At 45.4% G+C, this 72,089-nt stretch overlaps 1 pseudogene; it reads left to right on the top strand.

The window, feature by feature from the left end:
* Positions 1-16,287: 16,287 nt before the first annotated feature.
* LOC144819692 (small nuclear ribonucleoprotein F pseudogene) lies at positions 16,288-16,542 on the top strand (annotated as a pseudogene).
* Positions 16,543-72,089: the final 55,547 nt, after the last annotated feature.

The following is a 72,089-nucleotide window of genomic DNA, read 5'->3' on the forward strand; positions in this document are numbered from 1 at the left end:
AACTTAACCTTAAATGCTCCTTCTCCTCGGTGGCATGATTCTATTCAGTGTAACGTTCAATGCTTGTTGTTATGTCATCCGCTACCACTGAGGAGCTGTATTGCTTGCTCTTGTGCCTCAAAGTATCGTGGCCGGCCTGACGGTTGTGGGCCCGTATTTGTTTCTTTTCTCTTTGCACAATAAAGGTTTTTGAAAAAAAAAAAAAAAAAAAAAAAAAAAAGAAGGGCGTGCTAGGCGGGACGGAGGAAGCTACCCTCCTAAATTGAACGAAATGTAAGTTACAAGTGTCAACCTGAACACTTGACCCTGCCTGCACAGCTTTTGCAAACCTATAATTTGCTAATTTTCAATACCACAGTTTCTAATCAATAAACATTTATGTCTAGTTCTCAAAATCTAATTATCAAAAATGATTTCAATATTTTGAATCCTTATCAAATTCATGCTCATTAGCAATCTCATATGTTGCCTTTTGTTACATAAATCTGAACAAATTAAATCAATCTGTATTAAACAAACTTGCAAAAATACACATATATCAATTCCGTCGTAAATCCCAATGCATTTCGGGATCTGAAGATCCCTTCTTCAGGGAACTGTGAAAAAAATGTATAGAACAAATTGTTTACAAATCCCATGGTACACTCTGCAAAGTGGTGCAAGTCACAATTGAATTTGCTGTTCATTTGAAAAACTCGCTCTAATAAGTTGTGTAATATCGTGCAGTAAATAGTGAATATGGCATGTTCTGCAGCAAGGCTCTGGGATGAAAGCTGATGTGAGTTTAAATAGGGAAACACAATGCACCCACGTTATGTACTCATACAGGCATAAACACCAGGGGGCAGATTTACAAGCCCCTTGCGCCTCTTTTGCGCCGCCGTTGCATTACTTTTGTGACGCAGTGGCGGCGCAAAAGATGCACCATGGTGCGGGGTATTAACAACGTGACGCATCTGGGAGATGCATCACGTTGTAAAGCCCTGCGCCATAAGGAGGCGTTCCTGCTCAGGGGGGGCGTTCCTGCGCAGGAACGCCTCCTAAAAGTGGCTGAGTGAAATCTACAAGATTTCAGTCACTTTTAGGCCAATGCTGCGTCAAAACCCTGTGCCTGCTGAAGCAGGCGTAAGGATTGACGCAGCATTTGAAGGATAGGGCACTCTAGAGCCTTGCTGGAGCTGCGTCGCACTTGCGACGCAACTCCATCAATGCGCCACTTTTACGGCACAGAAGCGTGGCGCATCTGTGGCGTTTTTGCCTCATGGTGCGCCGCATTGTAAATGCGGCACATCCATTACGGCGGAGGCATGACGCACAATAAGTGGCGCATCCCTCCTGATATGCAGGGATGCGCCACTTATTGTAAATATGCCCCTAGAAGCTCATTTCATGAATGCATATTCCAGGTTTCGAAATCCGAGTCTACTTTTATCGAGTGATATTTGATTCATCGTTATCTATCAGCACAAAGTGATACTTGTTGGTAAGTGGATCATTTATAGTGATCTTACCGTTTTTAGAATACTTTTGGGTTTCTTTGTTTCACTCTCACTTTTTGGTGAAGGTTTCTCTATTTACTGCACGATATTACACCTATTGTTGAAAGCTGAATGTGTTGAGGTAATATTGCTCACTTTATTATTATAAGGCCACTCAGCCTATGTGGCGCACAAGTTCCATTGTATTAAAGATGTTTGCCTGAAGATTTGGGTTCATAAAAAACTGTTCAGAGAATAGGTTGTGGAGCGAGCAGAGACAAAAGCAGCTGAAAAATGGATGCAACAAAAGGGTTGCTTTGTTTTCCGAGAATTGCAGAGGACTTCTGGCGAAACAAAGTAAACAGGTTAGGCATTAATTCCCAAGTTAGCCAAGACGAAACAATTTGGCATAAGCGGTGGATTAATAACCTCTGTGGGTAGCCTTTATCGCCGGACACAATGAAAGTTCGCCTGTGGTCGAATCCATGCTTTGATTAAGACGTTCTTAGTACCGTAAATCTGAATCAATTTCAATGAGTGTTCAAGCTCTTGTTTATTACAGAAGAATATGTAGGTTCCTGTTGTTCCAGTTGACAATTATTTTGCTTGGGCAAGTACGCCAAGAGCTTTTTCAAAGCGCGTCATTATGAATATAAAGTAATTGTTCCAAGAGTAATAATGGCAGCATCAGTGGGAAAAAAGAGCGAGTACGGTCCTTAATTTGTAAAAAATGAAGTCCAGGTGCTCCAATATTTGTCGGAGGCCACACCCACTTTCCTCCGGCTCCACCCACTTCTTCCATCGGGTCCCCACACAATTAATCCTACCTATGTAAAACACGGTATATGAAATGTACATAAACCAGACGCAAAGGACTACAAGTTGTTGGAGTGACATGTCGTCCTTACAGGTAGACAGTATAGTTTAATACTGCTTGATCGGAGAAGCACAACCTCTGAATTGAAAATGGAACACCATAATTGGGCATTCTCTTTATTAATAAGACTTGATTTCTACCCAAATTAACCCTTTTTGCAACTTTAATCTATGCTCTAACCTATATTTTGAACTGTGCATGGAGTTCTTTGATGACAGTTAATAATTCACTGTTCTATATTAGGATGTTTAACTTATACACTGTAACAAAATGATGTCTCTTAGAAAAGCAGTAACTCACAGATCTATTTACATTATGTGCACTTTTCATCTGCATGGTACGAATTCTTTACAGCAGGCATATTAACCCTCAGCCTAATTATGAGTCAAAACCTCTACTAGACACAATTCCCATCGCTCTCCAGGAAGAACATTAATGACGGAGTTATCTTTAAATCTTTATTGTTGCCGAAAATTGCTGGAGATAAGGAAGCCTGCAGCAGAAGCTTTTAAAATGAAAATAAACTTTCAAACATTGCGCTCCTTGAAATCAGCACCCAGTTTGGTGGTACCGGTCAAACTGACCTAGAGCCGGCCATGAGACCAATTAAACACTGGTGTCACAGTGTTACCTCACCGTGGCACAGAGACGGGGCAAGACTGCCAGCACATTCTAATTCACCTCTACAGCAGGAACTGCGTGTGTGGACTGTGACTTGGGGACAGGACAGAAATAAAATGAAAAACATGCCCACGGCAGCAGATGGCACGTGAACAGGGTTTTGTTGAAACCAGTGGCATTCACAGGGACTTGCTCCAAAGACGGGATTGCGACCCGACCACTCCCTCTATGAGAGCCAGCCAATGCACCTGAGGCCTACTGATTGCTATCAAGTTAAAGTGTACCATGCTACGGCCGGTGGGTGTGGTGGCTTCCGCAGCTACTAGGCCAGGCAGGCACTGGTCTGGCATTCACACAGTGAATGAATCACAGACATCTACGATGATCGGATCCTAATAATCGTCGTATATATATATTATGGAGCCGCAGGAGGTGAGCTGCCTCCAGTCCGATGGTCCACGCCGGTGATCTTACAAGTACAACCGGACAATCACCCTACGCTACTCAAAAATAAAACAACGTTGGTTTTGGCACGGTCGTTGACGGCATATTATTTATTGGATTAAAAATCAATGGCATGCCGCATCCCTAGTTAGCTGACTTCGCTTAGCTACTAGTACTAAAGTTTGTTAGTTAAGTTTACAATTACTGCTTAAAGTGCTTAACTTCTAATTTTATTCGTACCGTTACTAGTGGTGAGCCGGCCGGCAGGGACACACACTGGCTGCACTGCACTGCCTTGTGCCTTTGCTTTCATTAATTAGTACGATTGATTAGGCTGCTGCGCAGGCGGACTGGTGCTGCCTGCTTGCTACCAGACCGTCAATCTGCCAGTTGATCGATGCCTGCAAACACAGCTGCCCAGCTCTGCCCTTAACTTCGTCGGTTGCAAAAATCCCAGTTGATGGACAGAATGTAGAACAATGTCATACATTCACTCCAGTACAAGGATCTGGGCCTAAATCCATCGTTTTTTGCACTCCACACCACCCTGGGTTAGACACTGGCTATATGCAAATTAGCTCTGACCCTGTGCCTCATGGGAACAGTCCAGTCCTAACTACCAAGCCATGTCTTTCCCAGACCGGAATCAAGCATCCAAGGACCAGTTTCTGGCTATCAGCCTTCATCAGCCTGGATAGCTTGACTCCAGTGGTGTGGAGAGCCTGGGACTCACGTCTGAGCATACCCAGCCCACTCGGGATGAAAATTGCAAAAAACACAGTTGATGGACAGAATGTAGAACAATGTCATACATTCACCCCAGTACAAGGATCTGGGCCTAAATCCATCGTTTTTTTGCACTCCACACCACCCTAGGTTAGACACTTGCTATATGCAAATCAGCTCTGACCCTGTGCCTCATGGGAACAGTCCAGCCCGAACTACCAAGCCATGTCTTTCCCAGACCGGAATCAAGCATCCAATGACCGGTTTCTGGCTATCAGCCTTCATCAGCCTGGATAGCTTGATTCCAGTGGTGTGGAGAGCCTGGGACTCACGTCTGAGCATACCCAGCCCACTCGGGGTGAAAATTGCAAAAAACACAGTTGATGGACAGAATGTAGAGCAATGTCATACATTCACTCCAGTACAAGGATCTGGGCCTAAATCCATCGTTTTTTGCACTCCATACCACCCTGGGTTAGACACTGGCTATATGCAAATCAGCTCTGACCCTGTGCCTCATGGGAACAGTCCAGTCCGAACTACCAAGCCATGTCTTTCCCAGACTGGAATCAAGCATCCAAGGACCGTTTTCTGGCTATCAGCCTTCATCAGCCTGGATAGCTTGACTCCAGTGGTGTGGAGAGCCTGGGACTCACGTCTGAGCATACCCAGCCCACTCGGGGTGAAAATTGCAAAAAACATAGTTGATGGACAGAATGTAGAACAATGTCATACATTCACCCCAGTACAAGGATCTGGGCCTAAATCCATCGTTTCTTTGCACTCCACACCACCCTGGGTTAGACACTGGCTATATGCAAATCAGCTCTGACCCTGTGCCTCATGGGAACAGTTCAGTCCGAACTACCAAGCCATGTCTTTCCCAGACCAGAATCAAGCATCCAAGGACCGGTTTCTGGCTATCACCCTTCATCAGCCTGGATAGCTTGACTCCAGTGGTGTGGAGAGCCTGGGACTCACGTCTGAGCATACCACGCCCACTAGGGTGAAAATTGCAAAAAACACAGTTGATGGACAGAATGTAGAACAATGTCATACATTCACCCCAGTACAAGGATCTGGGCCTAAATCCATCATTTTTTTGCACTCCACACCAGCCTGGGTTAGACACTGGCTATATGCCATACCTCACTAAACACAAGGACAGATCTACCTATTTCATCAGTACTTTTTTCCAAATTCAACAGTATTCTTAGTACTTTGGCAGATCTTAAGGTTATGTGCAGATTTACTGTACACTTAGGGCCAGATTTACTAGTATCTCACACAGAGAGGTGCATCAGCTGCAAATCCTGTGCTGTGTGAGGAGAGAGCAGGAAAGCGCCATATTTACAGAAATATGGCACTCTGCTCCCCTTTCCCTAGTGCTGGAGCTGAAATCATCTGCCATGCCCACTGAGGCACCTTTGGCCCACAGTGCTCCGTGAGTCAAGCATAGTTTTTGTAGTGGAAGAATACCCTTCCAGTACAAAATACTATGCTTAAACTAATTTTAAACAGTTTTGTATGTGTGCTTTACAGTGCAGCACACATGCGAAGTGGGAAAATAAACGAGAAAAAAAACATTTCTTCTTCATAATGCCTGGTTCAAGTGTGTGCTATTTTCTGATGCTAAACCCTCTCTACTTTTTTTAGTAAATTGGGTTTAGCGTAAGAAACTTTGGGTGGTTGCATGGGAATGCGCGTGCACCACCCATGGTACGTTCCCTTCGCCAAATAATGCAAAGCCACATTAAGCGCTACTTTGCATTACTTTCACATTATTTCCAGCACTCAACAAGTTTAGTGCTGGTAAGGAAATTGGAAAAAAAAGATTTTGCACTGATTTGCATTCATTGTGTGAGGCAATCACAGCATAAAATCTTAATAAATCTGCCCCCAAGAATGCTCTGAATCATAGTGCCAGTGATTGATTCAGCACTAATTCATAAGTTGTTGGCTGACTTTTAATAAAGTGAGCACGAGTTATGTGTTTTAGTTCACTTCTCCCCTCAACGCATCACAAAACTCATTTCCGTGTAGAAAGTAAAACCATGTGGCACTAGATTTTGTTCTATTCTTGGGCACTGAAATTTCTCTAGTTGGGCAGTGACAGCTTTAATTTGTTTTCTTACAATCAAATCAGTTGCATGGATGGAATATCAGTCTCACTCAAGTGCTATAACTAGGACTACTGATACAGAGTTTTAGGTACCAGCTTACAAATGCATGTTAGTCCCAAATAGGTTAACACCTAACATAAACAAATATAATTTATCCCATTAAGAAAAGAAATCTCAAGTTTTGCTTGAGTGTCCTAAGAGTGCATAATGCTCACTGTGACTTAGTAACTTGGGCACATGTTTTAGACCTGGCATCTTTTGGCGTGTTTCCCCAGTCTTTTTCTGGACCCTGGTACTCACCTAGCAGTCCGCTTCCTAGGCATGCTTCCTGGCTTCAGTCAGCTTACTATCAGGTAAGTGCTCCCACTCAATCAATCTGTTACATTGCTTCCCTTCACCCAACCATCCAGTGCCCTGCAGAAAGAATTCACACATTCCAACAATGTCTGGGAATCAGTTTTCTTACTAGACCTAAACTGATCCCTTTATTTATCAGGTGTGGGGCCATACCTAGTGAGAAAGGCCTCCTCCATGTCAGTGTGGGTAAGGTTGTACCTAATACCTAACGCCAACAAAGTGTCCCTCCCCACTTCGGAGAAACAAGGCCACAATTCTGCCCCTCAATGCTTTTCAGGGACCCCGTTCATGTGTATAGCCGCTGCATAGCCCAGAAACCACCTTGGTATGTCATCACCCTTTTTAAATTCCTTGCCTACATTCTTGGGAATGTGCACAATCATGTCTGGGTGCACTGTGGAATTGCTGCCACCATCTGTGCTGGATTTACTCTTTAACATCAGTGCCTCGAGCCCACACTCGTGGTCTAAAACCATCTTCTGTGATTCCATCTTGAGTCTCTCAAGCTCTATCTGATGCCTCCTAGCTTCCCTTCTGTCATCCAGCTCCTTAGGGGACATGCCACTGCTGCCTGGCCTGGAGGGACTCCCCCTCTCCCGACACCACATCCACCCTAGGAGGAGGCTCCTCTGCCTCCACACTAAGATCTCCAGACTGCCCACTGGCATGTCTGGCTGCTACTCAGGCCCTTAGCGCCTTTTGTAGCTCCTCCTTCCTGGTGCAGCCTCGGTCTTGGACCTTTACGTTTTTACAAATAGCCTTCAACTCCTTGACCTTGTAGGTTTCCAACCTTTACTCCTCACTGGCCACTTCTAGGGATGGAATTGAATATGGTGCTGTACCAGGCATGATGCAGTAGGAAATTCAAGTTTCAAAATGATGGGATCACAAAAATAGATCAAATAAAACAGTATGTGGTACATAATGGTCTGCAATATGGTAGTAGTGCACACCAATCACTGTAGTCAAGTGCAAACACAAGTCCTATCCCACCGTTGCCACCAATGTTAGAAATGGGGGTTCTATAGTTGGCAAGGGTTTACACCTTTGTCAAAATAGGGGCCCTTCCTTCTAGTCAGGATAAGGGGGATACACTCCGAAAATAAGCCCTGCTCACTCACTTGGTACTTTGGGATGAGCAGTCAGGCTTCTCTCAGAGACAGTGTGTAAAGCATTTGCACATAACCAACAGTAACACAGTGAAAACTACACAAGGACCCCAGGCCAGTGTAGAACAATATCCAGTAATTTATAGGTCCAAAACAAGACTAAAATGATAAGAATCAAACACACAGAATAACCTTAAAAATGCAGTTCCTTGAAGTCAGTAGCTCCGTCCACGGTTGCGATGTGAAGCCTAGCGGTGCGGCGTGTGGTGCCCTCAAGGCGTGGTGCAGGCAGTGGCTTGGGGACAGTTATCCAGCGGCGTTGCTGAGACCAGGGCTGTGGTGTGGATTGCGGCTGTGCTCATTGTGGTGCTGACAGGTCATGATGCAGGCAACAGTGCCAGTTGCTGGGAGCTGACACCAGTCAGTCCAGACTGCGTTGTTGAATGAGGAGGTGCGTTGTGAGATTTATGAGTGGGTGTCCCCAGGCCATGGTGCGGTCACAGGTTTTAAAGTCAGCAGGCAGTGATGTCATCGGTGAGACCAGGGCAGCGGAGTAACACAAGGCTGTTTGGTGTCCACAGGTCATGGTGCAAGTAGCAGCTGGGTGGCAGCTGCGGTCATCGGTGGAACCATGGTTGCGGTGTGAGGTGCGGCGGTCCCCTCTAAAGTACCTTCAGGACACAGAGTCAGTGAACGGAGTCGGAGATGGAGTCGGCTGCTTCCCCCTCTGTGGCAACTGAAACTGAAATTCCAGAGGCAGTCCCCAGAGGTAGGTTAAGTCTTTTCTGTCCCTGAGGCTTTGTGAACAAGAGGCAAGCTCTATTTCAAGCCCTTGGAGACACTCAGCACAAGTAAAGAAATTTCAGCTCAGTCTTTTCACTGCCCGAGGCAGAAGCAGCAACTGCAGGCCAACCCAACAAAGCAACAACACAGCAGTGGGGCAGTACTCCTCCTAGCAGTTCTTCCAGCTCTTCCTCTTGGCAGGTTCTTTGATCCAAGCAAGTTCTAAAATTCTGGGGTCTGGGTCCCAATATTTATACTGCATTTCTCTTTGTTCTTTCAGGCAGAGAGTGTTTGTGCTTAGTCCAAAACAATTTAGGGTTCTCTCGCCCAGCTTCCCAGCAGGAGGTGAAGACAGCATTGTCTAAGGCAGACCAGGCCCATTCAGGTGCAAGGAAATCTCCTCCCACTACTATAAATGCAGCCCAGGTCTATTCAGCCCAGGTCTGACTTATCCAGGAAAGGAAGCCCCCCCCACCCCAGTGGCTATCTGAAGAGAATGCACATCCCCAGCCCCTGTCACTCCAAAGCCTGAAAGTAAATCCAGAACCCAGCAGAGGCACACAGGATGGCTAAGGAAGAAAATACCTACTTTCTTAAAGTGGTATTTTCAAGCACCGAACATAAAAATCATCTTTGCTAAAAGATGTATTTTTACATGCTGAGTCCAGGCATACTAAACTCCATTTCCCTATTGTGTCCCAACGGGAAGTTATGCTTATAAGATGTTATAAGTAAACTCCCATTCTATCCTATGAGACAGATAGCCTTTCCATAGTGAAAAATTAAATACTACCAGGACATGTCACACACACCAGCACATGTCCTCCCTAACATACACAGCACCCTACCCACAGGGGTACCTTGGACATAACTTAGGGGTGACTTATCAATAGAAAAAGGGAAGATTGGGGCCTAGCAAGTGGGTGCACTTGCCAGGTCGCCCTGGCAGTTACAGACTGCATGCAGATACTGCAGTGGCAGGTCTGAGAACCCATTACAGGGCTGCTTGTGTGGGTGGCACAATCCATTGCTGCAGGCCCACCAGAGCATTTGACATATAGGCCCTGCCACTCTTACTGCACTTTACTAGGGACTTACTAGTAAATCAAATATGCCAATCATAGAAACATCAATCCATAACGCAATTTACAACAGGAGCACTTGCACTTTAACACTGAACAGCAGCGAGAAAGTGCACAGAGACACTAAACCAGATAAAACAGAGTAAAAAACCAGGAGGTCAGAAAGCAAAAAGACAGGGGAAACACGCCAAGAGATGTTAGGTCTAAAAACTTGTCTCTATGAATGAGTGTTACTGTCATGATAGTGCCTAGGCGCAGGTAGTGAAGTTGGTCTACTCGCAGAAGAAAGCAAACTCGGCAGCAGACGTGATGCTTCACAAAACAAAAGGCCAAAACAAGCTTACTTTTCTTCTAGTTTCTATCTCTTGTATTGCTTAACAGAGAAAGACTGTCTTTCGGCACCCACATACCACTGAAGACGAATACACAGGTAAACTCCGTGGAGATATAGATTGCCTACTGGCTGTGGCCAGTAGGTAGTTATAGTTTGAACCTTGTTTCCATAGGAAGTGAAGTTTTTGTTTTGCCAATAACTTTGGCTCAGTTTGATGAATCTTCGCGAATTTTTCAAAATTAGTAGCATCCTCACTTCAGCTGCTCTCTTGAAAGGTTTGGGGTGATCCATCAAGCGGGAGCCAGGAAAAAGGAGGGTACTAATATGCGTTTTCCCCATGCAAATTTCCATAGGGGTTTTAGACACGACTACAGCCCGAACTGCTGAATGGAATTGCACCAAATTTGGCAGAGAGGTCGCTGTTGGTTCAGAAAGAGACTTTTTGTGAATTTGTGTAAATCCCTTCAGTAGTTTTTGGGATATTAAAAGAAATACACATTTAGATATACAGTGACATGGATCCCCTGAGGAGGCAGCAGTCCCCGTACTTAAATCTGATTGGCTGCCAACACTTCAACCAGGAAGTGTTGGCAGCCACCTTGCGACGCGGCTACAGCTGAGACCCCCAAAACATGCTTAAAAAAATTAAAAACTGGCAGGGCAGAGCTACCCTGACTCCTCAATTGTGGTCCTGGGTCCCCCTGTACCCTGACAGGGTCAAAAAGGGTCAGACTAATTTGCATGTAGCCAGGTTCTGAGCTGGGATGGTGCAGTGAGCTAAAAAACGGTGATGGATCAAGCCCTGATCTTTTGAATGGGTAGGAGTGTTCTGCTTAATTCAGATACTCTGTCCATCACCACCCCCTTTATGAATCGTTTTGGCCACCACAAGTGTGGAAGGGTATGCTCAGATGTGAGTCCCTTGCTCACTGCACCATCAGGATTCAAGCAAGCCGGGCCGAAGACGGCTGTAATGCCAGAAACCGGTCCCCGGAAGCTTGTTTCCTTTCCAGTAAAGAATTGGCTTGGTAGTTTGGTCTGCCCTATTCCCATGATGCACTGGGCCAGGGTCAGACTAATTTGCATGTAGCCAGGTTCTGAGCTGGGATGGTGCAGTGAGCTAAAAAACGGTGATGGATCAAGCCCTGATCTTTTGACTGGGTAGGAGTGTTCTGCTTAATTCAGATACTCTGTCCATCACCACCCCCTTTATGAAGGGTCAAAAAGCACTTCATAAAACATTTTTGCAGTTGGAACTCGACAAAGTTGAAAATCTCCAGCAAATATTTTTTTTAAACAAGTATGGTCTCCGTGCTTGTTTACATTATAGCCCCTGGGTGGGCTAGGTCCTCGGGGCATACAGTTTTTTTTTGAAGGAGGTGGGTGCAAGGGGCTCCCCGTACCACTCATAACCCCACTCGAGTCACAAGGACCATCATCTCACCAGGGCTAAATACAAAGAATTCGAGGGGGTCCTAACGGATCCCCTGTGCCCCTGCAACCACCACCACCGGGGGATTTCTTTTTTTAGAAGGAGGGGAGTTGTGCTGCCCCCCCCGCCGTGCTGTGGCCGGCCCAGGGACCACCACCTCCCTGGGGCAGGCCCTTGAAAATCAAAGAAGGCTGGCCCCCTCCTGAAGCCATACATGGCCCTTCGGAACTGAAAACCCAATGCTTGGATCCTGATATGTCCTGTTTGCTTTAGCTTGGCGGGAGCTCACAGCTCACACCAAGCTAAAGCAAACCCTCCTTTTCCAGTGGGCACAAGCTTTCATAGTGCTCCTGCCCGCTGGAAGCAGAGGTTTCATCTCTTTGAGATGAAACAATTGCTCCTGCATGGAGAGAGATTAGCAGCTCCCTCCGTGCGGAAGCAATGCAGACTACACCCGGGGGTGGGGAGCCGGCTGGGCCACTGGGGCCTTGAGGCTCCCTCTGCAGTCTCGGGCGAAAGAGCAGAAAGAAGTAAAATAAAAGTGAAAAACGAGCAGAAAGAGGCAGAATAAAGGTGAGAAACCAGCAGAAAGAGGAAGAATAAGTGTCAGAATCTAGCAGAAAGAGGCAGAATAAATGTCAGCAACGAGCAGAAGGAGGCAAAAAAAGGTGAGAAACAAACAGAAAGAGGCATAATAAAGGTCAAAAGGGAGCAGAAGAGGCAGATCAAGGTCAGAAGGGAGCAGAAAGAGGCAGAATAAAGGTCAGAAATGAGCAGAAAGAGGCAAAATAAAGGTGAGAATCGAGCAAAAAGAGGCAAAATAAAGGTCAGCAATAAGCAGAGAGAGACAAAAAGAGGTCAGACTCGAGCAGCATGAGGCAGAAATTGGTCAGAAGTGTGCAGAAAGAGGCAGAATAAAGGTCAGAAGGGAGCAATAAGAGGCAGAATAAAAGTCAGAAACCAGCAGCAAGAGGCAGAATAAATGTCAGACATGAGCAGAAAGAGGCAAAGAAAGGTTAGGAGCAAGCAGAAAGACACACAATAACGGGACACATGAGTAGAAAGAGGCAAAATAGAGGTCAGAAACAAGCTGCAAGAGGCAGAATAAAGGTCAAGAGCTAGCAGTAAAAAGCAGAATAATGCTCAGAAGCAAGCAAAAAGAGGCAAAATAATGGCCAGAAGGAGCAGAAAAAACGGCAAAATAGAGGGCAGGAGTGAGGAGAGAAGAGGCAAAAAAACAAACAGAAAACAATTGGACGAGGCACAAAACCAAAGGTAGCAGAGGGTAGCAGACTGCAGACAAGCTGGACAGGACAACCATCACAGAGAGCTCGCATGAGGACCTGATCCCATGTGCCCCCTACTTTTTTTAACATGTACCCACTGACAGACCCACTCATACACTCATGCACCCGCTCACAGACTCACTCACTCACTTACTGACAGACACACTCAGATGCACAAGGCACCCACTCACAGATACATTGAAACACTCATTCACCAACTGACAGATCTAGTGAGAGACTCAGACACACACAGACCCACTCAGAGACTCACACAGCCACTCACACACTCATGCATCCACTCACAGACCCACTGAGTGACTCACACACCCACTGAGACACTCACGCACCCACCAACAGATCCACACAGACACTCAGAACCACTCAGAGACTCTTGCACACTGTCACAGACCCACTCAGACACTCGCCCACCCACTCACAGACCCACTTAGATGCTCATGTTCCCATTCACAGACCCACTAAGACTCATGTACTCACTCATAGATCCACTCAGAGAGTCATGCACCTACTGACTGACCCATTCACACACCCACACAACCTCTCACATATCCATATAAATACTCATGCATAGAGCCACTCACAAACCCACTCACATGCTTGTACAGGCACTCACAAAACCAGTCACTCACCCATATACATACTCACATACCCACTCCTTACTCATACATATACTAACACATGTACTCAGTCACCTAAACCGTCACTGATACAACCACATAGTCTCCGATAGAGCCTCTCTTACTCACTTACTCACCCATACAGGCACTCACACACCCACTCGCTCACCCATACAACCACTTACACACCCACTCACTCACCCATACACATACTTATACAGCCATTCCTGCACCCAGTCACTTATGTACCCTCACACTCACCCATACAGACATTCATGCACCTGCTCACTCAAACTTACAGCCACTCATGCACTCTCTCATTCACCATTTACAGCCACTCACACACCCTCACTCACCCATGCAGCCACTCATACACCCTCTCATTTTCCATTTACAGCCACTTACATACCCACTCACTCAACCATGGAGCCACTCGCACTGCCTTTTATTTATTCATACAGCCGCTGACAGAGCCAATCACTCATCCATACCAAAACTCATGAGACCACTCACTCATCTATACATTCGCTCACATACCCACTCACTCATCCATACACTACTTACACACCCACTTGGTCACCCATACAGACACTCACACAGCCACGTACTCCCCCATACAGCAATTCACACACCCACTTATTCACCCATACAGCCACACACACACTCAGAAATACATAGTTACGCAACGCAGACTCTCACATAATCTATGTTTCAAAATAGAATGACTCATTAGTAGTGCACAAAGAAAACGAATTTAATTTTGTGATACCTTACTATATATGTTTAACAATCTGAAACTTGCAGTAAATGCTCACAATCACTTGATGATGTCATCAGTAATTTCGCCAGTGATGTCACTGATCATGTCATGAGTCAGGTAATATGTGAGGTCATAAGCCAAAGCTCTCTACTATGAGGAAAAAATTACTTTGTCGGCAAACTGCCCACAGGAAATTTTCCGAATTGCAAACTCTCTCCTTACCCCCCTGTGCCTTCCATTACCTTTGCAGACATCCCCAACCGGTGCAATGAAATGGCAGAATTCTTTTCCAATAAAATACAAGCCATTTACAATTCTTTACCTCAAGTGACGGCTCCACATACTCTATTGCTACCTGACGAGATAGCCCAAGATGGAGACCGGTTGCTGGAGGTTATCCCTCCCCTAAATATACCCTCCCTTCAAGGACTTCTTAGCCAGCTCAAGTCCGGAGCACCATCAGACACTGCTCCCCCTAATATCTTAAACCTAATTACCAAAACGGTATCCCCAGTTGTTCTATACATGATAAATGTTGCTTTAGCAATGGGAATAGTACCTTTTCAATGGAAAAAGCACTTCTAAAAAAAAACTAATCTTCACCCTGACATACTGGCCAACTATCGCCATATCTCTTAATTACCAGGAATTGATAAACTAGCTGAGAAGCATGTACATTTGACTCTCTCCTCGTTGCTTGAAAACAATCTCCGTCTCCATCCTTCACAGAATGGATTTAGACCACAGCATGGCAAAGAAACTGCACTCCTGATAGCGGTGGAAGAATTAGGGAACATCTTAGACGGAGGGGGCTGTGCTGCGCTCATTCTGTTGGATCTCAGCGCTGCCTTCGACACTGTAAACCACCAATTGTTGGTTCAAAGTCTGAGGAGGATAGGAGTGGCAGGAAATGGCTGCAGTCCTTCTTACAGGATAGATCTTTTGTTGTCTTCGAATTAGGAATTACCTCCAAGCGAATGCCCCTTAGATGTGGGGCTCCTCAGGGCTCTTCCCTGAGCCCCACTCTATTTAATATCTATATGAGTTTGTTAGCAGACATAGTTTCACCTTTTGGCATTCAGATAATCACTTACGCTGATGATACCCAGTTGGTGGTTGCACTTACTTAATCAACAGGAGAACACAAGCTTGAATCTAGCCTTGTGCCTTGAAAAGGTGTCAAGCTGGATGGACAGCTCTTATTTAAAGCTTAATGGAGCTAAGACTGAGCTCATGCTCTTGGGCAACTCCACCTTGTTGAGTATACGGTCCTTCTGGCCTAGCTGTCTGTGGACACCTCCCTCCCCTCAGGACCATATTAAGAGTCTAGTTGTATGGTTAGACCACAAGCTAGATGTTAAAGAGCAAGCTGGTAAGGTGGCAGCTTGTGGCTTTGGGATCTTAAGTATGTTAAGAAATATCCTTCCCCTGCAACCTTTCTCGGCCAGAAGGCTACTGGTTCAACCTATGATTTTATCGCGCCTGGACTATGCTGATGCCCTAATTTTAGGAGCACCACTCACAACTATAAAAAAAACTACAGATAGTGCAAAATTGCACTGCACGTTTGCTTCTGAACACTCCCAAATGCCTTTCAGCCAAGCCTGCATTGGCATCACTCCATTGGCTGCCCATCCAAGAAAGAGTCCAATTTAAGGCTCTATGTATCATGCATAAAACACTCTCAGGCAAAGGCCCTCCCACTATTAGAGACATTATCCAACCTTATCCGCCCAAGAGATCTCTACGGTCAGATAATAAACAACTGACGGTAGTCCCAAAAATAAAAAGAACACGAAGCAGATGACGTCGCTTCTCATTTAATGCTGCAAAGTTGTGGAACCATTTACCTACTGATATCCGCCTGGAAGCTAACAACTTGACCTTCCGAAAGCAACTTAAAATGTATCTGTTTCCTTAGTTGGAACTGCAACGCTACTATCACTGGGATGCTCTTGAGTAGTTTTTAAAACTACATTTCCTAACTAAAACATCCCTGTAACCTTTGTTTTTTGCAGTGGATATGTATATATATATATTTTTAGGTGAGGCGTTCACCAAGACGTTTTGATTTTACCAAAACTATTCATGTAATATAATAACCTTTTGCGCCTTTAAACTAGTCCTTTGCATCCACTGGTCAGTAGTTATGCTATTCACATTCCAGCGGTGGTGCCTGATTTCTACAGCCCCAAGGAGGGATTTTTTGTGTTTTCCCGGTGAAGGAAAATTAACCCAGCATGAGTTTACCACTGAACCCATAGCCTTTCCTCAATGGACTGACTGGCAAGCCAGTAATGGTCAAACTAAAACAAAGGGTATCTAGTATCTGTCGATGGATATATGAACATGCAGCTGGCAAACACAGAAGAATACATTGATGGGGCGTTATCTGACATCTGAGTGAAGTCCTGATAAGGTACAACAATGTCCTCTATATCAGAGGAGTGGAAGAGGAGGAAGAAGATGGAGAAATGAGAGAATAAAGTCTGAAGATGGCTATTCACATTTTCCTTCAGTCTGCTGCAGTATTGGGCAAGGGATCAGCCTGCTTAAGCCATTAGCTAACTTCCCTGTGAGCGATGACACTCTGCTGTTTCACAAGACGCTCATTCACACATGGAGTAATAGTGCCAGGGACTGCTTTGGCAGTTTGTGATTTTTTAGCTTAAAAACGATTTTTGTTGTGTTTTTTATATTGGAGAGTGCCCAGCAACCTCACTAACAATGTTTTATAAAAACCACGACAAAACAAGTATTGACAAAGCCAAAAGGCTAGAAGCCAATCCTGGACCAATAAGCTTTGCCAGGGCTTGTTTCATATTGCACTTTGTCTTTGCTACTTCCCAGCACTTGTAGAAATGATCTTTCTTTTTGTAAACCCCTTAAGATTCCCTGAGCATTTTCTGCGACACATTAACGATGCATGGACAGAATTTAAGGAAATGTTAGTGGATTGGCAATCACGTGCAACTAGGGTCCTTCAGTGAAAAACACATTCGGAATAGGTTACTCTGATGTTTTTAGGGCCGAGCCTGCAAGAGCGTGCGCTAGTGCATGAATCTCACTTGCGAGACACTGTTGTATACAAAAAAGGGCTTGAAGCCTGCCCATTGCTTACCATTTATTGGCTTCATATCACTCTTATTTAAAGCCTGCTTCATTGGCCAGTGTTGGCCCAACATCACTACCAATCATTGCCTGACGCAGTGAGACCCAGTCACCTAGGAACGGGCTTGGCACGCCTGATAGATCTGCAACAGGAATGCTGAGTATTTTTGCTCTACTGCTGGGAAACGGGCTACTTATGTAACACACATATTTGGTGTTGGGAGGGAAAAAGGGGGGCAAGCACACCGACTACCATTTTGTGTGTGTAAAAGGCCGCTTTATTGAAACAGGTGCACATCACATTTATTTAACTGGCAAACCGCCTTACAAAACTAAAACCTCTCTAAACATCGAGTTACCTGACCCCTTTTGTTTTACTCCCCCCACCCCTACAATCCCCACATGATAAAATCCCCCACCCTGCAATATACAAACATATAACTCAATTACATTATAATACTATCCAATTTTATCCCCTACCTCCTAACTCCAAAACCTCCCAAGACCTTCAGTCCTATTTGCCTTCTTGCAACTGTAACTAACTACCCTCTAATGTCAACTCCCAAACTGGTTACGCTTTCCACGCTCCCGTTTCCCAACTCCCCAAACTTCAAGAGAAAGTACCGAACTCCAGCCAAACTTGGCCAACATCAAAAACAACTCCGCCAGTACCTGTTCCAAGCGACAACTTACATATAACCACCCCCTGTGCACCTGTCCCAACCCAGCCACCTGACACAAAAAACCCTTCCTGGCCTAAAACCTTCCCACCACAAAACCAAAGGCCAAAGCCAAAACCCAGGGAGGGTGGGCGGGGACAAAAAAGCTCCTGACTGAAACGTTCCCAGCCACCAGGTCTCAGTACCTAAAATGGTGGCTGGGACAACTCGGGATCGCTATTTATCCATTGGGCTACACAATTCATTTTGGGCTGCTTTTGGGCTATCCCCTGCCAGCACAATGCGGCAAAATGGCCGCTCGGTGGTTCTCCCCCCTTCCCCCTCCCAAATCTGCCCGGGGGGCAGACCTCGCGGCTCGACTGCCCCCCAAACCTCCCTTGTGGATTGTGGCGACTGTAGAGAGCCACCCGGCCCCTCCACTACTTTGTTGCACCCTGTATCACTCCTCAGTGCGCCATGTGACATGTAAATCTTGTGTTGGGCTAAACTCCCATTCTTTTTAAGTTTCCCAAAGGGTGTGCATGTTTGTTGCATGTTTAAAGCTAATCATTAAAGTGGGAGAGAGGCATGAAATATTCTATTACAAATATTTATTTACAAATAAAGCGGAAGCATACAGCAGCATGATATTGTAGGACATTTAAGTTGGAAAGCAAGCTGGATGACTGAAGACGAAATGCAATAAATAAACATGTAATCAAATGTATGACTAAATAAATTGATAATTGCTAAAATAATATTCCCGCTCCGGCCTTATTCTTAACATTTCTTTGTTTAGTTTACTATAGTGATAGCCTGTAAAACACAGAACATGCGCATGAGCCTGGTACCAACATTGCTGTAACCAATATGTGGTGTAGAACACTCACTTCGCCAAGTTGATGCTAGGTATTCTGATGTTTTTGCGAGTTTGGGTAATTAAAGTACAGGCTTATTTCATGATGTGCACAGGATCACACAATGTACTCTCCAGCAAAGGAGCTAGGATTCAAAGCAAGAGCTGCTGATTGAGAAGTTTACAAGCTACACAATAGAGAGCACTTCCTCCTGGCTACAGATGGCCTACAATAAACGGCTTTTTTTTATACAAGGCGTCTATTTTACAAGTCGTCTACCAGACAGCACAGTCTGCCGTGTTTGTCCATTCCCTGGAACATGGATGCTTTACAAGTGTCCTTCCACTGCTTTCTTTTCAAGCACTACATTTTTTTGGGGGGGATAAGCATTAAATTACAGTGCCTGTGTATTCAAGTTGTCTTCCTCTATCTACTTCTCTCCCTCTGCACTCGATCTTGCTATTTGTCACTTGTGTGGTTGTCCTCGACCATTCAGTGTAGCACTTGCCCTCATATACTTCTCCACCAACTCTGCTTTTGCCACCTGTTTGGCACTTCACAGCCTATTTCACGTTGTTATCTCTCTCTCCCATTTCTTCTATCAACCCCATTCTATGTTTCACCCATCCTTCGCACCTCTTGAGCTCTTCCAAGTGCTTCCTACCTTACACACCCTCCGTGTTGTTTCCCTCTCACCACACCCATGATAATGCTTCCCCCACCTACATACATTGTGATGCTTCTCCCCGCTTTAGTGCTACTTATTTTTTTATTTTTCTTATTTACCGATCCGGCTTTGATGTTGGTTCTTTAGCCATGCTTCACAGTATTGTGGATGATGTACAGCATGGGTAGAAACAAGGGCAAAGCACTAGGGCCCAAATGCGAGACCTATTTGCCTTGCCAATGCTTGTGTTAATAAAAACGAGTTTATCATACCAGTGAGGCACCAAGGAGGGATTGCAACAAAATCCAAGTAAACAATTCACATGCTGAGAATGAAGGTATTTCATTTTATTTCAACTAAGTCTCAACATCTTTTCAGTCCCCTAGAAGAATGTCAGTCCTGTCCTGGTGAACATTCCTGAATGAAGCGGCCTGAAATTGAAGTATCTGCCTATTGAATGGTACTTCATGCTGCAATAGCTCCCTGCCCTTATGATAAGTGTGTTCCCTTGTGCCACACACTGCCAGTCCCTACGTTTTTTCATCAAGCTCTTTATATTTTGTTTAAAAATACACTTGATAAATGTGACATGGGAACTAGTTTGTTTTATTTTTTGCCTGCTTGTCTCATAAAACCTAATGAAAAGATCAAAATTTTGAAAATAAATGTACCTCACATAAAATGAGTTACTAACCAAACATACGTTCGATTTATTTGAAAAGATCTGGATCTTAAATTGTTGACTGTGGAACCAGTCAACTTGAGTTTTAATCTCAACTCTCTTACTTGACTACATTGTGTAATCTTGAGCAAATCCGGTGATCTTAATTATTGTAAATCCTATCTAAGTAGTAAGAAGAAGATCCAGGATCAAGAGAATTGCTCCACTCACCTGGGTACCTTGTGGCATACTTGGATATTTAGTGTGACACACAAAACCCCACAATTCCACACCACACAATTCACCGCCACACAATTCAACATCACCAAGCATGATTACACTCCACATAATACCACTTAACGCAACATGATTCAACTCCACTTAATTTCATGCTACTCAATACCACATGAATACACCCAACATAAATACCACTCTATACCACATAGAAACAATTCACATAAATACACTCCACACCATGCCACATGATTCCAATCAGCATCATTTTCGTCAATGCCACACATTTCCATGCCACACAATTCAACTCCATACATTTCCATTTCACACCACATAATTCTAGAATAAACCACATAATTCAACTTAACAACGCAATTGCATAACACAACACATACATCCGATCCACACCACAGAATCCCACATCATGCCACAAAATTCAACAGCACACCACATAATTAAACTCCACACATTCCACTCCACAACACAATACACCATTCCACATAATTACACTCCATGACACACAATCTCACTCCATGTAATTCCAGTACACTCAATACCACTTAATTTATATCCACATAATTCCACTGCACACCATGCCACATAATTTCACAACACAAATCGACTCCACAGCACACAATTCCATTCAACACAATTCCACAGCTAATAATTCCAATCCATCCCACAAAAATTTCACTCCATCGATATACATCCACTCCACTCCATAAAACATGGGCAAAAGACATTGTCATTTGCAAGGCCAATAGCTCAAACTCGTGAAAAAGCGATACCTATTGGCTTTGCCCAAGCTTGTTTCAATGACCGCCCTATAGAAACAACTGAGACTTTATTTATCATTCTTCCTCCATAGATGGAAGAGAGATTTATTTATGTATGTTCTCGTGTGAGTCTAATTCTGCATCTCCTTCTGCTTTTCTTGCTCCACAAACTGTCCATGGCACTCAGCGGCACATTGCAAATCAATCAATAAATAGATTCCATAAATAGAAAATGCACAAAACAAATGGTTCACCCCACAAACGTAACTTCGGTAGGTGAACACGCAAGCAACTTGAGACGAAACAGCTATTTTTCCACTGCTTAGGACAATACCTCAAAGTGTATGCTTTGACGTCAGGCCTACAAACCCATGGCGCGGCACGAGGAATGGAAAATGACCTCAGTGGCCTAGGGAAGGATTATCTCCGCTCCCAGTTTTAGGGACAACATATTTGATGTTTTTTCCTTAACTCAGCACTCCACTGGTCCGACGTGTTATTCAACCTGCAAACCAGTTATTCATAGAGCTTTGAGATTTTCTTTTCACAATTAAACGTTGCTGACACTCCCCGTCTTTTCATGCTTAAATACACAGTGCCTATGTAAATCCTACATCGTCTTGAAACTGTTCACACTTTGTGTGTCAGTGACTCAGAGTTTCATGCATTGAAATCAGGATTATTTTCTACTCTCGAAGGAAAGCATTTTTATTTCGGGAGAAAAGGTTTCATGCATTTAAACAATAATTATTTTCTATTTTGCAAGGGAAACATTTTTATAACGGGAGAAAAGATTTCATACAATCAAACCAGAATAATTTTCAACTTTAGATGGGAAATATTTTCATATCGTAAGAAAAGGTGTCAAGCATTTAAACCAGAATAAATTTTTGACTCTTAATAGAAACATTTATATATGGGTAGAAAAGGTTTCATGCAATGAAACTAGAATTCTTTTCTGCTTTCCAAGGGAAACATTTTATATTGTGAGAAAAGTGTTATATTAAAAATTACAAAACTTAGATATTATACTTGTGGGGTTCGCTATAGAGCCCGGTTGCAAGATGGCTGCCACTCGGTGAGGATCTGACAACTGGAGTATCCTTAATTATATGCCTCGAGGATTGGCAACAGCGCCTGCTGAGCGCTGAATGGTTGTATGAGATCCTACTGCCTTATGCTCCTTTTTAGGTTTCGCCTAGGCAGCGCATGCGCTGTCTCGGCGAGAGATGCTGTCTATACTATGTGATGTTAGTAACCATCTCTTTTTTCTTCAGACTTTTGATTCATTTGTTGGTGTGTCACTTAAACCGCAGGAGTTCCCTTCGCGTTGTGGTTGGTGCAAGCAGTCTTAAAGTCCCTCCTTTTGGAGATTGTTTACGCCTACAGCTATTGGCCCTTTTACTCGTATCACTTCGGGGTCTGAAGAGATACGGTAGCGTCGGTGGACTATTTTTTAGGCTTTGTTTTGTCTCTGATAGCAGTGCATTTCCCCTACGTAGCATTGTAGTAATGTAAATGAAGATCAGGTCACGTAGGTTCTTGTAGAAAGATGTATTTAATAATTAAGTTGACATGAGGTGGTAGTTCAAGATAGTAAGAGTAATTCCAAGGTAAATCCCCACCAGGAGCTGTCACCAGTCAGCTCAATCCTCATCTCCCAACTGACTCTAGCATCAGAGTATAACATTCCAAACAGTCATCCTGTGTGGTAACATTCCATTTGATGACATAGGTAAAACAACTAGAAAGCCAACACTACATATCTTCCTCTTTTATACATTTTGCAATTGCAACCAAAAGTTAAAATGGGAACAAAGCAATCACAAGTAATAATCAGATATAAAGAAGATAAATAGAAATGGACGTAGAATTGGTTATATAAAAAGTGAACGTAAGGTACGAAGAAACAGGAGTAGAAATGGCAAACACAATCATAAGAATAGTTGACATAAGAATAAATAAATGGTGAAAGTTTAAAGAGTAAACTAAAAGAATGAACACAAGACACATCTCCTTCCTAAGGAATAAAGAGGAAAGATTATACGAGAGTGAAAACCAACACAAACGTTAAGAGGAGCACAAAATTCAACAACTGGCCATATTGGAGAAATTGTTAACCATAAACGAATGGGTAAAAGGTAGAAACACTTCAAGAATGAATAAAAAGAGAAATATATATATATATATATATATATATATATATATATATTCACTGAAAAAACCATAGGTTATAGACCATATATAGTTAGGAATTAGCATTTAAAAAACCTTATTTTACTCACACAAAACCATTGAAATTCCATATATAGTTAGTTGCACTAACTATATATCGCGCACCCGCAATCCACTGCTGATGATGTCACATATTACATCATTCATGACATGGTCAGTGACATCACTGATGACATCACTGATGACATCTCAAATGACATCACTGATGACAAGACTGATAACAACATCCAGTGATTTTTTCTTTCTGTAAAGTTTAAATATGTCTTACATATTGAAGATTGAGTGGATGTGTAAGTGTGTGGACGAAGGATTTAGTAGGTGCATGACTAACTGTATGAGTGAGTGATTAAATGTGTCTCACTGAGTGCATGGGTTAGTGACTAAACTGTCTTAATTTGTGCATCATTATGTCTGTTGTTCTGCAAACTGCTGCATGTGTTGATCAGTAGCTGTATGAGTAACTATATGAGTTATTGATTGATTGCCCAAGTATTTGTATGGGAGACTGAGTGTGTGTGTGGCTGGCTGGGAGGTGTGTGACTCTGTGCAGATCAATGTGTACTTGTATCAATGATTGTATAAGAAGGTAAGTATGTGTTAGTATATGTTTGAAAATGTAAGGTGCTCTATGTTTAACTGTATAGACAAGAAAATGGAAGTGTCATTGATTCTTTACATGACTGACTAGGTGAGTGAGTAACTCCATGGATGAGTGGCAGACTGTGAGTGTCTTATAGGTGTATGAGTGCATATGATAGTGTTGTAAAGATGAGTGATTGTATGTATGAATGATTGTATGGGTGAATGAGTGAAGGTGTGTGTAGACGTAGGAATCAGTGAGTGCGTATGTAGTAACTAGTATTGGTGTGTCAATGGTTTCAAAAATTATACTCTGTATTTAACACTGGGTGAAACAGAGGTTATATTAAAATGTGAGGAGATGCATTGTATTGTCACATGAATGATATCATCAGTGATGTGGTCATTGATGTCAAATGAGATGTCATCAGTGATGTCATCAGTGATGTCATTTGAGATGTCATCAGTGATGTCATCAGTGATGTCACTGACCATGTCATGAATGATGTAATATGTGACATCATCAGCAGTGGATTGCGGGTGCGCGATATATAGTTAGTGCAACTAACTATATATGGAATTTCAATGGTTTTGTGTGAGTAAAATAAGGTTTTTTAAATGCTAATTCCTAACTATATATGGTCTATAACCTATGGTTTTTTCAGTGAATTTTCAAGGTTTTGTAAATGCTAATTCCTAACTATATATGGTCTATAACCTATGGTTTTTTCAGTGAATTTCAATGGTTTTTTAATAGCAAATATCATAAGCTGTCGAATGTCAAGTACGTGGTAAGTGAAAACATTTTCGTGTTTATGCACACTGATCTGCTTTGAATGGTGCCCCCCCCCCTCATTTCTATTAGGAGTACTCTCTCTTTGCAGATAGTGAAAGGTAGTTAACGCAGGCCTTTGCCCCCGTTGTAATCCATCGTGCCTGCTTCTCTCTCCATTTGATTGATTGTTATCCAAGTATTTACTGTTTTAGAATTAGTTCTCTTTGGTTCATTCTCTATTTACAAACAAACACAGAGTCGCAATACTCTGTTTAGTCTTTGCAGATAACGAAAAATCGTGTAAAAAAAAAGAAAAGGAATCGAGTAAAATCAGTAGGCCACTAATGGGATCTCTTTTTGACCTCGCTAAAATAGAAACATTAGGAACAACCCCTCATGACAAATACAAAACTAGTGAGATGAACTGAACTCCACACAATGATGCCTGCAAAACAGCTCGGCTCCGCCACCCACCCCGCCCAAAATAACGATAAAGAGCGGCTGCCATGATTGGTTGCGGAATGGCCACAACGGAGCTACGAAATGGTGGTGCTCTCATGCTAACCCCAGCTTCAGTCTGAAACATCCAGAAACACTGTAGACTACCAATTCGATCAGTTCCGGTAGCGCCCCAATGTAACCCGGTAGACAAGAACTAGCCCTCCCCTCTTTGACTGATGGTTCTTGTTCCCTGTCCCTTCTGTTGTCATTTAACAGAACTATTTAGCCTGCTGAAAGGGGTTGTGTTTCGACCGCTGGTTGGTGGAGACATTTTGACTATATTCTGGACCTGCGTTGTCGCGTAATGCGTCATATGACGCGCCGCGTTAGCGCATCCGGAAGTCATCCGGGGCGCGCAGCGCATAACGTAAGCATAACAAGTCATGTGACTTGTTAATAAAACTTTTCATTGGTTCATTTTACTTTTCTTATTCTAATGATGAAAGCCTTGGTCATATCACCTAAAAATTACGCTTTTAATTACTTCCGAACATTATTTTTTCTTAAATATATGTTATAATGTTCCAGGCTAATGTACTTTCCCGGAAATTTTACAACTGTCCTGCAAGTAAAATATATTCTTTTTTCGAGAAAAAGAGCGTTTCTTCGTCCCATGACGGAGCCGTTGAGCAAAAGAGGGTCGACCTGCTGTCTTAGTCGCCGATACGCCTGAATATGAGATTCTTATCGATCACTTTATGTTGCAGGAATAGAAAACACAACAGCCCTTGACCATTTATCTTTACTGCGTTCCTTCGTATTATACCTTTTACCCTTCATGTAATTGGTCTGCTTTATTTCACTTGCCTTTTAATGATTCTAAAACAGTGACTATTATTAAAAACTTTACCAATGTATATACTACTACCATGTTTTCTTTTAAAAACCTTTATTGTGAAAATGTCATTATACAAATACGAGCCTATAACCACGTGGGCCTGCCACGGAGCAAACTGTAATCGTATATGATGAATAGACATTTACACTGTAGAGGAACGTAACGGGCGGGCCATTAGGTTGCAAGAACTAAGGTGTCTAACAGTTACGGAATCGGTGGACGTACATTTTATAATTAAAATACGACAGGGCCAGTTACAATAAAATTATCTAGATATACATTTGCGGGCAAGTACCATGGGTGACGTTAATTCGAATTTTCAACAGTACAGTAATCAATAACACATCAGAACTTAATATCAATAGGGATGTCGAAATATTCAATCAATTCTCGTCCCCGCCCGCCATGTGCTTCAAAACTGCATACGTATCTCGTGATTTCAAGGTTCTGCAACCAGTACACAACAAGGAGTTACGAGTCCCATTTATTCCGGCGCCATTTTGGGCGAGGACGGGCAGGTCCAGGATATAGTCAAAATGTCTCTACCAACCATCGACTATGATGATGTTCATATGCTGTATTTATTAGAGTAACACTCATCTGTCCACATGAAATTAATTTACCACAATCTAAACATGTCATTTTAATCTTTCCAAAGTTCTTCTAAATATTTGGGACCATTTCCCTTGCCTCTGAAGCTCTCAGTGCCACTTCTTTGATGAATGTACTAGCAGGTCAGGGGTTCTCCTCCAAATCTCTCTTTTATGCAGCACTATAATTAATTGGTGCCACCTCTCCATATGACGATGCATGGTATAGTTACCACAACTATATTTTTTTTCGGTTCCTCTGGAGAGTTCATCGTGGCAGATGAAGCGTGTAACGTACCGGGCATTTACCTTTTTTTGCATGTACAGGAAAGGAAAAAAAAATCGAGCGTCCGAGTTCTAAGGTGTCCCAGGGCCATTTTAGTGGACCAGGCCCAAATCCAAAGAACAGGCCGCCATTTTGAGAGTCCTCTTGCAGCCGCCTGTCGCTATAGCATCAAGAGCAGCCGAAACTCAGCTGAATGGCAACTGAAACGGTAAATGGGCGCCCCACTACATTTCAGCATTGTAGGATGACCACACCAGTACAGCAACTTGCTAGACATCACCTCGGTGCCATCCGGATCTCGGCGCCCCACTGCAGATGAAGTGCCTCTCAACTATGAAACCACCACGGTGACATCCGGATCTTGGCGCGTTGTGCTGCCTTCGGCCTATTCGCACATCGGTCCGCTACTGACGCCATCTCACAGGCTAATGGGGTGACCCACGCCGAGTTTCAGCATTGTAGGATGACCACACCAACTTGCTAGACATCACCTCGGTGCCATCCGAATCTTGGCATCTCAACGCCTAGTGGTATCTTCCATACAGAAAATATTGTTACGCTGCCTTTGGCCCCATTCGCACATCAGTCCGCAACTTAGACATCACCTCGGTGCCATCCGGATCTTGGCATCTCAGCGCCTTGTGGTGTCAGTCAGAAAATATTGTTGCGCTGCCTTTGGCCCCATTCGCACATCAGTCCGCTACTGACACCATCTCACAGGCCAATAGGGCACCCCACGCCGACTTTTACCATTGTACGATGGCCACACCAGTGGCACAACTTGCTAGACATCACCTCGGTGCCATCCGAATCTTGGCATCTCAACGCCTAGTGGTATCTTCCATACAGAAAATCTTGTTACGCTACCTTTGGCCCCATTCGCACATCGGTCCGCAACTTAGACATCACCTCGGTGCCATCCGGATCTTGGCATCTCAGCGCCTTGTGGTGTCTTCTACTCCGAAAATATAGTAGAAAATATTGTTGCGCTGCCTTTGGCCCCATTCACACATCAGTCCGCTACTGACACCATCTCACAGGCCAACAGGGCGCCCCACGCCGACTTTTACCATTGTACGATGGCCACACCAGTGCCACAACTTGCTAGACACCACCTCGGTGCCATCCGGATCTTGGCATCTCAGCGCCTTGTGGTGTCTTCAAATCAGAAAATATTGTTGCGCTGCCTTTGGCCCCATTCACACATCAGTCCGCTACTGACACCATCTCACAGGCCAACGGGGCGCCCCACGCCGACTTTCAACATTGTAGGATGGCCACAGAAGTGCGACAACTTACTAGACACCACCTCGGTGCCATCCGGATCTTGGCGCGTTGTGCTGCCTTCGGCCTATTCGCACATCGGTCCGCTACTGACGCAAACTCACAGGCCAACGGGGCGCCCCACGCCGACTTTCAGCATTGTAGGATGGCCACACCAGTGCGGCAACTTACTAGACACCACCTCGGTGCCATCCGGATCTTGGCGCGTTGTGCTGCCTTCGGCCTATTCGCACATCGGTCCGCTACTGACGCAAACTCACAGGCCAACGGGGCGCCCCACGCCGACTTTCAGCATTGTTGGATGGCCACACCAGTGCGGCAACTTACTAGACACCACCTCGGTGCCATCCGGATCTTGGCGCGTTGTGCTGCCTTCGGCCTATTCGCACATCGGTCCGCTACTGACGCAAACTCACAGGCCAACGGGGCGCCCCACGCCGACTTTCAGCATTGTAGGATGGCCACACCAGTGCTGCAACTTGCTGGACACCACCTCGGTGCCATCCGGATCTTGGCGCGTTGTATTGCCTTCGGCCTATTCGCACATCGCTCCGCTACTGACGCCGCCTCACGTGCCAACGTATTTTCTCCGCATTTTACACCCTATGCCGCATAACAGGTCATGTGACTTGTTTATAAAACTTTTCATTGGTTCATTTTACTTTTGGTTTCCTAATGATGGAAGGCTTGATCATGTGACCTAAAAACAACACTTTTCATTGGATGAAAACTTTTTTTTTTTCCCAAACGATGAAAGCCGCACCTTGTTTCTGGATGTTTCAGACTGAAGCTGGCGTCAGCATGAGAGCACCACCATCTCGTAGCTCAGTCGTGGTCATTCCGCGAGCAATCATGGCAGCCGCTCCCCACCAGAAGCCTGCAGGAGTCGGAGCCCCCAAAACTTTTGATGAATTCTCAAGGCGGAGGGGACGCTTTCGAGAATGGGGTCCAAGACCTAGCAGACAAGCGTCCGATTTCCAAGGTGTCCCAGGGCCATTTCAGTGGACCAGGCCCAAAAAGGAAACAGCCTGCCGCCATTTTGAGAGTCCTGTGACAGCCGCCTATCGCTGCACCGCAAGAGTGGGCGCAACTCAGCTGAATTGCGGCTTTTGACACAGTGGACCAAAAACGGACGGAATGGCAACTGAAACGGTAAAGGGGCGCCCCACTACAGCAGACGAGCCTCCACCTGGGGAGGCCCGTTCACGCAGCGTCCCCCGGGGCGCCCCACGCCGTTATTCGGAGCAGCATTGTAGGATACCAAAACCAGTGTGGCAACTTACTGGACATCACCTTGGTGCCATCGTTCTGCTGCCTTGGAACTATTCGCGCAACAGTTTGCTACTGATGACCCACCCCCCGCGACGCCCCATGCCGTTATTTGCTGGGTGGCAACTTACTAGACATCACTTTCGTGTCATCTAGATTTCGGCTCGTTCTGCTGCCTTGGAACTATTCGCACAACAGTTTGCTACTGATGACCCACCCCCCGCGACGCCCCACGCCGGAAATCTGGACGTTGTGCTGCGTTGGGACTATTCGCACAGCCGACCGCTACTTCGTTGTTTTTCCCTAAAAATGTTTATATGTTATTACTATTTTTGTTTTCTTGTATATATTTATAAATTATTAAAGTTTTATAATCTTACTACTTTGTCGGAGTGCTATATATATTTAATGTGACACATAATTGTAAAAACTTTGATGTACAAAGAGTCATCCCTGGAATCTTCCGCTTCAGGCTCGGTCCCCTCCCCAATCACAATACAGGATGGTTTTCAGATAATAGCAACGCTTCTGCTGTGACGGATCTCATCCAGTGTGGGCCTTGATCTACTATAACTCCTTTGAAGAGGGGTGATTCTTTACAGCTGTGGCCATAAACTACATCTGCAGGGCTAGCTGATACCCTAGGACCAGCCTGGACAATCGGACACAGAGGAAAAGGAGTGTCAGAGGGTGCGGTAGTGAATAGGGCGAAAGGGAGGTGTCGGGCGGGCACAGGGTGTGATTCTCAGGGAAGAGCAGCGCAGATGGGGGAAGGTTTATTACCCATGCATAAGACAGAGAGCGGGGGTGACCACTGCCTGGGGGAGATGCTTGCGAGGGTGGGGAGCCATGCTAAGGATCGACAGCGTGCACAGAGTGGGTCTGGTCAAGGCATCTAAAATGGCTGCCGTGCACGACAAAAGTGTGGCATTTGAAAAAAGACAAGAAGGCGCAGACAATGTTTTTCAACACTTCCTGATTTCCTTCGAATCGAACGTTAACAGACGTTGGGGCATATTACCAAAGTTAAGCGATATTTATCCCTAACGATGCTTAGCAACGATTTTTTTACCGTCAGAAATTATCGCAGATAAACCTTGCTATTAACAAGGTTTATCGGAAATACGATAAAAAACGACCGCAATGCATTAATATCGCTGAAAACTCAGCGATATTCATGCATTACCGAGCTAATGCTCTTAGCCATGTTATCCACCTCCCATTGGATAACATGGCTAAGAACTGCTCAGGGCAGGTGGTAGCTTTTGGAGATATTCGCGCTTATCTCGAATATTTCCAAAAGTTGATAATAGGAGATAGCGATGTTAGCGACTGTTTCCAGTCGCTAACATCTTGGCATGCCCACTTTGCATGTCATAAGTGATAAATATCACTCACATGCAAAGTGGGGCCCAAGATGGTCGCTATCTTCTACTAGCCGTCGCTAACTGGTGTTAGCAACAGCTAGGTAATACACATATAATTTTATCTCCGCGAAGCGGAGCGCTGTTACAGATATATATCTTGTTTTTGAACGTTAATTTCTCAAAATGCACTGAAGCACATATATTGAGACCTAGCAAAGGCACATCGGGCTACCAGTCCCTACAATTTTGCCAAGTTTCGTGCAAATCCATTCAGCTGTTCGATCCTACCGAGAGACAAGATGGCGGCCGCTACGGACTGTTTGGAATGTTTACAGACACCGGAGAGCCAATCAGCTTCGCTTCGCAAAGCACCGTAACGCGAAAAGTACGCGAAGCGGTGCGCTGTTACAGATATATATCTTTTTTTGAACGTTAATTTCTCAAAATCCACTGAAGCACATATATTGAGATCTAGCAAAGGCACATCGGGCTACCAGTCCCTACAATTTTGCCAAGTTTCGTGCAAATCCATTCAGCTGTTCGATTATTATTATTTTTTTTTTTTTTTTGCCCCGCGGGGCCCTTTTAAAACTTCCACATCAAACCTAGGGGGTCAGCGACAATGTACTATGCCCCCTTATGGTCATTTGCCCCTTCGCTTTGGCCTCCTCTTGTCTCTCGATCCTACCGAGAGACAAGATGGCGGCCGCTACAGACTGGAATGTTGACAGACGCCGGAGAACCAATCAGCTTCGCTTCACAAAGCTCCGTTGCGCGAAAAGTACGCGTCCTGGGCCGCTGCCCAGTCCGCTGTTACAGATATATATCTTTTTTTAAACGTTAATTTCTCAAAATCCACTGGAGCACATATATTGAGACCTACAAAAGGCACATCGGGCTACCAGTCCCTACAATTTTGCCAAGTTTCGTGCAAATCCATTCAGCCGTTCGGGCTAAAAGTGAGGCCAACCGCCCTATGGAAATTAAGATGGGAAAAACGCGTTTTGGGACCCCCCTTTTTTCTCGGCCCCCCCTTGACGAACCCCCCCAAAATTTTCAGGGGCTGCTCAGAAACATAATGTGCCAGTTTCCTGAAAATTTCAGCCAATTCCGTCCACAAACGCCAAAGTTATTAGACATAGAATTTTCAAAAAACCCATAGACAAAAAATCCTAACTATATATACCTACTGGCGACCGCCAGTAGGTAATATATATATATATATATATTTATATATATATATATATATCCGTACCAACTCCTCCAAAGAAAGAGCGAAGGCCACACCTGGGGACATTGTTGGAGGCATTTATTATCCACAGGTCACAGGCGAATGCATTTCGGCAATTCTTTTGCCTTCCTCAGCGCCAAAAGCGATTGGGAACCCTCCATCTTGCGCTGAAAGGCTGTTCTGCTGCTTTCTGTAGCCCAATGGCTCAGGCTCCACCCTCGATGTAATTCTCCCCACCTGTTAACAATCCGGGTGTAGTCCAGAACTGCAGGTACCAGCATGCAAAGCCTTGCATCCAGGAAAAAGGTGGAGTGGAATTCCGACCAAGTGGTCGGATAGCGAAGCAGGATTGCGCCGATGGTGTCCAATCTGCCTTGTAGTGGAAAATTAAAAGTCTCCTTATGCCCCAGAACCGCTTCAGCCACAATGCTCAAGTCCAATACTTCGCGGGGGCAATCATGACCGTGCATGTATATATGCTCAACAGGAGAAACAATCAGAAACTCCAGAAAATTAAAAGAAATGTGAAAATCAGGAGCACGAATAAAGAACAACATTGCCAGTTTGAACAATCATGAATTACACCTTAAAGGTGAAGAAAATCTGGCATAAACAATCAAACAAAAGCAATACATGTAAAATATTAAAACTTAAGTATCACTAATAGAATGACAACTAAATTCCATGTGACGTACGTCTACGCACAGGAAATGTTCAGTAATAATAAAACTTTTGCGCAAAAAGGTAGAGTATAATATCAATAGAGCTCTAGAATAACCATCAGAAAACAGTACTGTTTTTAAAGAATGACATCATAAAATATCATTTAATACCGGTAACGTAGACAAATAATGCCCACTCATAAAGCATGCATAAGTTTGAATTACTTAAGTAAATAATATCAATCATAACTGCATCATGCATCATGAAATGAAAATTTTCACGAAGAATGTGTCATTAAAATATAACTATCATAACAAAAATTACTGGTACCATAATAATCCTGTAAATGATAGATAATCATGAAAGAATTAAGCAATAAAATTAATCAGTGTTGCATCATAAATACATTAATATTCAGAATGTAATCCATAGTAATCATACCTGCTGCAACCTACAATCAAAAATAGCATTAAAATAGTAAAAGGTATACTTATACTGTACATACTCAATAATTCATGTTATTATTAAGCAATGAACAAAATAATAACTAAAATAATTAAAGTGGTCACCGTTGTCAATGTAGAAAAATAAAAGACTAAAATAAATAAAGTTGTCACTGTTGTCCTTGCGCTTGAACCAAATTAAAAGAAGATACAGGTTGTGTGGATTCGTAGATAAAGATTCACTAAGGAAAGAATTCACGATGCACCCTGCATAATCCAACTAAATAAATGGTGTGCATGTCACCGAAAACATGCCCGGCATTGAAGTTGTTGCACTGCCATGAAGCATATAATTAAAATAGAACTCGCTATCAAAATAAATACCTCTCATGGTGGGCATGTCACCGAAAACATGCAGCGTTGAAGTTTTTGAAGTTGCACTAATGAAACACAGAAGAGAATGCAACAGAACAATACCTGCTTTGAATAACAATGTGCAGCTAAGGCAATCCAAAATTGAGATTGAGGAGATTGACAATATCTTAATAACGTGGTTGGCAGCATAAATGAAATTCACGAAGGTCCGGTGGTGCAAGACGAAATGGAGGCACGCAGGGCGACGGCAAGCCGGGTGGCTCAAGACGGGTCTGCGCTCCCCTAAGAGTGTAGAGTGTTGGTACGTCATAGGAGAGGCTGGAAACCACACGGAGGTTGCAGGCGTCATCAGGAATGAAAGGCAGCATAGAAGGTAAGAGCGCTCGGCTCTGTATGCCCTCGTGTAGAATTTTAAAATATGGTGAAGGCGGTTAAACTGCCAATGAAGGGCATAAACACGGAGGCAACACATAATATAGAAATAACCCGCAGTTTTTAAATCAGGTGCAGCAGTAGATAACTTAAGATTTTTGAAAGCAGGGACTGGCAGATTAGTTGGAGGACGACCAAAAGAGTGGAATGGTCACTGGTGGGGATTTTTTACGTGCCAGTTTGCTAAGAAGTTGCTTGAAGAAAGTGAAATTTAAAAGGTTACCTTGTTTGAAGAAAGTTCATGTTTCAGTTGCTTGTAAATATGAAGAAAATTGATTTTTCCAAACATCGCCAATGTAGTAATGTAAATGAAGATCAGGTCACGTAGGTTCTTGTAGAAAGATGTATTTATTAATTAAGTTGACGTGAGGTGGTAGTTCAAGATAGTAAGAGTAAATCCAAGGTAAATCCCCACCAGGAGCTGTCACCAGTCAGCTCAATCCTCATCTCCCAACTGACTCTAGCATCAGAGCATAACATTCCAAACAGTCATCCTGTGTGGTAACATTCCATTTGATGACATAGGTAAAACAACTAGAAAGCCAACACTACAAGCATGCGTTTTCTAAAGCGCTCGGCTTTCTTCCGTCTCTAATAGCAAAGCATTTCTCCTGTTTTAAGTAAACACGTACTGATGTGTTTTCGGTAGTGCTAGGCTTTCTTTCGTTTCCGATGGCAAGCCATTATTTTTCGTGTTTTTCACAAGCAGATAACTGCACTGCACAGCAAGCGTTGTATTTATAGTGGTGCGCTAATTTTTATACATATTTGTTTTTTACGTTCGACACAAGCTGATTTGACAGCGCGATCAGTGGATGGCTCACGGACATCTACCTACTTACTACGCTTATTGTTCTCTGGAGCCTGTACTTGTGTCTGCCAGTTGCCGGCATTTTAGCCTTTTCCCTGACTGCCTCCTTATAGTTACTCCGTGGTAATGGATTTATTGGTGGCCGGTATGTGTGCAGCTTCCCTGAGCACTTCATGGAGACTTTGCTGCAGTGGCTCCTGTTTACTACGCTTATTGTCTCCTGAAACTTCCACTTGTGTATGCCAGTTGTCAGCATTTTATCTTCCTCCTTAACCGTCTCACTACTGCTCCACGTTAACATATTTATCTATGGCCGCAGGGTGTTTGCCATTCCTACCTTCACAATTCTCCACCTAACGAACGGAATTAAGCTGTTGGAAATGTTACACTATGGGATTTCTAACAACTAGAAGTTGTAAGCACTATTTACAACTTGTTGGTGTAAGCCACTGCTTCCCCACTCACAGACACTTTGCTGCAGCGGCTCCTGCTTACTATGCTTATTGTTCTATGGAGCCTGTACTTGTCCCTGTTAGTCGCCGGTATTTTATCCTTCTCCTTCACCACCTCATAATTGTTGCTCCGTGGTCCAAGGGCTTCTCTGTCTCCTGATCCTTAAGGTCAGGTTTACATCTGCAAAATGTAAGATCTATTTGTAAAATCCAAAGTGCCGGCTGCTGCAAAGAACCTGTGGGCCTATTATTTCCCTATTATTTGTGCTGCTGCACACAATATACCACAAGTGATGTGCTAGGAATAATATACATCTCTATCTCATTAGAGACATATATATTTATGTACAACAACAAATAGAGCAACAATATCACTCTAAACGCACAAACAGTGATGTGCAAAGACAGACACCACCGCGCTACCCTTTAAAATACAACCAGTAAGGTTTATTTTCACACACTGGTCAGTGCGTCACAGTTTTACAGGGCAGGGCACTGCTCTCTCTAGGGCACAGCTCTCTCTCTGCACTTGGCACTGGGGCCCTGCGCGGAGAAGGGGGGGTAGCGTTATTCCTTAAAATCCCCATGTCCGTTCTCATAATCAAAGTAACACACAGCGCGTAGCACACCGCGCATTGCACATAAAATGAAATCTCTTATAATTTATCACACAGACACATTAAATATGCAAGCACAGGACTGCTCTGCCCCGTCATCCTTAAGGTCAGGATTACATCGCCACAACCTAACATCTAATTTTAAAATCCGGCTGCTGCAAAGGACCTGTGGCCTCTTATTTCCCTATTTGTGCTGCTTCACACCTTATAGCAAAAGTGATGTGCAAAGATTAATATAGCAGCGCTATTAGTCAAAATACCAGAACTATTCTGACACGCACAGTGATGTCTGAGCACAAAGACAGCAGCACTATCCTTTTAAATACCATAAGTGATCGACAAGAACAGAGACAGCAGCGCTATCTCTCCAAGGTTACAGCCCGTGCTAATAGTATGCCTAACAGGAAAAAATATACAGTGCTATAGTACTAACTAGTAAGATTTATCTTCATACACAGGTCAGTGCGTCACAGTTTTACCGGGCAGGGCACAGCTCTCTCTAGGGTGCAGCTCTCTCTCTGCTCTTGACACAGGGGCCCTGCGCGGAGAAGGGGGGGGTAGCTTTATTCCTTAAAAGCGCCCTGTCTGTTCTCACAATTAAAGTAACTTACTACACACAGCGCGAAGCGCTCCACGCATTGCAAATAAAATTAGATCTCTCATGATTTAAAACACCGACACATTAAATATGCAAGCGCAGGGCTGCTATGTCTCGTCATCCTTAAGGTTAGGTTTACATCTGCAAAATCTAAAATATAATTTTAAAATTAAGAGTGCCGGCTCTCATTTCCCTATATGTGCTGCTGCACACAGTATAGCAAAAGTGATGTTCAAGGTTTAATATAGGAGCGCTATCACTCAAAATAACAACTATTTTCACATGCACAGTGATATCTAAGCACAAAGACAGCAGCAGTATCCTTTTAAATACCACATACACATAAAGTGCTAAGTCAGAAATGAAATACCTATAACATACCTAAAGGAAAAAAAAACAGCAGAGTTCTGACAGGAAAAGCTGCAGAGCTATCTCTCAACATATACAAGCAATGCTGTGCAAAAAATATCACTGCAGCGCCATTACGCAAAATACACAAATAGTCCTGTGGCGGGATGAAAACAGCATTGCTATTTTTTTACAGACATATCTATTTATGTACAACAACAAATAGAGCAAAAAAAGTGCTAAAAATTCAGCCTTTAAAAACCGTCTGCCTTCTATGCACAAACACAAATGTTTTCTCCTTTGCAAAAAGTTAATACCTGTGATAAAAGTATCCCTTCCACACACCAACACAGTTTTTTAGGTCTCGCCTCTCAATGCGCATGCGCATTGAGCGGAGCGAGACTATAGGGGCTTAAACAGCGTTTAACCAAGCACACGATTCCACTGGCGATTTGATGCAGTGCATGTGCGCTTTTAGCTCAATGCGCAAGCGCAATGAGTTCAAATGCACGTGCACAGCATCAAATCGCCAGTCTTCGCCATCTGTTCCCCAGCCCCCAGCCGCCAGCACCTCCCCTCTCTCTCCCCGCACACAGCCAGGCTCGCATTTCTCCTCCCCCTCCCCAGCCGCCAGCACCTCCCCTTTCTCTCCCTGCACACAGCCAGGCTCGCATTTCTCCTTCCCCTCCCCAGCCGCCAGCACCTCCCCTCTCTCTCCCTGCAGTTTCACGGCCGTGTTGTTTCCCTTCCATTTCTTGTTTTTGCAGAAGTGCTTTTCTTAAAAACAAAATATAGTCCTCAGTTTTTTGATAACATGCAAAATATACGATGGCAAGAAAGGCTGTATGACGAGAGTTTACGCGCCCCTCATCTGTATTCCATCTCATGCAAATCAAAGCAGCATTGAAGCAAGCCTGTATCTGCATCTAAATAAATCAAAGTCAACTGTGTCCCAACTAAATTTCCTTCTCTTTGATGTCCAAGACAGCCGCTGGCTAATCCCTATGCATATGTGGCAAGCACTGTCACCAAAGCCAACCTCGCAGCGAACGAAGAAGGCCGCCATTTGCATGACACTCAGAGGATTACCATGTTGGCTACACGGTCATCCAGTCACGGTGCAGCCACTTTCCTGGCTCAACAAGCGGGCGCTCGGGAAATCTGCGTGTTCACAAGGTGATTAGCCTCTGTAACAGATTAGCATTTAAAAGGTATTGCGCTTCTATCATCAGACTGTCAAAGAGGGCAATCTAAGCAAAGATGCCTCCTCCCCCGAAGAAGTAAGGTGTTTATCTGATCTGCGCATTTAGATTAAAGGCACAATTCCCTCATTTCAATTTCAGGTAACTCGAGACGTGTCGGGCTGTTGATCTGTTTACCTAACTTCATGCCACTTGGTGTTTGCTTATTGAGCCGTTTGCTCGGATATTTGTTTTGGGGCCACGGTGATTTAAAACAGCTTTTTTTTAACTTTGAATCGTGAATGTAATGTAGCTTTCTGCCCGTCAGTCATCACATAATCAGCCTCCCTCCCACAGGCAGCCATCTGTTTGTCCCCTCGCACCCCCCCCCCCGCTCCACCCCCTGCTGCAGGCGTGGTTTTCTCACTCTTGATTGCACGCAGGTTAACTTTATTTTACTGACATTCCAATGCTCTACATCACGTGAAACTTTTCTACATTTTTGTTTCTCTCTTGCTATGAAATATGTTTCTACTTTATAATTTGTCCTAAGTGCTTTTTTGGCTACTTTTTGTACATTTTTTCTGTATCCGAATATGTAAGTGCTTTGGGAAGCAGGTTCGCGTTTTTTGCTGTCAAATAGGCACAAGAACATCCTCATAGCCTCTCCATGTGTATTTAGGGATAACTCCTAAGCCCTCGTTGGAAGAGCTTAGAGTTCTGCTACGAGGCACTGTTTCTCTCTCCTTCGTAGATAGAGAGAGCTGAAAATATGCCAGGCCATCTCAGCGATGGTCACGGTTTTCAACATTATCCTCTGTTTAATGGTAGCCAATGTAAAGGCTTCAAGTTTTACATAGTATTGTCTTTTGGGGCATGCCTAAATAAGATAGGCCGCTGCATTTTGGACTAGTTGGAGTTTATTAAAAAGTCCTCTTGGTAGTCCAACTCACACCCTCACCCACCCTCACACCCTCACTCATCCTCACCCCCTCATCCTCACACACCCTCACTCACCCTCACACCCTCACCCCCCTCACAACCCTCTCACCCTCACTCAGCCTCACACCCTCACCCTCACACACCCTCACCCCCTCACACACCCTCACTCACCCTCACACACCCTCACCCTCACACACCGTCACACACCCTCACCCTCACCCCCCTCACTCACCCTCACCCTCACACACCCTCACCCTCACACCCCCTCACCCTCACACCCCTCACCCTCACACCCCTCACCCTCACACCACTCAGTGCTACAACACATATTGTGTTACAATAGGTGTCACATTTGCGAAAGATAAAAATATTGGCATTGTAAATAACAAAGCTATTAATTTCGCTATTTTCAAAACAAGCACATAAATAAAAAATGTGTCCTTTACAATACCAATAGCTCAAACTTTCCTAATGCGAGACCTATTGCATTGCTGTGCTTCTCTCCCCTGCTGCACTCTCCTGCTCTCTAGAGATGTGGCCTAACGACCAGAGCTGCCATCTAAGTCACGTAAATACAAAACATGTTGCATTCCAAATGCTATAGGTGTCACATTCGCGAAAGTTATAACTATTGGCATTGTAAATGACAAAGCTATCAATTTAGCTATTTTAAAAACCAACAAATAAATAAAATATTTGTCATTTACAAGACCAATAGCTCCAACTTTTCTAATGCGAGACCTATTGCATTTCCAATGCTTGTTTACTATGTTTCCGTGGGTTTTTTTTCAGTTTAATAAAGTTTTTATTTTGTTTGAAGAAAAGTCAATACAAAAACGATAAAATAGTACATGAGAACCGAGTGAAATACAATATGAGGCAAAGAAAAACTATAAAATAACGGTTCATCGGGAAAAGAAGATAAGAAAAGATATAGAGATAAAAAGAAAAAGAAGAAGGGGAGAAGGAAAAGAAGAGAAAAGGGAAGAGAGAAAAAAAAAAGAAAGAAAGAGAAGAAGAAAAGGAGAAAATCAAAGTAAGAGAAGTAAGGAAGAAAAACCAAAAGATATAAAGGCCCAGCAATCAGACAGAAGGGAGGATGAAAGATAGTTGGAAAAGGGGAGCCAAAGAAGATCAGATTTAACTTTAGAGGAGACGGAAGAGGAGGAAGCAATAGCAATCCTATGTTCATCACATATGAGGTCCCACCAAGTAAGAACAGATAATTTGGAATTATCCTTCCAACAAGATAAAATCACCTTAAATGCAATAGCAATGAATAGATCCAGTAATCAAGCACTAGAACAAACAATATCAATATCAACTGAATCAGAGCCTAAAAACACATTGAAGAATGATAAGGGAACAGAACAATGAAACATGTGCATGCAAATATCTCAAACAGAGTTCCAAAAGGCTAAAACAGAGGGACAGTCATATAATTGATGTTTAAGTGTACCTGTGTGTGAAGAACATGACCAACAAAGAGTAGGAGATAAAGGCGAGAACTTGGCAATACTAACAGGAGTGAGAATAGCTCTATGATAAATAAAAAATAATGATTGTGTAATGCGGGCAGCAACAGAAATCTTAGACAATTTGCTCCATATACAATTCCATTCATCAACAGAAAGAGAAACGGACAAATCAGATTCCCAGGCAAGCTCAGTAGCTGATTTAGGCCGCTCCAGAACATTTGAAGACAATATTTTATAGACAAGGGCAGCTTTGGGTTGATGGAGGGAAAATAAAGGATAAAGGGGGGAGGAAGGAGAAAAGGATGGTAGGGTATCAAAGGTAGGAAGGGTTGATAAATAAGATGTTATAGCATTAGTAATAATGGTATATTCCTTGACACTAGACATAGGTAAGTTGTACAAATCTTGCAGTTCGGGAAAAGAGATAATGACATCATTGGTGAAAAATTGATGAACAAATACAATATCCTTTTCTTTCCAATACTTGTAATAAAAATATTTGCCCTTATATTTGAGGAATTTGTTGTACCATACACTAGATGACAAAAAACACTGGAGTGGAGATAAATCTTTAGCAAATATATCATGCAATAAAGTTTGTGAGTGTTTTAAAACAGTATGTTTAGATAAAAACGAGCAGTTGGACATAAAAACAGTATGTTGAAACGAAAAATCTTTTAACAATGACCGTTCAAAGGCAATCCATTTAGGTATCGGGGAATTGTGAAAGTCAAAAGCTAAAGAAAAGGATTGCTTAGTAAGGAAGGCAGAGTGGTAAAGTTTAAAATGAGGGAAATGGACCCCACCTTCATTCTTAGGACGTATGAGCTTATGTAAGGCAATGCGAGGGTGCTTATTATTCCACAAAAATTTAGAGTAGATGGAGTTTAAACGAGTAAAATAAACGTTCGGAATTTTCATGGGAAGCATTGAGACAGTATATAATACATGAGGCGTAATCATCATTTTTATGGTATCGAGTCTGCCCCACCAAGATAAAAATAAGGGGGACCAACTTTGAAGAAGGGATTGTATTTTCTGAGTGAGGGATGTGAATGTAGCTGTGAGAGTGTCAATAAGGGACGATGAAAACCAAATGCCAAGGTATTTAATTTTGGAGGGACACCATGCAAAGTCAGTGGAATTAAACATGTATTGATAGCAATTAGAGGTTAAAGGTAGTACTCCAGTTTTAGATAAGTTAAGTTTGTATCCAGAGACTGAGGAGTAAAGGAGGACTTCGTTCAGAAAAGGGGGAAGTGACGTAACAGGATTTGACATATAAACTAAGATGTCATCCGCATAAGCAGATAATTTAGTTTCAACAGAGGAAATTTTGAAGCCAGTTATTTGGGGATTAGATCGGATGCGTTCAAGAAAGGGCTCAAGGCAAAGTATAAACAATAACGGGGATAGGGGGCAACCTTGTCTCGTTCCCCTAGATAAGGGAAAAAACCTAGAAAATTGATTATTAACAAAAATACTGGCACGGGGAGCTGAGTAAAGGAGTTTAACCAAGGAGATAAAAGAGGGACCAAAACCAAACCATTGCAAGGAACATAAATTGCCAATTAATGCGGTCAAAAGCTTTCTCCGCATCTAGGGACAGGGCAGCTAAAGGGGCTTTAAAGTGTTTACTATGGGAAATTACATTAGCAAACATACGGGCATTGTCAGCAGCAAGTCTGCCTTTGACAAAACCAACTTGGTCAGTTTTGATTAAAAGGGGGATGAGAGAATCAAGTCGGGAGGCGAGGATTTTAGCAAAAATCTTACAATCATAATTGATCAAGGAAATAGGACGATAGTTTTTACACTGGGAATGATCCTTGTCATGTTTGGGAATTATGATGATTAGTGCATCCAAGAAAGACTCTGAGGCCTTAGCGTCAGCAATGAAAGAATTAAACAATTGAAGTAACTTAGGCACAAAAATAGCATGGAAGGCAGAGTAAAACTCAATTGGCAATCCATCAGGACCAGGAGCTTTAGATTTTTTTAAGGAGTTGATAGCCAGAAGGATCTCTTGAGAGGAAATATCTGTTTCTAATTGATGAAATTCATCAGGGAGTGCAGGAGGGGGGGGGGAGACCCTCGAAAAAAGAAGATACATTTTGATCAGTGGGGTGTGTATCATCAGTATAAAGATTGCGATAGTAGGTATGAAAAACTTCTGCAATATCTTCATCGGATGTAACTAGTGTGTTTGTAGAATCATTCAGGATAGGACCCACAGTTTTACGCTCAGATTTAATTTTTAGGTAATTCGCCAACATTTTACCAGCCTTATTCTGTCCCCCGTGAAACTTAGATTTAATTTTCAACAGAGTGTTACAGGCTTCAACTGTAGCAATTTTATTCAGATCAGACTTTGCTTTAATGAGATTATGGAGGGCGTCAGCATCCTTAGAAGAAAAATACAAATGCTCCAGTTGTTTAATGATCTGAAGTTGCTCCATATATTTAGTTCTATTGAGTTTCTTTGTTTTAGAGACATATGAAATTGTAAACGCCCGCAGGGCTGCTTTAAAAGTATCCCAATTATTGGGAACCGAGGTGTCCACTGGAACATTAAAGGTGAAGAACTCAGCTATAAAATTCTGAACCTCTTTCATATATACAGTATCTGACAAAAGGAATGTGTTGAATTTCCAGCGACTGAATTTGGAAGAGGTGAGGGTAAGGTCAAGGGTTGCATAAACTGGGGCATGGTCCGAGATAAAGATAGAACCAATTTCAGATTTGTGAAGTGTGGGAAGTAGAGACTTACTAACTAAAATATAATCAATCCTGGATCTAGTGTGGTGTACATTCGAATAAAACGTATATTCCAGAGTATCAGGATTACAAGTTTTCCATACATCGTATAGGGGACGGGAGGAGATAGCAGATTGGAAACATTTGTGAGTTTTGTCAGGATGAAATTTAGTGGAAGAGAGTCTGTCGGAAAAGGGATCCATCCATTGGTTAAAATCCCCAGAAATGACAATATTGGGGCAGTCAATAGAGGAAATAAGAACTTTAACATTATTCCAAAATTCGGGATCAGGGCGGGCAGGACCATAAATATTCACTAAAACCATCGTTTTGTTTTGGATCACAACTTTAGCCATAACCCATCGACCTTCAGTATCGGCCTTTGAGGAGAGAATTTGGACACATAAACCTTTATGAAATAAAATTGCAACACCCCCCTTTTTGTTGACAGCAGAAGAATACACAACTTGACCCACCCATTGTCTCTTGAGCTTAAAAGATTCCAAATCCGTACAATGGGTCTCTTGAAGAAAAACAACCTGTGAATTTAGTTTGGATAAATGAGACAATACCTTTTGACGCTTGACGGGGTGACCCAGACCACGAACATTCCACGTTATAAAGTTACACGTGGTGGGAGGTAAGGAAGGGGGGAAACATCTGGAGCCAACACACTGCAGGAGAACAACTACAAAAAAAGAGATAAGCAACATAAGCAATACAGATATAGATAATATGCAACAGAGTTACAATAGCTTGAATAAATATGCCCAAAGGCACCAAGGGCAACATAGCAAGGAACAAAAAACTTAGGTCAAGGAATAGAACAGTCAAAAAAAATGAAAAGGAAGAGAAAAGATGGAAGAAAATACGTGTTGGTAAAACAGGAAAAGAGAGATTAAGAGGAAGAAAGGAAAGAGATAGAAGAAGAAAAAGGAATAAGTAGACAGATCAAAGCAAGAATGCCAGATCTGAGAGGAAAGAAAACACCACGTCATCTGGAGCGGGGAGACGCCGAAGGAGTAACAGACCCCACAAAACGTCAGGAGAGTATTAGACAAAACCTAGAACAGCACGACAGAGAGAAGGAAAACATGTTGAGGCGAGATTAATCACAATAATTCAACAAAGGGCGGCAAGATAAGGAGGAACAAAAGAAGAAAAAGAAAGGCATCAAGTAGTAACATCCATATTAGGTGCAGAGACATATTGCAGGTATTCGTGGAGCTTCTGAGGATCATCAAATGTGCGGGTACGACCATTATGGGTGATTTTGCAAAAGCACGGGTGTAGAATTCCATACTGAATGTTCAATTGTCTCATCTAAGGACGGAGGTTCAGAAATTCCTTGCGTCGGGCATTCGTTGCCTTTGACAAGTCTTGAGAAATAAAAATATTATGACCCGACCACACGAGGCGACGTTTGAGCCTGGCAGCTTTGAGGACAGTCATTAATTCAGCAAATTCGAGGAAAAGGAGGATAATACCACGAGGTTTTGAGGAATTAGAACTAGGACGGCCGAGACGATGAGCCCTCTGGATATTAAGAGGATGAGCAGTTGGTTGAAGGTCTAAAAGTTCATGAAGGAGTTTACGAATAAAAGATACCATGTCAGACCCCTCAAGATTCTCCGGAACCCCGTAAATACGTAGGTTGTTCCTACGATTGCGATTTTCAAGGTCCTCTGTATGTAGTTTAAGCTGTTGAATTTCCTTTTCCAGCAGGGGTATCTCAGTAGAGACATCTTGAATATCACTGACACGTTGCTCCAGACTCAAAACCTTGCCTTCCATAATGACCCACCTCTCTTCAATCTGCTTGAGCTTCTCATTGGTGGCAGACATGAAGGGTTGGAGGCCCCGAACCTTCTCTAAGATGGAATCCAAGATAGGGTTCTGGGAGGTGTGAATCGGAGAAGGAGGGTCATTTTTAAGGCGTTTAGGCTTGGTTCCTGTGTTCGACGACCTTATACTGCCTGTGTCATGCGCCATTATTACAGTACAAAAGCACACCAGGTATGCAGGAAAAAGACGTTGGCTACGAAGAAATGTCACAAAACACCACCAAGCGCAGAAAATATGAGCAAAAAGTGAAAACGAATGGCGTATAAAACTTGCTCAAGGTCACTGGGGCACAACCCGTGCAAATGTAATAAAAGAAAATACGTCAGTCAGACTCCACAATATTGAAGGGTGAGGAGAACCACAGAAGGCAATATGAACAGCATATCAGCAAAGCGTTCATTAAAGATGTTAAGAGGATGAGCCAGCAGTGAAGCACCACATCACGTTAGTTGAAGAAAGAAGGCACAAAGCACATTATCGCGCCAAAATTGTAAAATGGCGGCCGTTATTTACTAAGGCATAAAAGTCGTGATAGGAGGAAGAGTGAGCCACGAAAAGGGCAGCCAGTGGTGCAAAAACGCCATACCTTGTGGAGGTCTGCGAGGTAAATGTAGCGTGAAGCACAAAATGTCCCGGGAAATCAACCGGAGGTGGTCATGAACTCCTGTGAAAGGACGCGGGCTCGGCGGCTCAAAATGGCGGCCGCCCGCGTCCCGATGCAGCCGCTGGAAGAAAGGCTCGTAGGACCCCAAAAACGGCGTCAGAAACTCCGAGACTGCACACCAGCAACGCAGACCATGTTCCGCCGCAATATTATGCCAAATTCCGGCCTCGAAGTGGAAAATAAGAGGCTAGAGGATCATCAGGAGCCCGCAACTCGCCAGAGCTCACGGGAGATCCGCCATCTCACGACGGCGCGTAAGCCACGCCCCCCATGTTTCCGTGTTTTTAAAAATTACATTTTCCGATATTGTAGTGTTTTTTAGTCAGGCACGTTATGCTTTAAAGTGCAGAATGTTTCTGCCTTTAATAATTTGAAGCGACCCAGGTACACAAACACAGAGTGTAATTAAAATTTACATTAATTTATGTCATCTGGTTTTTCAGGCAAACGTTTAATGTAAAGAAAGTACTAAATGTTTAAGCTTCTTCTTATGGTGTACTTCTTAAGCACATACAAACGGATGATTTTTTTTTTGCTAAGTTACTGCCTAGTTTAACGTTTGTTTAATTGTATCCACAGCCAACAAGTTCACTGGTCTCCTTTTAAGTGTATGCTTCTCTAGTACAAACAAACACATAATTGCAGACTTAGCTTGGTGTTAAAGCAGCACCCCAGTCATTCACAGTTCTTCTTCACATTGTGTGCTTTACAAGCAGAACAACACACAGAGCTTCAAAGTAGCTGCGTAGCCATGTCCGTCTTCCTGGAGCCAAAGTTAAATATTTCACACCTTCCCAAAACAGCATGCATATGTTCAAAAGGCTGTTTTGTTTCCTCTTGGTGCAGGGCTGCTCTGTCTCAGTCTTATCTTACGGCATCACTGTAGTAAGCTTATCTTCACGGGCCAGTGTGTGCCATTTTTACGAGGCAGGGCTCTCTCTGCTCTAGGCACTCTGGCTGGGCGGGGTTGGGGAAGCTGGGGAACAAGAGGGTACTGTCATTCCTCACAGGCCCCCTGTCCATTCTCATAATAAGAGATAACATCTGCAGGCAGGGCTGCTCTGTCTCATCATCCTTCATGAGTCGGTGAGCCTGGTTTATATGCACTCTCACCAATATCATTTAACTCACGGTAAATCTGCACACAGGGCCACAGGGCTGCTTGATTTTAGTTTCATGATCTTATCATAAGTGGGCACCATAGTACTAACTAATAAGGTATATCTTCACACACGGGTCAATGCGTCACAGTTTTGCCACGCAGGGCTTAGCTCTCTCTAGGACACAGCTCTCTGTCTGCTCAAGGCACTAGGGACCGGCGCTAGGAAGGGGAATAGCGTAATTCCTTAAAACACCCCTGTCTGTTCTCATAATGAAAATAACTTACTTCAACAGCGGGGATCGCACCACATGATGCACATAAAATTAAGGGGCATATTACCAACAACTAGCGATAATTTTTGTCTCTAACTTGTTTAGAGACAAAAATTATCGCCGCACATCGGCGATTTTTATCGCAGATAAACCTTGCTATTAGCAAAGTTTATCGCAAATGCGATAAAAAACGGCCGCAATGCATGAATATCGCTGAAAAGTCCGCGATATTCATGCATTATCGAGCAAATGCTCTTAGCCATGTTATCCACCTCCCATTGGATAACATGGCTAAGAACTGCTCAGGGCAGGTGTTAGTTTTTGGAGATATTCGCGCTTAGCGCGAATATCTCCAAAAGTTGGTAATAGGAGATAGCGATGTTAGCGACTGTTTCCAGTCGCTAACATCTTGGCACGCCCACTTTGCATGTCATTAGTGATAAATATCACTGACATGCAAAGCGGGGACCAAGATGGTCGCTATCTCCTACTAGCTGTCACTAACTGGTGTTAGCGACAGCTTGGTAATAGGGAGATAATTTTATCTCCGCTTTCTTGGCTTTTAAAGCCAAAAAAGCGGAGATAAACCCCCTTGATAATATACCCCTTAATCTCTTATAATTTATGACACAGACACAGTAAATATGCAAGCGCAGGGCTGCTCTGTCTCTATCCTTAAGGTCAGGTTTACATCTGAAAAATCTAAGATCTAATTTTAAAATCAAGAGTGCTGGCTTCTGCAAAGGACATAAGGGCCTCTTATTTCACCAATTTGTGCTGCTGCACACAGTATACCACAAGTGATGAGCAAGGGTTAATATAGCAGCACTATCACTCAAAATACCATGGGCCTCATTTATGAGGCCTTGCGTCAGTTTTGCGCTTCCGATGCGTCACTTTTTGTGACGCATCGGCGGCGTAAAACATGCCTCCTGTTGCGCACTATTTACAAAGTGACGCATCTAAGCAGATGCGTCACTTTGTAAACCCCTGCGCTACATTATTTCTGCGTCAGGTATAATGTATGCAGAGGGGGCGTTCCCCCGCAAAAAGTCTCGTAATAGTGACGCAGTGAAATCTATGAGATTTCACTGCGTCACTTTTAGGACGCTGTTGCGTCAAAATCTTGCGCCTGCCTCAAAGCAGGCGTAAGACTGACGCAAGCCCTTTCACATGGGGCTTTCCCCATGTGAAAGGACGCATTGCTGGAGTTGTGTCACTTTTGTGACACACCCAAGCAATGCGTGACTTTTGCGCTTACAGATACGTCAGAAATACTGACGTATCTGTAACTCCTTGCGACATGATGCGTCATACTGTAAATATGACGCATCAATCATGTCGCAAGGAGTGCGCACTGAGAAGTGACGCATCGCTGCTTTCACGCAGCGATGCGTCATTTCTCATAAATGAGGCCCCATGACTATTATAACACGCACAGTGATGTCTCAGCACAAACACAGCAGTACTATCCTTTTGAATGCCACGAGTAATGTGCAAGGACTGAGACAGCAGCGCTATCTCTCCCAAATTACAGTCCGTGCTAATAGTATATCTTCTACAAAAAAAACATGTAGTGGCATAGTACTAACTAGTAATGTTTATGTTCACACACGGATCACTACGTCACAGTTTTACTCAAAATACCACAATTATGCCTTAATGTCAGGTTTGCATCCGCACAATCTAAGATCTAATTTTAAAATCATGAGTGCCGGCTGCTGCAAAGGACCTGTGGCCTCTTAATTCCCTATTTGTGCTGCTGCACACAGTATACCACAAGTGATGCGCAAGGGTTAATATAGCAGCGCTATCACTCAAAATACCACAACTATTTTGACACGCATAGTGATAACTAAGTTATTTATGTGTTATGTTGTTTTTCAGCCGAACTTTTAATGTTAAGAAAATAGTAAATGTTTAAGCTCTTTCCTATAGCGTACTTCCTACGCACATACAAAAAAGCTTTTTTTCTTTTTAGGTCGAGCATTCAAGACCTCTTGTATACACTTTAGTATATATTTAAATGTGTATGTACTTTGTGGGCTCTGGAGATCAGCCCTAGGACTTGTCTGCTTCCGCTTAAGGACTTTTTTTCTGTTCAACTGCCTCTATTTAACTGTCTTGATGGAAAACGACCAGTAGAGGTCAGTCAAATACCAGAATCACTTTAGCATGATCTAGCTTCCAGTCCATAGAAATTGTCTTCCATGAGCACCTAAATACAATAATATTTTGTTTAAAACTTGTATTTTCAGTGATATGACCACCGAAGGCCCTGATTTTATATTAAAAACAGAGGTTTGGATTATACCATTTCCCGCTGAAAGGCAATAATTCTCTCCATGTGTTCCAATACCTGGTTTTCCATTATCTCCGCCCAGGGTGTTGTCTTAACAAAGGGCAGCTCCGGCCTCCTTGTAGGCATGGCAGGCATAGTTAGCCTTGCTGGGGTTCATACATGACTCGTAGATCACCTCGGATGTCAGCAGCGAGTGTTTATTCCATGTGCTGCCTCCCCACTCGTTTTATTTGTTGCAGTTTCCGGTTCCTTAAACATTGAATTAAGAGACAGTCTCCTGTGATTTTTGCGTTGTCTCCTCGGTGCTGTTGACAGTTTTCATGTAAATATTTCTGCAATGCAGCCTGCTGGCAGTGACCGTATGATGTGGGCCGGTGTGAGAGCGGGCGCTCATGGCTCTGTGACTGCCCTCGTATCCTCTGTCCTCTTCTCCCCTAGTGTCTTTCTCCTCGGCCCCTTCTCCTCTGTCCTCTTCTCATCTGTCCTCTCCTCCTCTCTCCTCTTCTCCCTCGCCTCTTCTCCTCTGTCCTCTTCTCCTCTGTCCTCTTCTCCTCTGTCCTCATCTCCTCTGCCCTCTTCTCCTCTGTCCTCTTCTCCTCTGTCCTCTTCTCCCCTAGTGTCTTTCTCCTCGGCCCCTTCTCCTCTGTCCTCTTCTCATCTGTCCTCTCCTCCTCTCTCCTCTTCTCCCTCGCCTCTTCTCCTCTGTCCTCTTCTCCTCTGTCCTCTTCTCCTCTGTCCTCATCTCCTCTGCCCTCTTCTCCTCTGTCCTCTTCTCCTCTGTCCTCTTCTCCTTTGCCCTCTTCTCCTATGTCCTCTTCTCATCTGTCCTCTCCTCCTCTCTCCTCTTCTCCCTCGCCTCTTCTCCTCTGTCCTCTTCTCCTCTGTCCTCTTCTCCTCTGTCCTCATCTCCTCTGCCCTCTTCTCCTCTGTCCTCTTCTCCTCTGTCCTCTTCTCCTTTGCCCTCTTCTCCTATGCCCTCTTCTCATCTGTCCTCTCCTCCTCTCTCCTCTTCTCCCTCGCCTCTTCTCCTCTGTCCTCTTCTCCTCTGCCCTCTTCTCCTCTGCCCTCTTCTCCTCTGCCCTCTTCTCATCTGTCCTCTTCTCATCTGTACTCTCCTCCTCTCTCCTCTTCTCCCTCGCCTCTTCTCCTCTGCCCTCTTCTCTTCTGCCCTCTTCTCATCTGTCCTCTCCTCCTCTCTCCTCTTCTCCCTCGCCTCTTCTCCTCTGCCCTCTTCTCCTCTGCCCTCTTCTCCAACACTTTGGGGCACACTCCAATAACCCTACTTAGAAGTGGATTAGCGCTTTGAGCAGTCAGCACATTTGTCTCTAAACCATAAGCATGACAGCGTCACGCTAATGTCTCTTCCAACTAACAACGAATGCTTACTAATCTCAGTGACCAGAGATCACTCAAGCCACAATCCAGTCTATCCTTTTTTGCCTACTGCACCACTCTAGCAGAGGACAGCAATAGGCAACAAAGTCTTGGTCCTGCTCCAACAGGACCAGCCCAAAGGGTCAGATCAGGTCACTTCCTGGTGAGACCACAACCCACCCAGACCAATTTCCCTATGTATGCCTAATTAATGTGGTATAGCTTGAAACCTGTGGAAGATGAAGCATGAGATCATGCCTTGGCATATCTGTTGCACAAAGGGCATCTACTACATGGACTCGTAGATCTTGGTGGCCCAGAATAAATATCTTCTTCTGAATGCTAGTTTATATTTGTGTTTATGTTTTTTACATTTGTTTAGGATTAAAACTTCTCTGGTCACAGCGTTTTTTCATAATTAACGCAGTGCCCACTTTACGTTCAGAGTCCTTTATCTACTTTATTTACATTGTCGAGTACAAGCACTTCCCAGCAGTATTCGTGTTTTGTTTCAGCTTTAATGCACGCTTTCTCCACAATCACATTGCTTAATTTTATTTCTCCGGTTGTTAGTGGTAAAGGTGGAGCAGGTTCTAAATTTTTAAAATATACTGGCATCATAAACACTCAAAGGGCTTCGTAAGCAAAATGTTTAATATCTGACCCATCGTGCTTTTAAATATAAGCAACTATCTTGAACATACTGTATTGTTACTATCAATTCAGGTTCAAGTCTCAGCTTCAGCTCAACATTGCTTCATAACCTTCCAGTCGACTTTGGCTCTATAAATACTGAAAAAAAAGACACAAGGATAAAAAAAATAACCATAAGGAAAGACAAATGGTTTGTACAAAGTGAAACCAATCCAATCCAATCCAAAAATTCTTTATTTCGGTCTTTTAGACTATAAAAGATACAATAAATATTTCCACATTTAAAAACATCACTATTATAAAAACACAATATATAAAAATACTTTTCATTAGTAGTCCAGACGTGAATAAGAGTTACATTACAGTTCATATCAATGTTCAGGCCTTTAGTAGTTCTTTCCTTATCTGCCACATGGCCATTATGAATTTAGCAACTGCAAAAACTATGTGGGGCAGAGTACTCGTTTTCAATATTCTGTACGCATACAAGTAACTCCTAAATCCCAAGTTCCTACATAATGGCACAAGCCAATATTTCCTTGGTCTGTTGTAAGCTGGGCAAAAAAACAGAACATGAATTTCCTCCTCATCATGATTACTGCACCCTGGACAGATTTTGTCATCCCTCTTTAGCCATTTACAAGTAAAGGTTTTGATAGGCAGAGTGCCTAACCTCCATCGAATAAACAATTTTCTTGCTAAAATGGGAAAAATAATATTCATAAAACCTTCAAATTGGTAAGAATTTTTGGATTCCAGAAATCGATCAGTTAAAATGCCGTTGTTGGGTGCAGACACCAAAGAAGCTAGACTTCTCTCCCTGTATATTTCCACCAGTCTTTTGCGAGAAACCCTTTGGCAGCCTTGTTCAGGAGCCTCCCATAACTCCGGGAGTCCCATGCGATACAGTTCTTTCTTTATAAAAGCCAGCCATGGGATTCTATCACGCTGGTTCAAGTTCATTACATGGATGAGGTCTTGCCTATAGTGTGCAAACTCACTGGTGGTCCAGAGCCTGTGCCAAAATCTTAATGGCTTTGACTCCAGATCTTCAGCAATAGAAGGGAGACCCACATCTAGTCTTAAAGGGAGCAAGGGTGTGCCACGGGGGAGAGCCAGAAGACGTCTGAGGAAATTATTTTCTACACTGACAAGTTCTGTCCCTGCTTTATACCCCCATAACTCACTACCATAGGATGCGGCCGCTTTGGCTTGAGTTTTATACATTTCTACTGCCGGGCTAATAGGTTTAAAAGTAGAGGTGTTTGCAACCTTCAAAATTGCGCCTGACAGTTGGGACAGCTTTAGCCGGGATATTGCTATTTGGGGGTCCCAGGATAAATTCTCATGTAGGGTTACCCCCAAATACTGGAAAGGTTTTACCATTTCCAGACTAGCTGAACCCAATATTGGGTTAGGTCTAGTTTTAGGGGAAGGATTGAATATCATGAATTTGGTCTTCTCTGTATTGATCTCTAGACCATGTTGTCTACAGAAAAGACCAAATCCATCTAGAATCCGTTGAATCCCCATCGGGGATTTAGAAAGCAGGAGGGTATCATCGGCGAACATGATAGCCGGTACCCACCTGCCTGCCTGCCTGCCAAGAAAGGAGCGTCATTGTCCCTGACATTGTCGAGATGGGATATGACACTGTTAACAAAAAGGCAAAACAGGGTTGGCGCCAAGACGCAACCCTGCCTTACCCCTCTGAGAACAGGGAACCTTGATGACAACGCTCCATCCCACCCACACCTAACCTGTGCATAATTACTATCGTGAAGCCTGATTATGGCATGCAGTAGATGGGTAGGAACACCCAGCTCCTTTAGGACCTCCCATAATTTCTTGCAAGGGACCAGGTCAAAGGCTGACCTCAGGTCCACGAACACCATGTACAGCCTCCCCCCCTCGATCCTCACCGTTTTCCAGTATAGGAGGACGAGGCGGAAAATCTGGTCCATGGTGGACGTGTTTTTCCTGAAGCCAGCCTGGAGGGGACTCAGAATTTCATTGACCTCCATCCAGTCTAGAAGGTGGTCCAGGAGAAGGCGAGAAAATAATTTTTGGGGGACATCTATGAGGCTGATCGGCCTGTAGTTAGCTGGGAGAAGAGGAGAACCCTTTTTAAAAATAGGCACTATCTCCGCCCCCAGCCAAGTACAGGGGATCTCCATACCTCCCGCGATGGCATTAAAAAGAATGAGGAGGTACGGGCCCCGGATCTCTGAGTGGTGTCTGAAGAGGTCACCGGGCAAACTATCAAGTCCCGGGGCCTTCCCCATCGCCAATCTCTCTATTGCACTGACCACCTCACCGAGGGTAAATTCCAGTCCAGCTGCTGGATTGGATATGGCCTCGGAGGCCACATCATTGGCAGATATAGTAGTAAAATATACTGGCATCATAAACACTCAAAGGGCTTCGTAAGCAAAATGTTTAATATCTGACCCATCGTGCTTTTAAATATAAGCAACTATCTTGAACATACTGTATTGTTACTATCAATTCAGGTTCAAGTCTCAGCGTCAGCTCAACATTGCTTCATAACCTTCCAGTCGACTTTGGCTCTATAAATACTGAAAAAAAAGACACAAGGATAAAAAAAATAACCATAAGGAAAGACAAATGGTTTGTACAAAGTGAAACCAGAAAACCTGTATAAATTGCATCTTACCTGTTAAAATTGTGTGATTTTAGGCAAACATTGTATTTACTATTATAAAAGCACTTTAAAAAATGTGAGTTCAGAGCACCTGTTGTACAAAATCCGATTGTGTCTCATTGACAACTACAAGTGGGCAAGGGTTCCCCTCCCTCCCTATCTGAGCCTCGCATGTATCATTGGAATGCTTTTCCAACTCTGCACTGCACCAAGGACATACTTTCATAATACACTAATATGGCGAAACCAATTGGCATGGCCAATGTTTGTTGAATCAGACTGCACTGAAAGCGACTACAGGGCCTGGAGGCAAGACTAAGCGCCGCCGCTTGGATTCGTGGCTTCCTGTGCTGCTAACCATAGGTTGTTGCCTGTGGAGGCCCTGAATCTGTGCGTGTAGAGGAGGAGAATGAGAGAGACCACAAAAGGAGCAGTATCCGTCTCACTGACCGGCCACCTGCAGTGGCTGCCGGAGTGAGGCTCACAGGGACTGTGCGGGGCAGGGTTGTGCCTCCCATGAAGAGCGTTGTAGTGCTGGAAGCTCCTGTGCTCTGGTGGCTGCCTGCCCAGTGAATTGAGGGACTGCTGCAAATTTGACCAAAGACTGCCCTTGTGCTGTCCACAGTGATGGCCGCGACTCGGTGGACTCACCCTGCCCTACAGGAAGGATGAGACTTAAAGGGACCCGGGAGCCGAGGGGGGTCAAAGGCCAATCGGCCTGTGAGCAGCATGAACTGTGTTAAACAGGGAGTTTTTTGAACGCCTGCACCTGCGTCCTCCAGGCTTCCCCATTACTCCACATATCGTCCAGGTCACAGCCCCTTGAAATGCTAGCGGCCTATGAGCCATACCATTGTGCTGCATAATCTGCGGAAGAGCCATGCTGCACAGACACTGGGCTATAAATTGAAATATTCCCTAAGGTGATATGTCCATGCTGCCTGCCCGAATACCTCTCCAAATTAACACTACACCCATCTGCAGTGGTGCTGCATGCTCTTCTCCCTTGCTGCAAGTATGCCCCTGAAAACTGCCCTGTGGAATTAACTCGCTCCCCCAAATTCCTATGGCACCTTCCACACAGAATACCATTACCCTCAGAGAGACTGTCTGTGGGCCTGCACATGCCCCCATACCAGGAGTTAAAGGGGAGTAGCGGGGCCTACTTCGTATTATCTGAGACATGACCCCGATGGTGTGAACATAGTGGTACCATCTCCTGGCGAATAAAGCGCAACTGAGTGGTCTGCTCGTGGCCCCCTGAAACTGCCTTTTAGTGGTGAGGCTGGACCTGGCCGTTCTACTGAAAGCTGAGTGCTCACTGGCCCTCACTTGGCTACTCTGTCACCATAGCTCCCCAGCTATCCTGCATGACTTTGATGATGGGTCAAACTGACACAAAGCAGTCAAAATTATCCTTTGACCAGCGCCAGCTGATGCGCATGACAAAAGAGTCTATGGCCACGGAGAGCGCATATCCCAACTTGAAAACCGCACATCAACGATTGAAGATGACAGAGCAATGGTGAGCGAGAAAATGTTGCAGATGGAAAAAGTCTTTACGGTCACCTGTAATAAAAATTAAGACCTTGAAGCAAACTCACAGCAAAACAATCCGAGGATCGCTGGTGTACCTGAATCCACTGAGAAGGGACTCATGGAAGATTACATCAAAACAATGCTACGTGCACTCTTGGGGAGTTGCTCTCTGTCATGTTGACAGCTGAGAGAGCGCACAGATAGATGGGTCCAAGTCCCCTGCCCGGTACTCCTGCACTCTCAATAACTGCCTTCCTACTAAATTATAGGGACAGGGACACAGTGCTCTGTCTTGCTAGGAGTTCAACAAATCCTCACCTGCCAAGACTCAGCTGTCTCATTCTGCCTGGATTTTACAGTGACTGGTCAGGTGGCCAAGACAGACTCCATGCCCGTCACACACTCCCTCCTAAAGACAGACGCCAAATTCTTCCTGCTGTACCCTACTAAACTACCTATCTTTCACACAGGGAAGATCACATGCTTTACTGATCCTAAAGCAAGGAAATGTCAATGCTCAGTGAGAGACCTTAAGGACTGATCCTAAAGCAGTCACCTAGTTCGTCAAAAGCATTCCACTGACAACAACCAGAACACAGGTTGAATTTAGTTATGCCGAGAATGGTCACCTCAGCTAGAATGAATAAGCTATGCACATAAATGCACGCTGCTTGTTATTTTTGGATGACACCAGTGCACTAGACTAGCTCGTTGATAATGCCTTGAAAAGTCTTATGTCATTAACAGCCCCGATTCTATTGAATCTACCATATGAATCCTTATATTTAAATTATGAGCTGGCAGGCATAGATTGTCAACCTACTTTCCCTCCGGTCACCCAGCACTTCTGCAGCAGGGAGGGTGCCAGAACCCTAGCCACCCCTCTGGGATGATTCCCCAATTGCATTCTCTTTTGGCACTTGTTGCCTTGTTTGTGTCGGTTTGAATGTATTCAGTTTGGTTGAGGGGCTGAAGTGGGAGGTGGACGAGATGACTGTTGGGTTGATGTTCTTGATTGTTTTGCATGTTTTCCTTTCCCTTTTCTCCTTCCTTTCTCCCTTCCCCCTCACTCAGAAAACACATATTACTCCAGTGGGGCAGTATTTCCCCACAGGGTTGGCCCAATGATCAAACTAGCTTTGCAGGCGCACAGGCTGTCATGGCACTACTGACATATGTGACATGGAATGTCTGTGGATTGAATTATAGATGCAAAGGTCACCTTGTTCTCGGGTACCTGCAGCAGCATGTCACGGATATTTGCTTCTTGCAAGAACTGCATCTGACAAAAAACAGATTGTGGCACCTACAGGTGGGCTGTATTGGGGGGATACATAGCACACTATTCAAATAATGCATGAGGAGTTGCAGTGCTCCTCCGTAAGGGCCTCCCTTGGCATACCCAACACTCCTGCTGTGCCAAACACGATCAATCTATGTGATAATCTCAGGAGCACTGCAGGGCCACCCACTTAAACGTATTTCTTTGTATTGGCCCCAATATGGACAACCATGTTTTTTTCAATGCGGTCTGGTGGATGGTGAGCAGTCTTGGGCCTGTGGCTGTGCTGTGCGGGGGGGATTTTAATGTGGATATTGACCCCCAGGCAGACAGTTCTAGTGTGTGTAGGTGACTTCACCCTAACACTGCCTCCCTACTGCAATGCCTTATAACTGATAATGACCTCACTGACCTGTGGAGTGCCTGTCATGGAGACAGTGAAGAGAGTACTTGTATAACACCTGCTCAGCTTGCTTGGTGAGCATTGAATTCTGGCTGGTTTCGCAAAATGTTGCTGTTTGGGGCAGTGAGGTCCTCTATGTGCCTTGCACTCTTTCCAATCATGCCACGGTATTTCTTAAGATCTCCCCTCCTGACTTTAATCATTCGCCTTTCTGTGGTGCTTGACTCCCGGGACTTTACGGGATCAGGTATTCCAGTAAGAGGTCCAGGAGGAGTTCAAATATGTCATTAGTGGGGTGTGCATGGCTAAACAGGACAGGGCACTTTATGCATTGTGCGGCGACCTGTTGTGCCTTGAGGCAAAGCTCTGCACTTTGGAGATCCTGTTCTTTGCCAACCAAAGTGACTCCAAGCTCGGTACCATCCGCAGCAAACGTAATGACTTTGAAGAAGTTGGGCAGGGGGAAACACATTATCTGGGCAGGGAGTCTCACGCCTGGTGCTCCAGTGAAGGTGATAGGGCAGGCAAGACACTTGTGAACATGCTACGTAAACCATGGGCTAATGATTATATTGTGGAGTTGAGAACCAAAGGAGATGAGGTGGTTGTGGGAATGGAGGCAGTGCAGCAAGAAATTACAAATGTTTATTTCTCACTATATCAACGACTCAGTAGACTGCTCTTCCAGATCTGACCTCCTTTTATGACTTGCTACAACTGCTGTGGTTAGACGATGGACACCGTAGGTTCCGGGATGAGCCGTTCATGGTGTAGGAGGATGTGTAGGTGAGAGGCGCGTTATCACGAGTCAGGTCCCTGGACGTAGACGGACTCACCAAGCATTCTATAGAGAATTTGTGTCCCTTTTAGCTCTTCACCATTTTGTTGTGTACAAGGAGTCCCTGGAGAAGGAAGTGCTGCCCCCCTCCCTACAAGAGGCACTCATTGTTACCATTTTAAAACCTGAAAAGGATCCACAGAAATGTGAATCCTACAGACCATTGTCCATGATTAACATGTATAATAAAATCCTCGGCAAGCTAATCAACGCCAGACTACTCCCGCTGCTTCCGCTTATGGCCAGACCTGATCAGTCTGGCTTTATCCCTGGGCACTCCACTTCCCACAATCTTCGAACCTTTTTTGCACTCCTGCACACTATTGAGCCCAGCCTTAGCGCTGCTGCAATTTTTTGGAATGCCACTAAGGCATTCAACTCACTTGAATGGCCATTCCTCTTCGCTCTGCTGTCTCGACTTGGGCTCAGCCCTAGGTTTATTAAACGTATTCATATTCTCTATGCACAAACTGTAGCCCGCCTCTGAATTAATGGCATGAATACCGCTGCCTTACCGGTCTCCTGTGGCATGCGTCGGGAATCTCCCCTATTGTGCATTGTTTTTGGCATTGTGATAGAACCACTTTTGGCTACCCTCTGACAGCTAAACTCTCCCCCGTGGCCTGTCCTATATGCCCAAGTTGTGCTGGTTTACATGTACTCAGATGATGTCACTCTGTGTGTTAAACAACCCATGACAATTTGGACCCCTTGATTAGAGAATTCACCAGATTCGGCAGACTATCTGGAATTTTTATCAGTTGGGCTAACTCAGTGATGTTCCCCCTAACGGCCAAAGCCAGGAGGTGACCTCAGCATACGGTGGGTGTCTGAGCCTATTAAGTATCTCAGAGTCTGGATAAGCCATGATTCAGACACTCTGTGGCTCTCCAACTATGGCCACCTGGTGGACTGGCTCAAGGAGGGGGGTAGATGCCTGGATGAAGTTCCACGCCCTCTATGGCCGGTAGATGGACCTTGGCAAAGATGGTGGTTTTACCCCAATTTCAGTTTTATGCTCTCCCGCTTCTTATGCCACTATGCTTTTGGCGTAATCTCTGTTCACTCCTGATGGCACTGGCATGGACCAGGTAACAACCCAGAATTGCTTGGGAGGTCCTCACACTTCCATTTAAGCAGAGTGGCTGGCAGCGCCAGATATGGACCTTGACACCTTCAGCAAGCAAGAGCTCTTTGCACACTATTGGCTGTACCCGGTCCAATTTATGACCCACACGTCACCCAATACGACCATGCAGGTCCAGGCCCGCTGTGCATGGCATTGCTCCAGACTCCATGGTGCCTCAAGGTTAGGCTGGACACTGTGAGATGTATGGTATGGGCATGGGACGAGCTTAGAAAGAGAGACCACATGCACGTTCTCTTTTGCCCTTCCACCCCATTGATAGGCCACCCTACATTACCCGTCACGCATGATGCTGGCACGGGCACCAGATTGCCCAAGCTGCACCTTACAACCATTGGCAATGTTTACCCAGTGAGCTCCTTCATTACACCAGAGCAGCCCCTAGAGGGACGAGATGCTTCTATGTTAGACACATTCACATGCTTCGAGCTGAAAGCAGCAATAAATGGGCTTCATAGCTATTTTCCTGCGGTGCCCCCCACTTTTCAAGCCATTGAGCGTTCCTGGTGAATCCGTCCCCGCGCAGGCTCATCAATAGAATATATGCTGTTATGCATGCATCAGCCCCGGTGCATACACCTGGCGCTCGACAAGCGTGGCCTGATGCACTTGCACATCCCCATCTCAGATGAGCAGTGGCGCTTCTGCTGCGCTCAAGCATGGGCACTGTTGCCCAACTTTCAACTGCGCCTAGTCCAATTTAGGGGGCAGATTTACAAGCCCCTTGCGATTCTTTTACGTCACTGTTGCGTCACTTTTGTGACGCAGCGGCGGCGCAAAAGATGCGCCATGGTGCAGGGTATTTACAAAGTGACGCAAGTCCCAGATGCGTCACGTTGTAAAGCCCTGCGCCAGAAGGAGGCGTTCCATCGCAGATGGGGCATTCCAGTGTAGGAACACCTCCTAAAAGTGGCTGAGTGAAATCTACAAGATTTCACTCAGTCACTTTTGTGCCCATGCTGCGTCAAAACCCTGCGCCTGTTTGAAGCAGGCGTAAGGATTGACGCAGCATTGTGGAGATAGGGCCCCCCAGAGCTTTGCTGGAGCTACTCTAGCAATGCGCCGCTTTTACGGCACAGATACGTGACGCATCTGTGCCGTTTTTGCCCCATGGTGCGCCACATTGTAAATGCGGCGCATCCATGGTGGCTGCGGCATGGCGCACAATAACTGCCGCATTCCTTTGATGCGTCAGTTATTGTAAATCTGCCCATAAATATTTACACATGTTGTATTGCACCCCACAATGCCGACATACGATGGGTCTCCTGTATGATGCGCACTGCATTCGATGCTCAGCACCATGCGTCTATTTTTTACACTCTGCCAGTAGAGGGGAGGTTATGGCTAACCGTTTTTGATGCTATTGACGAGAACACTTACCTGCATCTAGAACAAATGCCCTGAGTTGCACTGCTGGGATATGTTGAGGAGATGCCATTAGAGAGGCGGAAGCTGACTGGGCTTCTGCTATTGCTAGCTAAGAGGCGGGTGGCAATGCATTGATGGCGTCGCCCTGTCCCACAGAAGCATGGTCTTGGACTGCCGGCCACCTCCCCCCTTGAACACCGACTGAATTACCCAATTCAACCAGTCAACACATGGGGGTCTTTGGAAGTCAAGGGGGGGTACGGGGCCCCCCCCCGGCCGTATTTATTAAAATATAAAAACAAATCAAAAATTTTAATCAAATAAACATTTCTGACAATTATTAAAATGCACACTTTTCAGAAGATTAGATTGACATCCGTTTCGACATGGTATGATGGGCTAACCTTAACAAATAGCTAGTACAGCGTGTTTCCTAACGTAATCTAATCATCCTGAAAATTAAACTGCATTCTAATATTTTTAATAAAGTCCTACGGCAAGGTCGCCAACCGGTGTCAGATCCTTTTACAGCTGCGCTCTCACGTTGAAGATGCGCATGCGCAACCCAGGGCACGTTACACCCACGTGCGGTCCCTGAACTCCATTTAACCATAACAGGAGGGCCCAGACACTCGCGCACCTTAGTGACGTCATAGTGTTGTGAGGGGTGGCTACCAGCCTGAGGAAAGCGTAGACTCCCTCCCCCGCACCCTTTAAATTACTGGAGATCATATCCTGCCCCTGAAGTTCTGAGAGAGACCAATGGCCCCTCCCGCGGGCGGCCCCTTTCGTGAATGGGTCCGCCCCCCCGTAAGGACCTTAAAATGCTGCTCACCGATTAATGACCTTACCGCCAGACACACATAATAAATACGACATTGCTATTCTAAAAGGAAAAAAGGCCTAAGGATAAAATTGTTAATACACAGCAAAGCATCAAACATCTACATATACAGATACTCCTGTAAGCGGGAAAAGGGCCTAAGGAAAGAATTAGTTAAATATCACGGCACAGCACAAAAAGTTTAAATTAGTTAAATATCACGGCACTGCACAAAAAGTTTAAATCTGTTCTACCTTCCAGTAAACGGGAAATTCAAGGCCTACTGGATCAAGCCCCCCTACACCTATATTCCGGCACATTGACAAACCTGATACTTACCATTTGCCAAGCCCCAAGGTCTGCTAATAAGGGATGGAGGGTGGGGAAAATTACACGGCCCCACGGTGGGGCGAGGAGCGAGCCTGGGAGCGCGGGCACAAAGAGGCCGCTTCCCGCGCTCCCCAGGCTTTTAACCCTTTCGTCGCCGCGACCCCGCCCCCTCGCCCCGGAAGCACACCAGTACTTCCGGGGCGAGGGCGCGGGGCAAGCGGCCCCGAAAGGGACGGGGTGTGGGAGGGGCCGGGCCCCGCCATGCTTGCGTGGGGGCCTATTGGCCCCCCCTTGTATCATGGTCTTGGACTGCCGGCCACCTCCCCCCTTGAACACCGACTGAATTACCCAATTCAACCAGTCAACACATGGGGGTCTTTGGAAGTCAAGGGGGGGTACGGGCCCCCCCCCCCTGGCCGTATTTATTAAAATATAAAAACAAATCAAAAATTTTAATCAAATAAACATTTCTGACAATTATTAAAATGCACTCTTTTCAGAAGATTAGATTGACATCCGTTTCGACATGGTATGATGGGCTAACCTTAACAAATAGCTAGTACAGCGTGTTTCCTAACGTAATCTAATCATCCTGAAAATTAAACTGCATTCTAATATTTTTAATAAAGTCCTACGGCAAGGTCGCCAACCGGTGTCAGATCCTTTTACAGCTGCGCTCTCACGTTGAAGATGCGCATGCGCAACCCAGGGCACGTTACACCCACGTGCGCTCCCTGAACTCCATTTAACCATAACAGGAGGGCCCAGACACTCGCGCACCTTAGTGACGTCATAGTGTTGTGAGGGGTGGCTACCAGCCTGAGGAAAGCGTAGACTCCCTCCCCCGCACCCTTTAAATTACTGGAGATCATATCCTGCCCCTGAAGTTCTGAGAGAGACCAATGGCCCCTCCCGCGGGCGGCCCCTTTCGTGAATGGGTCCGCCCCCCCGTAAGGACCTTAAAATGCTGCTCACCGATTAATGACCTTACCGCCACAGGCCAAGTAGTTAACCGACTATCTGGCCCCCCCCAGAACACACCCCTCCTAGAAAGGTCATACTCTCCCTGCAAAAACTTCCACCCATGCCAGGATGTTTCTTATAAAAAGGGCATTCCCCTCCTCTGTTAAGTGAACCCCGTCCCGCAGGTAGAAGTGCTCCCCCCAAATGCAACCATGAGGGATGGTCTGTAAGACCGGAGTCCTAAATAACTTGTCCAGCTTGTTGTTGACCCTCTTTAACGAGCTATTCAACGCGCTGACTGAGTTTCCCCCTCTCCATTGCACTCTTGGTATCAGTTGTGACCATACTACAACACTACCTGGTAACCGCTTTGCTAGCCAACCCGCTGCAGATATGATTTCTTCCAGGAGGACCCTTCTACCCAGACCTGCCAGATCATTCCCCCCTAAATGAAGTATTACCGCCGAGGGAGGTGTAGTATGTCGTGCTAGTAAGTCCGACATATAGTCCCTGAACTGATTGAGGCGGAGCCCCCCCCTGCCATGGAAGGAGACCGTGCACCCCCTACTTTCCACCCTCTGTTTGCCTGATCCTGCAAGAAAAATTTGGTTAGCACGCTTGACATATGAATGCCCCACTACCCAGATGACCACTGTCTTCTGTCTGTCCTCCTGGTTCCTCCATGATGTAGTTAAGTTGCCTTGATGATCCATGGGTAGTTTCCGTCCTGCGTCACAGGCCCGTGAAACTGTAAATAACCAGAAAAACAGCAGGTATTAGCAATACTCAACATGGCGGCAGCTCTCACAACATGTGCAACCGCACGTAGCGTTTATAAGCGCTTGAGGACCATCTCCCAATTCTTTGCACACTAGTTGTGGTCAAACCCCTGGCTGTTGCTTCCGTGGCTGCCCCTATCCGGAAGGAGTGTGTCCCAAACTCTTTGTGGTTATAACCAGCTTTTGCCATGCTCATGGCTAGTACCCTCTGGAACTGGAATCTGGTCAAAGGAGTCCCATCCCCATGCATTAGCAGTGACCCCACACACTCCTGTGCCCGCTGTCTTATCAGTTCCTCCACATGTGTCACCGGGCAGCAGGGATTGTTCCTTGCCCGATGTAAAGCCAGGCTTTGGCCCCTAGCATCCTGATCAGTTTTAGATTTCCTGATGCTGATCCACATAGTGTCGCCCTTTATGCTGATATCCCGCAGCTGAATGCCGCCTATCTTATCACCTTTGTTGGCCGCCACGAGTTCACCTACCCTGAATGCCCCATAGAAGGCTAAAGAGAAAGCAGCTTTAAAGAGGCCCACCTCAGACGTAGAGCTACATGTGTCTGGTAGCGCGAGGAGAACAGCTGATAGATGTTCAAAACCTATAGGTTTCCTAGAATCTGTGGAGGCGGGCTGCATGCGCCGCCATCCTTTCAATGCCTTCTGGGCCTGGAAGCTGTTCGTAGGGTCCCTGCCCCCTTTTGCACGTGCGAAAAAGGAGATAGCGGCCTTGTGCCTGTTGGCTGTCGCCACCGTGCGCCCTTCCCTGTGTAAGTTGCCTAAGTACCCATTGAAGCTAGCCTCCATAGTCCAACTACTCTCCCAGCCCTGTCCCAGAAAGTGACAGTAAGACCTGAACGCCCCTTCGTATGCCGTCCTGGTCTTGGGTGCTAGGCTGGCTGCCACGAGGTCATGTAGTTGGGGGCACAAATTTGCCAAAGAATCGCCGGGAAGTGAGCCGGCGTTGCCTCCGCCTCCGGCAAGTGATCCCTGAACACCTGCATCTTAAAGCGAGAAAGGGCATCAGCTGCATTGTTTAACACCCCTGGGACATGTTTTGCTCTGAAAAGTACATTCCCTGTCATGCAACACAGCACAATCTCTTTGATCAAGCGTAAAATGAATGGACACCTTGCAGCTTGCTGGTTGATGCATTCAACCACTGACATATTGTCTGACCAGAATATTACCGATCTGTTGGCCAACTCCTCGGGCCAGACTTTCAGTGCCACCCAGATTGGGAAGAGCTCGAGGAAACCAATGTTCACCGTCAGCCCGCTCTCCTCCCACCAGGCGGGCCACTTCTGCGCAACCCATTTCTTGCCAAGGATGGCACCAAACCCAACACTGCCTGCCGCATCGGTCCATAAACCAATGTCCTCCGAGGACACCGTGGGTGCACCCCACAGCACTCTGCCATTGAAATCCGCCAGGAATGCAATCCATATCCGCATGTCCTGGCGCACCTCAGCAGATAGCCGTGTCCGGTGATGTTTTTCACGAAGACCCCTCATGGCCTGTGCAATTGAGCGTGAAAAGGGGCGAGCCACAGGAATTACTCTCAACGCAAAATTCAACTGCCCCACTGTCTGCTGCAACAGTCCTAAGTTCACTTTCTTCGCTTGCAAGCACAGACCTAGAGTCTGTTTGAATTTCTGGATCTTTTCTGCTGGTAATCTAAAACAACCCTCAACAGAATCCAGCTCAATGCCTAAAAATTCGAGGCATGTTACAGGTCCAACTGTCTTCCCCTGCGCCAACGGGACCCCGAAAGAGCGCATGAGCACGCAAAATTCCTGCAATGCTGACGCACACTCCCGTGAACCCGCCGGACCCAGAAAAAGAAAGTCATCCAGGTAGTGCATAACCCACTGGTGACCCGTACGCTGTCTTAAAGCCCATTCCAAAAAGGAGCTGAACTGTTCAAAATATGCACATGAAATTGAACAACCCATGGGCATACACTTATCCATGTAGTACTTCCCCTTGAAGGAGAAACCTAGCAGGTGCTGGTCCTCTGGGTGAACCGGGAGTAGTCTAAAGGCTGACTCAATGTCAGACTTAGCCATCAGTGTTCCCGCGCCCAAACTCCTCAGCATGTCCGCTGCCTGATCGAAGGACGCATACTTCACAGAGCAAATTGTATCATCAATAGCATCATTCAATGATGTCCCCCTAGGTGCGGACAGGTTGTGGATGAGCCTAAATTCCCCTTGTTCCTTCTTAGACACCACCCCCAGAGGAGAGCACACAAAATTCTGCGTGGGAATGACGTGAAATGGTCCCGCTACCCTACCCAAACGCACTTCTTTACCTATTTTTGTTGACACCAGGGTTGGATTGGCAAGGACTGACAGCTGATTTCTACACTGTGGTCTCCCGACATACCCCCCAGCAGGAATTCTAAAACCATGTGTGAAACCCTCTTGCAATAGCCTGGCAGAAGTGTGATTGGGGTACCTGTTCAGCCAGGGGATCAGAGCTGACAACTGAATGGGTGAATGCGCTATTATGGGGTGGATCTTACTATTCAGGTTTCTTCCTACCCCTGTTTCCTGAACCACTGTTCTTATTGCGGCATGTTGTTTCTAGGTGGGAAGGGTGCCCACATAAGTTGCACGCGTGCCTGAACTTACAGGTACCTGGTGCCCTGTGGCATGTCCGCCTGTTGAAATCCCAACATACCCCCTTCGCCCCTCCATTTGTTCTCTGTTTTTGGGCCGTCTCCCCACCTGGTGCTGATCGAAAGGGCTGTTGGAACGGCTGCTGTGGCCTGGGGGAATAACTTTTATTCACAGTAGCGCTAGTGCTTGCACCTTGACCCTTCTCGAATTGGTTGTGCCATGAGATAGAATCCACCTTGTCCCAAGACAAAGTCTTATCAAATTCCTTGGATTTTCTGAAAGCGATATCATATTCCTTCCATACATCCCCTGCATGATTCTCATGGTACATTGTTATTCTACTCTGATAGCAGTTCATGGCAGGTTGCATTCCCTTAAAGCGTTCGCCCATTACCGCGCCGTACACTGCAAAAGCCCTCACCCAGTTGATGATGTTTTCCTCCACCCTGAATTTGTACAACTTCGCTCTCCATTCACTGGGCAACAACATATCCTTCTGTGATTTAGCATATTCCCATTCCCTGTTATCAACCAGCAATGAAAAAATATTCACATACTTGTCAGCCCATATCATTTCCTTCACACTTTGTGACACATGCTGCGCTAAGCACTCTCCCCTAGAGGGCAATGTTCCCTCGCCCAGCAGCGGCTGTGCAATCTCCTTACCATTGTTGTTGGGTAACGTTGCTTCCGCGGCCTTGGCACCGCCTCTATCATTCACTGGACCTGTTTGGGGAGAAACTGGTGCAGGCGGCGTGGCGCCCCTACCACTAGCCAACAATATCTGAGTCACTAATGTTTGTTGCTCCGTTGTAAGGGCCGTATTGACCGGCAACGCCCCCCCCCCTAACCATGGGAGAATAGCCGCCACCTGAGCTGCCAGGTCTATTGGCATTGGCCCCGACGCGGGGATGGGAGTAGGGGCCGCACCTAGGGGCACCGGAGCATGTGGTGGCGCGACGGGTGGCACCGGTGCTGCCACCGGCATTACTGGCACAGTTGGTACTGCCACTGGCAACTGGGGCACCGGGACTGGGACGGCCACCGGGACCTGGGGTGGCGGGATTGGGGCAGCAGGGGGTACCTGGGGCGGCGGAATTGGTGCAGCAGGAGGTAAACTGGGGGTAGTACTCTGTGGCTGGCCCCCCACCCTCTTGTTCCTTGCCCGCCTGGGTGGTGTCACAAAGACGCCCCTTGGCTTGGGCGGTACTATCGTCCGCTTAGGTCTTCCCGATGGGCCGGCCTGGGCATCCACCTTAGCCCCCAACTCCGCTACAGTCTTATTCAATTTATCAAACTTCCCCCACCGCTTATCCATCGCAGACATTCTGCGCATCATTTTTTGGAACATTAACCCCACATTCGCATGGCCCTTTCTTTGAGACATAATGGTGAGCACACCGTGCTCCGTACCTGACCCAGTTGAAGGTGCCCGAGCTGGATCACACGGACCTAGGTCCTAGGCTTGGTTCCCTGAAATTAGAAAACACGTTATCTCCAAGTCCAGCAAGCAGTACAAGCAATCAGATCACCCCTCACAACAGTATAACCAAACTTAACCGCTTTACTTAGCGACACTTTGATCTGTGACCAGTCAAATACATAAGAAGTGCCCCTTTTCTGCGAGAATTCAGCCCTACCAGTGGTCTGAATTCGGTCAAAATGTAAAACAAATCAACCCTAACACTTTGTTGCACTTCCTTTCCGCGAAACCGCAGTGATGTGAGGCAATAGATCACAGTATAAACAGGCAGGGCACCTAGCGTGCAACTTCAGATAAAATTTAACAGCAGTTATATACGGCAATACATCCCTACATAAACAGGCAGGGCACCTTTAGCGTGTTAATTCAGGTGAGTTATCAATACCCGTCCACTCTAGCACTTTCCTGCCTTTGTTTTCACTAATAAGGGGTTTTTGGTCATAAATCACACATAAACCGGCAGGGCACCTTTAGCATGCAACATTAAACAATATAATAAAATTAAGTGATATGCGGCAATGCCTCCCAATTTAACATGCAGGGCACCTTTAGCGTGTTATTTAACTTAAATTTCAAAACGAGTCAACTCCAGCACTTTGCACAAATTCGTTTGCTAATAAAGGGATTTCTGGTCTCCCATCCGGCTTCTGCCCTAGCTGTCCCTGCTTCACTTCGTTTCACTGCTCGCGTACCTGCCAAAATGCAAATAAATTCCCCCTGCGTAATGAGCGGCCTGTAGCGCGCTCACAATACCTTAGAGGCGGCTCGCGCTCACAGTACCTTGGTTTCACTGCTCGCGCTTAAAGTTGGACCCGCCTGTACCTCGGGGCACTCGCGTACCTGCCAAAATGCAAATAAATTCCCCCTGCGTAATGAGCGGCCTGTAGCGCGCTCACAATACCTTAGAGGCGGCTCGCGCTCACAGTACCTTAATGGCGGCTCGCGCTCACCAATCCCTTAATGGCGGCTCTAGTGCACGTCCGCCAAGGCCCCCCCGCGCCCCGCACAATACCTCGTGTCACGTTGAGACCCTTCCTCTGTGCCCGCTCTGCCTGGTGATACGCCGCTGAGACGCCGAAAAAACCCTCGGTCTGCCTGGGTCACCTCGCTCCGTTATCTCCGCTCTCCTTCCCTGAAAAGCCGCTGAAAACACCGAAGTCCTCCGCCGGTCGCAGCACACACACCGCAGTTCCTCGTCGGCTCCGTCAGTAGGTCGGCGTCCACGACGATGCACCCACTGCAGTCCTGCAATCACAAGCGGCGCCTGAACGAACGAGTACCTGAAAGAGTAAACAAGAAAATTACACGGCCCCACGGTGGGGCGAGGAGCGAGCCTGGGAGCGCGGACACAAAGAGGCCGCTTCCCGCGCTCCCCAGGCTTTTAACCCTTTCGTCGCCGCGACCCCGCCCCCTCGCCCCGGAAGCACACCAGTACTTCCGGGGCGAGGGCGCGGGGCAAGCGGCCCCGAAAGGGACGGGGTGTGGGAGCGGCAGGGCCCCGCCATGCTTGCGTGGGGGCCTATTGGCCCCCCCTTGTATGATACCTAGCTTAAAAATGCAGCACACTGTCAAGACAATTTAACTGCTGTCTGGGAGTTTATGTCGGTGAGATCGCGCCCAATGGACATTTGGTCCCCCCTGGAGCTTTACTTGGGTGCGCTCCCCTGGGAGGATGCTGCTCAGGGTTATCGCATATTGTGCATTACAGCTGCAAGACTTTTGAGATGGTTCGTGATCAATGTTTTGCACAATATTTGATTAATCTTCAAGTCATACATAGTTTCATGTTAGGTTTAGTGGTTGTGACTATTTCCGTTCAAAGACATTTACCTTTTTGGGTTTCGCCTTCCGAAAGGCTGCGCTCTGCGCAGCCTTTCAGCGCAGGTGAAATCCTATGTCGACACTAAGCAGTTCGGGAACGTCCCCCGGCTCTCATTGGCTAGCTCCATAAATGGAGGCTAGCCATTGGGTGCCGGATCTGTCCGTCAAGGCCGGACCAGATTCGGGGGCGTTCCCGAGATTTTTTCCCAGGGCGGAGTTACGTTTTTTCCGTTCCCTCCCCTTTCACTGAAAGTGAATTCAGATGCGCTGTCCATTCCCGCCCCCTCCGTGTGCCTTTCCGCCCCCCTCGCTGTCCTGTGCACGTTTCCCGCCGTCCGTGTCCTCTCCCGCCCCCTCCCGCCGTCCGTGTCCTCTCCCGCCCCCTCCCGCCGTCCGTGTCCTCTCCCGCCCCCTCCCGCCGTCCGTGTCCTCTCCCGCCCCCCTCCCGCCGTCCGTGTCCTCTCCCGCCCCCCTCCAGTGTGCGCCGACCCCGGGGTCCCCTCCACCGCTGTCCGCCGAGAAGCGGCAGTGCGTCCCCGGCACCACGGGAAGGCCATGAGAGCTCCTCTCTGCCGTGAGTATGAACAGCCCCTGAATGTCCTTCTCTTCTTCCAGGTGCACCAGCCTGCGCCGGGGTCTCGCTGATTCCCGGAGCAGCACCCCCTGCCGACTCCTGTTCTGCTGGGATGCACCGGCACCTAGACATCCAGCTGGGGTTTGCATTGCCCGAGGGCTGGGTCTGCACCGCTTCTCTGTGCACCCAATGCTCTGTGCAGCTCTGAGCGGAGATCCATCTGTCCTCAGAGGCTGGCAGAGTGTATTTGAGGACACCGGTAGCTGCCCTCTTGCATGCAGTGTGCGTGCAGATGCATAGAGAATATTTCTTTTAAGTGCACTCTTAAATACTCAATTGGGGTGCTCACATGCATGTGTTTTCTACTCGTGGAAAGGCATATTTTTCCCTTGTGGAAAGCACAGGTATTGAGTGGCCATCATTTCCCTGTGTGTCATGGAATGAATGGCTCCCTCGTACAAATGATCAGAGCTTTCTTAACAAAATGCGTACAGTAGTTGCACCCAGTGTACTCGAAATGCACAAATTCTTTGATTTTGGTTTTAAGCTAAAGATTTTTTTTCAACACGACAGAAGCATTCCGGATAGGTGTGGAGCAGCAATTCGGGAAAACGTCCATTTTGTTATATAAGTATTCTGCGGGTATTTTCTTAGAATGCCAGTTTACGAAATCCTGCGGCTCCGGTGCCCCCTCAGCCGTGATCTGAATGCACGCTCACTGTTTGCTCAACCTTGCAGGTCCGTCTGGGGCAGACAGCTATGGTGGGGATTTCCTTTTGTGAGAAGCAGTCCTTTTGCAGTCGCATTATGTAATGCAGAGCTGATTTTGCAGTCCTTGTGGGAGGGGGGAGAGGGCTCTTTGTTCTGCCGGCTTCTCCCCCTGGTTCTGGACGTGCAGGCTGGAATTGGTTCTTGCAGTGATGGAGGCGTCTGGGCAGGGTGCTATTTTCGGTTCCTCCCCCTTCTGATGCGGCTGGTGAAGCCCTGGGCAGCGATAACTTCAGAGTTATTCTTAGCCCCAGCTTCGTTCAGACAGGTAGCCGGGATCCCGGTGCAGCACCTTGCAGGCTTCCTGCAGCCCTGCGCCTCCAGCCACCGGCATGCGCGCACCGTGTGACCGCTGGCCCTTTCCTGCGTGACGCCCCTTCAGTCCTAACAACCAGCTCAATAATTCTCCACGCTTCTCTTGCAGGGCGCTCTTCCAACCTGCACCCCTGGCGAGTATGAAGTTCAACAAATGTTATGAGCACATCAGCGTGGTGAGTAGGATTTAGTTTTTTCTATGGCGGTACTCCATACCAATTAAGAAATTTACTAACGTAAATTCGATATTACATATATAACAGAATTGTCTGGTTAATGTAAAAAAGTAAGCATGGCATGCAGTGACTGTGCTTGGATATGTGTGAATTGCACCCTGCTTCTTGAGTAACGGGTTTTATTGTTACACTATGCAGTGGTGCGGATAGGTCGAATCCATGACTACGTTTCGGGACCTCACTGGTGGTCGAACGGTCTGTGTAAGTGATACAATGTAATAGTTGCAGTTTATACCCAGATTCCTGCATTGGTGTTCAACCCAGAGAGCTGCATGAGCGCTAGTGCTATAAGAGGGCATATGTTTCTTTCACAGCTCCCTATCAGATTCCAGTTATTTCTTCTGGTGCACATGACCCTCACCAGGTAGGTAAAGGTAAGATGGTCTGGTATTGGGGTGAGAACGGTTCATTTGTTTATGGTAGCATGAAGTAATTTATTTGGGTTGGGCAGTTGCCCACCTTAAGGAATAATGACACTAACTTGTCAGGGTGAACCCTAAAGTCAGTACATTAACGTGTGGTCAACTCCGTTGTGGCTATGGCACAGAGTAGACGGGCTTAATTTGGAGCAGTGTTTAAAGTATTTTTGCTGTAAAAACAGTAATAAAGCCAAAACACCAAACAATACAAATTACAAACTGAATAAAAAAAAATAGAGAAAATGTAATAAGCAAAACGACAAAAACCCAATCTGGGGAACTGGAGGTATGAATTCTTTAAGTTTTTAGTAAAAATAGCTCCAAAAAGAACTACATGGCAATTATAGTCAATGAAAGTGGTAGACCCAGACCTAGGTGTGATTTGAACTTGAAGCTGAGTGCAATGGAGCGCAGGGTGGGTATACCAAACGGGTCCA

This window comes from Lissotriton helveticus, chromosome 2_1 (assembly GCF_964261635.1).
Source record: "Lissotriton helveticus chromosome 2_1, aLisHel1.1, whole genome shotgun sequence".
Lineage (NCBI taxonomy): Eukaryota > Metazoa > Chordata > Amphibia > Caudata > Salamandridae > Lissotriton > Lissotriton helveticus.